The following is a 60,587-nucleotide window of genomic DNA, read 5'->3' as shown; positions in this document are numbered from 1 at the left end:
ACATATTATAAAAGAATTTACTCATGGCCTAATAGTTTCCTTAAATATGAATGCTTAACAACGATTAGTCTTCCTTCCAGCCGCCTTCAAATTTCATGTACAAAGTCTATGGGTTTTTGGACTTGGAAAAATTTTCGACTTCTCCATAGCCAATGTACATAAAATTTTAAAGACGTCTGGAAGCAAGACTAATTGGAATTAAACTTTGAAACTAACAAATAATAGACCTTGGGCCAGTCACATACTTTTGGGAAAGTTTAAGTCCTTAACTGATATTAGTCTTGCATCCAGCCGCTTTCATATATTTTCTATGTACTTACCTATGGTAACTTTAGAAGGGTCTGGAGCTAAGACTAAATGAAGTTACACTTTGAAACTAACAAATAATAGACCTTGGGCCAGTCACAGACTTTTAGGAAAGTTTAAGTCCTTAACTAATATTAGTCTTACATCCAGCCGCTTTCATATATTTTCTATGTACAAACATATGGTAACTTTAGAAGGGTCTGGAGCTAAGACTAAAAAGAATTACACTCTGAAACTATCAATTAATAAAACTTGGGCCAGTCACATAATTTTGGGAAAGTTTGAATCCTTAACTAATAGTAGTCTTGCATCCAGCCGCTTTCATATATTTTTATTATGTAGAAACCCATGTACCTAACCCTAACATGTACAATTCCTATGGAAGGGTGAGAAAAATTCAGTTCGAACAACCAGTAAGGTTAGTACACATGTACAAAGTCTATGGGTTTTTGGACTTAAAAAAATTTCCAATGTCCACAGACTTTGTACAGTGTATAAAGTCTATGGAAATTTTGAACTTTTTTAAAAGGGTCTGGAGATAAAACTAAATGGAGTTACACTTTGAAACTAACAAATTATAAACCTTGGGCCAGTCATATACTTTTGGAAAAGTTTGAGTCCTTAACTAATATTAGTCTTGCATCCAGCCGCTTTTATATATGTTATATGTACAAACCTATGGGAGGCAATTGAAAACTTCAAGAGCGTCTGGAGCAAAGACTAAAGGGAGTTAAACTTTGAAACTAACAAATACAAGACCTTAGAGCAGGAACATACTTTTGGAAAAGTTTGAGTCCTTAACTAACATTAGTCTAGCTTCTAGCTGCTTTCATATACTTTTTATGGACAAACCTATGGTAACTTTAGAAGGGTCTGGAGCTAAGACTACGCGGAGTTAAGATCTGATACTTTGGGATTATCTATATCTCTACTAGGCCTATATATCCTATTAACTTGGGTTCTTAACTCTGAGGTCACAAAGTGTGAAACCCCCTAACCCTAACCCTAACCCTAACCCTAACCCTAACCCTAACCCTAACCTAAACCTAACCCTAACCCTAACCCTAACCCTAACCCACACTAACCCTAACCCTAACCCTAACCCACACTAACCCTAACCCTAACCCTAACCCTAACCCTAACCCTAACCCTAACCCTAACCCTAAACCCCCCCTAACCCTAACCCTAACCCTAACCCTAACCCTAACCCTAACCCTAACCCCCCCCCCCCCTAACCCTAACCCTAACCCTAACCCTAACCCTAACCCTAACCCTAAACCCCCCCTAACCCTAACCCTAACCCTAACCCTAACCCTAACCCTAACCCTAACCCTAACCCTAACCCTAACAAACCCTAACCCTAACCCTAACCCTAACCCCCTAACCCTAACCCTAACCCTAACCCTAACCCTAACCCAACCCTAACCCTAACGCTAACCCTAACTCAACCCTAACCCTAGCCCAACCCTAACCCTAACCCTCACCCTAACCTAGTTTCCTGCTTTAACAGTTGGCGCTACATTCGAATTAAATCACAAGTCGTATCTGTCTGCATACATCGCCAATACCTAACCCTTTGGAACCGTAAGGAAATTTTACAGCCACACTCAGCACATGTACTGAAATTCCCCAGCCACAGTCAAGCAGTTTCCCGCTTTAACAGTTGGCGCGAAATTCAAATATTAACAGTTGGCGCTACATTCAAATTAAATCGCAATTCTTAGTTGTGCTGCTTACATAGCCAATACATACACGTATGGAAATTCCCCGGCCAGACTCAGCACATGTATGGCAATTCCCAGTCACAATCAGCCAGTCTAGCCCTAAGTCTCGTCTTAATTGGAAGTAGTATAATTCAAATTGTATTTCAGAGTATTTCAAACCAGCATGGCGGGAATTTACATCAACAGGGATATCGATAGTGCCATCCTGATTGGAAATCACAATGTTATGCGTGCCCAGTTTAAGCAGAAGTATTTTTGTGGGACAGCGATCATCATCAGGGCCTCCAACAAAGGCGTAATTTCGAGCATAGCCTCCTTATCCAGGCAGGAAACGTCGAGGGTCTGAACGCATTATGTCCTCACTAACTACCGTTTGGTTGCCTTCAATTGGTGAATCCAAAAGTTCTTGGTCGAGAAGCTGTGCACGGGTAATGTATGATATTGTACTTTTTTCAAATGAAATTACGTATTTGGGGTGAACATTAATACAATTGATATTGATATGAAGGTAGAAACTACATTCTTCTTGCCACAAGATGGCATTATTGCGATTTATACATGTGCATACTAACATTATTCTTTAAATGTGTTTTCCAACATTTTCTTAAAAGAAAGATTCAAAGGAAATAACTGAGAAAATGTGTAAAAAACCTATAGGAAAAAAACAATTCTAATAACACACTGCACCACGTCAGAAGAGGTTGAAAAAGTGATAAAAGAAACCAACCACAACCAGATCATGGTAAACGGCGAATTTTGGATAGCGTTTGGCGAATGGATAGAAGTGAGTTCTTGAAATGTTGCAACCTACATTGTTATCCCACCCCTAACTACCCTTTAGCGTCAGTAAAATAGCATCAGACAAAAGATAAAAATCTTTGCTAAATCGACACAAATTTAAAATGAATTAGGTCAAAATATCACAAAGTATAACAAAGAGTGACGAAGTATGATGAAGTAAGCGATAAACTGACCAGCTTGTATTATTCAATTGGATTATTTCGATGATTACAATTTGTTTCTAATCCCACTCCTTCAAAACCCTTTTCTGTGTCTCATATTTCTTTAAGGAGTCATCAGGACCGAAGGAGAAGTCAACAATGTATTCGCCCTAATAGAACATGGGATGTGATAGGGTGAGGACGAGTTCAGCCATTTCAGGGAAGTAATACCGCCACGTTGTCTAAACTAGCTCGAAGTGCACTCCGGCCTCGACCTGACGATGACGGATGGACGGATAATGTTAAATGGCGAGTTACAAAACACCCTTCGTAAACAAGAAAGGGTGTTCCAACCGGAGGCGGACATGCTAGGAGTTACTGCAATCCTGAAGGTGGCGACAGATGGCTCCATCATTGACATTGTGAGTAAATGTTCATATTTAATCATTGTTTCTAAAGTTCAAATAAAAAATGCAGGTATTCATTTATCATTTTGTTGAATAGCAGATGGGAGGTATGGAAAGAAATTTTAAAGACGTCTGGAAGCAAGACTAATTAGAATCAAACTTTGAAATTCACATATAAAGGATTTTACTCATGGCTTAAGCCCTGAATGCTTAACAACGATTAATCTTCCTTCCAGCCGCCTTCAAATTTCATGTAGGGTCTACTTACATTACGATGGGGTATCCACACAGGAAGTTTGGGTCCTTGACTAAAAGGTTTCGGTCATGGCAAACTCCCATAACCCTAACCCTAACCCTAACCCCAACCCTAACCCTAACCCTCTAACACTAACCCTAACCCTAACCCTAACTCTAACCCTCTAACCCTAACCCTAACCCTAACCCTAACCTAACCCTAACCCTAACCCTAACCCCAACCCGAACCCGAACTCTAACCGGGAAGCAGTCCTAAGATTTTCACTGTAATGATAATTAAGAAGAGTAAAAAACATAACCTTTCACCAGTTTATACGCGTGTACATGAAAAACTGTCTCCGTACGCGATTTTTGAAAAATAATTCCTGCAAGCGATCGTGTAAGAGCCGGCAAAAAGATGCTACGTAGTGCATGCCCTACTCACCAAGTTGACAGCCGTGCCTCTAAAAACCAATTTAAGTGTTAAAATGATTAGTTGCAATTTTATCATAATGTGAAAGTTTGTGGTTTTATTATTTCAAACACAATATTTCAAGCTTAGATATATATAATTCATGAAAAATTGATATTGTTAACATATATTTATATGTATTTTTAAACCAAATATACCATGAACTTGACATCAAATAGGCACGGTCCTTTTCTAGCTTCCGTCCGTGTTGCATACTTCTTAGCGTAGAAACAACTCTCGCGCGCGAATTCTTACCATACTAATGTACACAGTATACTAGAACTCCGTCTAGCTGATTTTGCCGAAGATAACCTGTGCATGAGAGAGTCGACTTCTTCAAAGAAAATATTGTTTGTATCTCAATATTTTTGTAAGTAGTCAGATATCGCCTTTCCTCGACGTGAGCCGAGAAGGGTAAACACAGGGGGTCGTAGGGATATGATTTCGCTCCACTTTGCCGTGCATGTCCAGTCGGCACTGGCAGCAGCTAGCTCAGTGGCACTGTACTGCAGTCCAACCCCGGCTGCAGCCCCACGGTAAATGAAACATAGCTTGTCACTTTCCTTACCTCTCTACGCTTTTTTCCCTCGGTTCTCTTCGAAGTCGATGCTCGAGGTGTTTCTGTTTTATAACTCATGTGAGCATATGGTCGGGATTGCATCTGGCTTCAGGAGTTTTCTCGGTTTATAACCGGAGGACCACAGCCTGCCGGTCCACGTAAAAACATCGCTTCTCAAATGGTCCACGCACAGGTAGGTCACAACACGATACCGAGATTTTGCAGGCCCTAAGTTTCCTATGCTCGGCATCGTTGTACCGAGATTTCTCAGCTATACAGCTCACCTTTCACGATACTTTTGTGGGTCTGGGACGGAAAAAAGGATTTTCCTGGGAAATTTTCTGCACGATTCGAGCAAAACTACTAATGTAAGATAGCCTGACCAGACGACGCTGAATGCGGTCGCCCCTATAGTGTACTAGCAGGCCTGTAGCTAGCTGTGTAGCCGTTTCTACCTACAATCTGTATAACGTACTATAGAACGTATGCATGAGCGGCGACAGGGCTGCAGCTGCGCTGGAAAAGTGTGAAGGGCAAACCGCGTACGGGGTATAGTTCTACCGTAGTTGTACCGTCCACACGTGTACTGTGCGACTATAATACACAATACACACACACACACACACACACACACACAACTTAGAAACAATGTCAAATACTACTACACGTATAGCCACCGACGTCTTCATGCATCCGGGTAACTAGGGAGCGTATACGGATAACGAGCAGAACACGGCTGGAAAGAGTTGTGCATCGGTGACGTCTGACTCTCCGCCAGGATTTGCTCATTAGCATTTTCACCATGCAGATTCACACTTTTTCAACCAAAATTTACGAGCTTATTTGGTGATTTGAAAGTTTGTTTTCGGTGAAAGTAGTTCATTGGAGGTACCAACAACAACATATTTTTTTAAATTTCTTGAGGACTGTGTCCTTTTAAACCTAAACCTAACCCTAAACCCTAACCCTAATCACATACCATATTTCCATTGTGTGTAGTGACAAGGGCAACCCTAACCACTTGGCACATAAACCCTTTACACCGTAGATCAGTCATCGTTAGATGACAGTGATTTTAGTAGCAAATAGGTTTAGGATGTGAATGGAGGATTTATACATCCATTATAGTAGTGACACGGGCAAAACCAACGACGAGAGACAAAGAAAAGAAGAAAGGAGAAGAATAGCATGAAGCTGAAGTCACATTGATACATTTTTTTTTCAGGGATGAGTGAGAGTAGGGATGAATTTGTTCATTCAGAGTCAAGTTTCAATCAGTCCGCTTTGATTGAAGCACAAGAAGAAGGGATGATATGAAAAAGCTGTATGATGTTGCTTTGCCCCGTGATGCTAATGGTACAGAATGATGAAGGTGATAAGAACATGAATGACTCCTCTGGTGTTACTGCGGTCCATGCACAGGATGATGTACCTATACAGAAAGTCTACCTGAAGTAGACTTCAACTCAGGGATGATCCCAAGGGTATGCAATTCCAAAATGATGTCGGATCTAGTGCTGGAGACGCCAAACTTTGAGACGCCTTATCAGCTCGCCGTGGATGTATAGGGGTTGGAGATACTCCTACAAACGGACAAAATCTGGTTTCCTGAAACCTGTCTGCTATTTCTCCAAGAAGTTAATCAGATATCAGTGAAGATAGGCCTACTCTACCATAGAAATGGAGTCTTTGGGTCTGGTGTTAGCAGTTCAGAATTTCGAGGAGTACGAGCAACTCGTCTGAAGTAACTGTATACAGACCACAACCCGTTGACTTTCCTAGAGTGATTTGGCAGTAAGAACCAGAGACTGTTTCGATGGAGTCTATTTCTGCAGCCATATCGTGCGTATAGAATGAAAGTGACCCATATGAAAATAAAAGGACAAAATGGGATTTCCAGGGCGTAAATATCACGAATACAAACTTCGGTGTAAGCGAAACAACACTGTCTGATATAATATGTCAATATTATCGTTTTGTGAGGCTGTGCATATAGTCATTAAGATGAATGTAATGTGACAGTCATGTTGTGAAGACAAGCTTTGATTTACAAAAGCAAATAATGTGTTTGGTTTGTGATTTCACATTGGGTCAAGTCGGGTGAACAACCGCAAAAGGAATTACATTCAGTTGTAATTCACACCTTCAGAGCCTAACCTGTATGAGAAAAGATACAGATCATGATTTTAAAAAAAAATGGGCTTAAATTCCAAAGTCCAATGGTTTATCAAACAGAGGATGTGTACGATGTTTAGTACAGTTTGTATAAGAGTGAACCCTAGCATTGTGTATCAAAATCGTATTACAAAGTCATCCTTATGGAAATTCAAGATCGTAGTTTCCTCTTTGTGATAACAAGATAATAATAAATGGGGAATTGTGCCAGAACTATCACTTAGTTTAAAGCTGTCACAAGTTGATGAACACAGTTTATTTCGTGTACAAGATTTGCACTAAAGTTTTGTCACAGATTTTTTTCCCTATTGTCATGTTGATGTGGAGGTCAGTAAGCTGAGTCAAATATTCTGTGCAAAGGGCATAAAGGGTGCTAATGAAGAAGTTACCGTGTTTACACACTTTGCGCATACTAGTAATTCCAGGTGAATGCAACGAAAATTATTGCATGAAAAAGATTGAGTTATTGCATGTGCTTATAAACACTATTTTGTGATGAGCACAATGTGATTTTTTTCCGTGGCCGAGTGGATAAGGCGTTGGCGTTCCATGCCAAAGAATCGGGTTCGATTCCCGACGGAGACCAATTTTTCAACTCTTGCGCTTTTCTGAAAAGGAGGAACAGTAAGAGGAATAACGATGTCAAAGCTACGCACCGTTTTCTCCATCCTTTCTCATATCTCTCATATACTTACATTTTCATGCATACAAAGAAAGTTATATTTCATCAAATCAAATTTTGGAAAGTTTCATTGGCGCGTGAAAATGCCAAAATGAACCAATATTTTATTTTGTTCCAATGTATGTTTTACGATGGCACGTGATGTACTTTCATTTCTTTTTCTTCTTTTTTCTTTAACAACAAGGTCTGATTTACCCAGGATAGCCTCTTCATTGCATGTTGTCACTGCTCTACCAGAGGGCCCTGACATTATTATTACCCTAGCGTTGCCAGGTACCAATTTATACACTTGAGTCGAGAGGGACATGGTGGGTAAAAACATCTTGTCCAAGGACGTCAGCACTGGGCGGGATTCGAACCCGTCGGGTCCTCCGATCGGAAGTGTACTATGCCACAGCGCCCCCATCCGGCTCCATCTCATGTCAGTTGACATTTGTTCCTTTGATTTTGTTTTAATATCTGTTTGAAGCTTTATTAATTCATTATTCGTTCTCTTATGTATTTTCTGAGTGTCCCATATCGCACAAGCTTTGCTTTTTTAAGTGGGACCCTCCATTTCCAATTTCATCCTTATTTAATCTATACTATATATATGCATATATCAAAAAATATATATCACAAGTATATTTTCCTCACTTTGTTACGCTATCACATGTGTGTTGTTAATTTACGTTTTTGCAATTATTACAAATGAAAGCAAGAGAAGATTAATCAGAGGGGTAAAGATTGAGGTGTGAATTGTCTTTAATTTGTTTGCCTGTGCAAATGAAATTCGTAAGATCACAACTGATCTGTAATTTAACAAACATGTCGGGAAAACAGGAACCGCGGGACTTTAACATTGTCGAACCTGTCATCTACTGCTTTCCGGGCAGCGACACACCACCAGACTATCCCTGATTGCCGGTAGTGACACGATGAACATAAGACAAATACCCAAGCTCCGAAATTCCCACATTATTATGTTAAACAGTCCAAAGCGGACTATTGCTTCCATTAACTTCATGAAGATATTCTACATGTTATGTATGCCGACGATACTCAAATCTACTTAATCATACAACCAAATACCCAAGTCGAAGCACTCTGCAAACTTAGTAGATGTGTTGATGATATTTACTTTAGCAATGGTCTCACGATAATTATTTGAAATTGAATTGTGTTAAATCGGAATTTATGTTCATTCTCAGTTCAGGCGGGGTAGCTCTCTCACAGAATTTTCCTTTGAAGATAGTACTATCCCCATCTCTCAGTCCGTCAGAGATCTCGGAGTTATTAGATAAGCATCTGAACTTTCAACAACATATCAAGAATTCATGTCGTTCTGCTGCTTGGGGTATTTGTAAAATTGGTAAAATCCTTAAGTTCTTGGATCAGTCTTCCACTGAACGTCTCATTCACGCATTCGTTTCTTCTCATCTTGACTACTGCAATTCCCTTCTTGTTGGTCTCCCTGCTTCAAGTACTGCACCACTTCAAAGAATTCAAAATACAGCTGCTAGGCTTGTGACCCTTACAAAAAGATCTGACCACATTACTCCAATTCTCCAATCCCTCCACTGGCTCCCCATTCATCAGCGTATCACCTTTCAAATCCTCCTGATTGTTTACAGGATATGCAATGACCATGCCCCATCTTATCTTAAAGACTTAATTTCCTTCCGCTCCTTCACTTCAACCCGTTCTCTCCGTTCTTCCTCCACTCTCCAATTATCACGTGGTCCCCGCATATACCCGTTATGGTGATAGGGCCTTTTCTGTTATTTCCCCATTTCTTTGGAATAAACTCCCTCTTTATATTCGTAATGCTGAAAATGCTGATAGGTTCAAGTCATTGTTGAAAACTTATCTGTTTACACAACCTTAATTCCGTTGTTGTTGTTGTTGCTGTCGTTGTATCATAATATCTACATAATGCTGTATTTTACTTTTATATCATATTTTTTTCTTTTTTTTCCGGATTGGTAATACCAGTTTAATGGTGCAATTGAATAAAGTTTTTTAGCAATAGTGTCTTTTTTACGCGTTGGTGACGTTGTGATCCGTCAAATTGTGATCGATATAGAATGACTCAAGTCACCTATACTGGAATTTGTTCATTGTATACTTTTTTTAATTCAATTCGATTCCAGTACCATATCGATTCTTTATGGGTTCTTATCGATTCGTTGAAACGTGCACAGCTCAGCTGCTGCAGGCAATCGTTAGAAAATCCAATTGTAAAGTACCGGACACATGCATACCCTGTAAGAAAATCAAAGAGCATTATTTTTAAAGTTTGTTAGAAAGTGTTGACAGTCAAAGATAGGCATAATTTTCTTTTGTGGGGGTGATATGTTATGAATATGTATTTATGTAAATAGTGTAACGTATTCAGCCCAAGTGGGGCCGAAGAAATTTCGAAACTCTGCGGACTAGCTATGGCACTCGAGGTCGTTAATAAAGTTCAGTTGCTATACTAAAAAAAAAAAAAAAAAAAAAAAAAAAAGGTTTGTACTCTGAGGTGATCTGGTTGGCAGTTGGTGTCACCGAGGATAATATGTGTGGCGTGTTGTTGAGTTGCCACCACTTTTTCTTCTGCTCCATAGTGATTAGTATAGATTAATGCATCTAATTGCCATTGGTTCTAAGTGCCTTGCCCTTTCCAAGCAATTTCAACGCCATATGAACTGCGACCGAGGTTCAGAAAGCAGCGAGTCGCGTTTCTCAAATTAAATTGGCATGATTGAGTCAAACCAGCCATGCAACAACTTGTAAATGGCTGTTTTCACTGCACAAGCGAATGATTTGCAAAATGATGCGAACGTCAAAAAAAAAAAGTGTAGTCCAACATTTGGAGAGGTTTTCTCCGAATGTGTCCCGACAATGGAGCCGAAAACCATTCTTGTGCAGTTTGTGCGTAGATCTTACGACGTACACGTATGTGCGAATGTCGTGTGTACCATTGCTGAACTACGGCCAGCCACATACACAAAGAACACGCGACCTTGGCTTTATGCGAACAAAGGAAATGTTTCAATAATCACAGGAAAAGTGTTTCCAAGGAAGAGATGAAAGCTGTCTTGACTTGAAGCCAAAGAATAATCTTTTATCATTCTTCTCTCTCTCTCTCTCTCTCTCTTTCATTTTCCTTGTTGTAGTTCATTTCATTTCAGTTCATTTCATTTATTTGGCAAAATATAAGTTGTTGGGTGTGTGTGTGTGTGTGTGCCGACTTATTTCTGAGGACCTATTTCACAAGCATCTGCTTAAAACAAGCATTTGCTTCGCGGTAGATTCCACGTGTATCTTAGTTTTCAAATAATGATAACTAACCAGTTTTCAGGTCTTATCCCCTATTAGTCATTGGTATCAAAGGACAAGCACATGGTAACAGCTCTCCAACAATTCTGCTCTAAAGTTTGATTTTGTTTGCCTTTTTAGCACGCATTTTCTCGGGATTTTTTTTTTTTTTTTAGTTCCAATAATGTGTACTAAAAGATTTTGCAAAAATGTGCCAAATTGCGACGTTAGCCGCCATTTTCATTTTTAAGGTGCTTGCGTAAATTGAGACATCACTGTTCCACTTTTCCCTTTATTCAAAGTTATGATAAGAATATCACAGATTTTCTTATTATTTTCTTTATATCTCAGGCGCTTTAATTGTAATTTTCTGTGACGGATCATAGTGGGTATATCCTGTTTTGCGATGAAACTCTTCGTGTGTTAATATTCACATACAAACAAACACACACAAACACACACACGCTCACGCACATCTACATTTTGAGCAAAAGACATGGGTTTCCATCGGGATTCGAACCCGAGACCTCTGGATTGCCAGACCGGTGCTCTACCGACTGAGCTATAAAAGTGCACTAGAACGATGTTCGTCCCATAACCCTATCATAAACTCAGCAAAAAAGAAAGCAAACACTTATTTGAGGTCATATTTTTCATAAAAGATTTGAATGAAAACCAATGTTTTATATACCATATTAAAGGTAATTTAATTGGCTATAAAGCTAATAGGTTAATTAAAAAGAAAACTTTACGCATGAGTGAGCACATTTGTTTTTGTCCTCCAAGGCACAAAATTGAAAATAGCAAAAATTGACATGTTCTCTTTCATTTGCAAATGCCCGTAACGATAACATTGACTAAAAAAAGACCAGTTTAACACAAATAGATACCTGAATGAAATAGGGAAAATAAGTTTTTGTTCTCTTTATCTCTTTATAACCTCTAAGAAAAACAAAGTGGGAAACTAAAGGGGAAAACTAAGATTTTTCTGTCAAGTCAAACTTCAAATGTTATAGGGAATAATAAGCATAAAGATGATCAAATGAGCAGAATTTCTTTATTTCATTTGATCTAGTGATTTCAAATCCATTTGACAATTTCAAGAACCAAACATTATTTATAATTTTCTAATTTGAAAAAAGTTCAAATTTCAACCATTTTTGTTAATTATTACTTCTTTTTATGTTATCTTATTTGAATTTAGATTTGACATAAAATGCTTTATTTTCCTCCATTATTTTTAGCCTTCATTGGTCTTTTGGGCTTTAAAGATATCATAGATATCAAAGGTTTATTTTTGCAACTTAATTCATGTTTCTTTTTGTGCGAAATTTGTTGTTTATTCTTATTGTTCTATGGAAGAGCACATACGCATGAATGACAACTTGGTCAGTTTTGCAATTGTTACTTTTGTGCCCTGGAAGAGAAAAACAATGGTGTTCACTCATGCGCAAAGTTTCCCTTTTTGTTGACCTACCAGGTTGATAGCCAATTAAATTACCTTCAATCTAGCATATTAACATTAGCTTTCAGCCAAATATTCTATGAGAAATCTAAACTTGAAAAAGCGTTCACTTTCTTCTTTTGCTGAGTGTAGATTCTCAATGCTCGTATGGTCAGAAGCTATAGTGTGTGTATGTGTGACACACATCAATCTGACATAAACTCAAATGATGTAGGCTAAATTAACTTTGGGATGAATGCGAGGGATCATCAAAGCGATGCAGCTTTCTTTTTTGATATAATATGAGAACATACAAAACTGACCAGAACTGAGTGAAAACTTTGAGTAAAGAAAATGGGTATCCATCGGGATTCGAACCCGAAACCTCCGGATTACAAGACCCGAGCTCTATACCGACTGAGGTGTAAAAAGCACTGTAACGATGTTCATTCCATAACCCTAGATTCTCAATGCTCGTGTAGTTAGAAGCTATATATAATATTCATAGTGTGTGTATGTGTGCTACACAAACACACATTAACCTGACATAAACTTCGTTTTCACTATTTCTCATTATATAGTTTCTGGTCAGTTTTCCCTTTGTTCGTTTTCATTATATATGTATATATACATATGTGTGTATATATATATATATATATATATATATATATATATATATGTATATATATATATTGTCTAGCCTTGTTAATCTTTACCCACGTTACCCCAACCACTTCTCCCAGGGGGTAGCCTAACTGCGAGAGACGAACTGCGAGAGAACCGGGTGAACGCAAGATCGAGAGGCGCTGCAGCCGCGCCACTCGGTCTTGCGTTTACCCATTTCTCGCTGCGCCCGTTTGGCCAGTTAGTCTCATTCCTCAGCCACGAGGCATTGTCAAAAGGCTACCCAGAGGTGGTCCGATTCACCCCGTTCAGAATCTTTTTTTTTAATCAATAACACAAATATGAGACCATTAGGCAGAATAAGTAAACAACCCATCATGTGGCCCTACAATCAGTAGTCTTTGTGTCCGAGAGATGAGTGCCCGTCAATTGTGAATATCAGAAAAGTTATAGGAGAAAATTCATCAGATCATTTTTGTCCCACTGCACTCAACTTTCCCCTAAACATTCCTTTTATAATCAAGATATAAATACATTTAACGAGGAGAGTTATGACATGTCAGCGGGATATGAATACTGTTTGATGGGAGCATTTTACTCATTCATTCTAATAACACAATGTGCATGGTTTATTAATATTACAATTCAGCAACCGTTGGGTGGAAAATGTAGAGTTTTGATTCTTTATGATGACATGTGAGCTCTAATGTCAAGCATAGGCACTGTTAGGGCTCGGAGTTGACTCTGAATATCTATTTGATTTTTTTTTTAAATGATAGATTTGGGAAAGTTCACAAAATGGAGGCTTTTCGGGGCTCACATAATTTTCACTTTGTGAATAAACTTGGCTTTGGAATTATGGTCTGATCCTTTCAAGCTTTTATCGTTTTACAGATTCCTCACACATGACTTCATTTTTAACTATTAGCTTAGTCGGATGCGAAGAATCTAAAAACGCATTTGAAAACCCACTAAGAACGTAAAAAAGGGGAAAAATCGAGATTCTACCAGAAGAGGTATAAGAAAAATGAAGTTAACTTTTTTACATAAAATGTGAAATCAAAGCACCTGTGCGAAATCGATTCAATTTCATTAGATATTGAAACGTTACCTTGAACTTTTTCCCGGGTCTTTTTGTTCTCACAACAGCCAATCAAGCAGCACAAAATTTGCAAATGAACAGACGAAAACAAAGGAGTAATGGTACGTGCCGGTACGGTGAGGGCGAGCATGCAGAGTAGGGCTACCTACCTCCTCCCTTTCCCTCCCAAAGGGGTATCAGTCACACATTGATGTATATACTATAACGAAAGTGTCGTTCTCGTCCAGTTTTAAATGCGCCGATTGCCAAGTGGTATTGTGCTGCTGGGATTTCAAAAAGACGATAAAACATACGAAGTTATGTCGAATTCACATTGGTTGCTGTTTTCAGTAGCTTCTATGCTAGTTGTTGGGGAACCTGTCGTGGGTAAGTGTTTTTTGTTTTTTCCTCATATATTCGCACATTGTTCTGAGAAGCTTCAGATCACCTTTGAATTACATATTATTTTCTAAGTTTCCTTTCCATACAATTTCCGTGAAGACCATCAGCGTATAGAAAATCTCTTTTTTCTGTTCATTCGGTTGTCTGAGTAAGAATAAGGCTTGGTGTGACACGGTGTGATACAAATAATTAAAGTGTTTGAAACGTTCATCGTTCTTACCTACATCATTAGAAGAAAAGTGGCAAAATTTATGTATCTCAAATTCAAACTATAGAGGGAATCACAACGTTTGATGGTCGTTTCTTCATGATTCCCAAATATACTTCCCATCTTTATCGAATTCAAAACGGAGGAATAAACTCCACGTCATTGATAGTTATGATTCACTGACATTTTCAAAACTTTTAATACACATTATAATTGGATATACTTTATGACAGTAAAATCAAATAACCATTTTAAATGAGTTTTATATACTTTTGGTAATCCAAATGTCATTCTTACCCGCACGCCCGCATTGCATTGGTTTTGCTAGTGAGTAGACGCACAAGACACGAGCTGTATGGAAAGGCAGCGGAGTGGCGTGCTGGCGTAGAAGCGAGTTTGCATCCGTACTGGGAAAAATACAGACAGCCGCGCACCATCATGATTTTCACAGCAAAAATGGTGGCTCACAAACAGTTAATGCAGACCTGGTTAATGGATCAGTAAAAAAAGCCCCATGGCCTTCATGCGGTTATAGCAATTATCTTGTTGGGTTAATTGTTTTAATTTTAATCCGAAAAGATGCTCGATAGGCAATATTCAGTTGCACTTGTCATTCGAATCATTTACTTTCAACTTATTCCTATTTGACTCTTCCCTTCTCCGACAGGCTGGTGTCATACGCACTGCTCACATGTGGCAATCTGTGTATAGTGTATACTCACTTGAAAGACGGTTTGGCAGTCGTTTCACTGCTCATATGCATTATGAAGTATTTTGTGCCACAAGCTATATTATCAAGAAGTTCGCCGTCCCACTGATGTCATAAAAATTAAACGTGTCTCTCCTGTTACAGCGTCTAGAACCATTAAAAGAGTCGAGAACACTGATATGTTGTTGACTTTGATTGCGTCTGATGCATATGCGATACAGAAAATCCAGTTAGATGCCTGATTTTTGTGATGCTTGATATGGAAAAGAGTGATAATGCACTATGGTGCAATTCCACATTATCATGATTATGTTCAAGTTGAATATTGCCTCGAGCAAAATCAAAGAGACTGGAGTGGTAGAACGTTCATTGGAAATGGGAAATGAGTGTTCACTTATTTTCGGGAATATCAACACAGGCCACAACCATAATAATATATTTCAGCTGAGATTATCATATCACCAACCAGCTACCTTGTCCTTCATTCGTGTGCAGTAATATCATTAGATATACGTTTATCGTGACATCCCCTGCTGCATGACACATGACATGGAAGAGAATGTGCATCAATTTCTAGTGTTTGTATCTTAAAGATTTTATGAATTTGTTTGTATAACTTGATTCTCATAGAAAATTTTATGTTTCCAAAATCGATATATTATTATTCTAAATATTTGTTTGCATATTGTATTGGGGGGGGGGAGTTTCAGAAATAGATTGGAATTAAATCGTAAAATTGCTTCCAATTGATATTGCAAACGACTGTAACGTCCTTAATGCACTGCATTATCTCAACGGCGTATAGATTCGATGACAAATTATTGTTTATTTGATTTTTTTTTTTGGTCAAGAATCGAACGTTGAGGAAAAATTTGGGGCATACATGCTGGTACATAGGTCAAGAGACTTTGTGAGGCGTCACCATCCCATCCAATTTACATATGACTTTTAAGAAAGCTGTAAAAAGTAATAATGTCATTGTAAGTGTATACTATACACGAAATCCCTTCGTAGAAATATCGCCGTACTTAATCTATTAAAATGAAATAGAAATAAAGAATGTATCCCACCATGACCTGTTATTGTTCACCTGGCTTGACCTCGGTGAGAAAATATTTTGTTAGGCCTCGCTGATCAGTGATCCAGGTACAGTAATCTAAAGGGATGGTACAATTTCGGCTGAGGTGGGGTTTGAGGTTTTCAACGTTTTTGATGATGATTTGTAGAGATAATGGGATCCTTTAATGAAATATGAAAGATCATATAAATCTAAGAGGAATTCAAATTTCATTTGATGAAAATTGATTTTATCTATATACACTGTACATGTATACTCTGTAAACTGAATGTACTTCAGCCTCTGGGCTGCCAATTTCAGGAACAATAAACCTCATCAATTCAATTTAAAAAAAAAATTGAAATTGCTAAGATATCCAATCCTATCAAAAGGTGGGACCCACTTTTTATTAGGATTGCTTTGCTTTACTTTGTTTTTGGATATATCTTAATCATTTCCAAACCGATATTCAACAAATAAACATTGAATTCCTCTCAGGATTGGAGACATCTTAACATGTCATAAAGTGGTTTCTGAATATCTTGCAAGAAGTTGAATTCTCACCTCAACCAATACTATACCAATCCTTTAACGTTTAGTAGAAGCAGACAGACCTCTCCTTTCCTTTCTCCTTTCTTCTATCCTACCTTTACGCAAGACATCCCTCCCTCCTATTTTTCCGATATGCATTATGTAGGCCTACGAGGGCTTGTGGAGCCGGGATTTGTAAAAAAACGCCGGGTTTTGTAAAAACGCCGGGATTTGTAAAAACGTCTCGCCGGGATTTGTAAAAACGCCGGGAAATGCAAAACTGTCTCGCCGGGAAATGTAAAAATCTTGAAAATTGCATAAACGGGATTTGTAAAATCGTCTCGCCGGGAAATGTAAAAACGTTCAATTTTGCCGGGAATTGTTAAAAACGTTGCCTGGAAATGTAAAACTCATGTACTTCAACGGTATTACTTACCGATGGTATATCATAATCTCGATGTCTAACAAATCTGCTCATGAAACTTTACCGTTATCAGTTTCTTGTAAACTCCAAAACGGATTTTCACCAAACTTGGCAGATGATATCTTTATGATGATAATGATCTTAATTTGTTTGAATAGGTCCACCTCCCCCCTCCCACCGCCGAAGGAGGGGGGAAGAGTTGAAGCCTCAGAGTATCTAAAGTCTGGAATGTTTTTTCTTGTCAGTCAGGGGGGCGTGGGGAGGGGAGGAGTGGAATCGTTTACATTTTCAGCATCGTCTTGAAAAAGCCATGACGGATTTTCACCAAATTTGGCAAATAGCGTTTTTATGGTGATATGATCTTAATTTGTTAAAATGAACCCCCCCCCCCCCCCATACCGCCGAAGGGGGTGATGTGGAAGTTGAATCCTGGCAGTCTGGAAGTCTAGAATCTTTTTAGTTAGAGCCATATGAAGACATTAATGACTGAAATTTCATGATTGATTATGGCGAATCCAGGGGTGCCCTATTTGGGGGGGGGGGTGATGGGAGCAGGGGAATAGTTTCCACATTTCAGCATCTCCTTGAAAAATCTATGACGGATTTTCACCAAACTTGGCAAATAGCATCTATATGGTGATATGATCTTAATTTGTTTGAATAGGTCCCCTCCATCACGTCTGAAAGGGGACGGGTGGGGGGAGTTGAAGCCTCAGAGTCCCTAAGGTCTGCAATTTTTTAATCTTTGTCGAAACAAAAAGTTAGACCTAAGTTACTGTATAAAGACATTAATGACTAAAACGTGGTTTTTGTTTTTGTTTTTGTTTTTGTTTTTTGGTTGTGTGTTTTTTTTTTTTTTTGGGGGGGGGGTTAGCAGGAGGAATGGGATTTTCTACATTTTCAGCATCCTCTTGAAAAATCTATGACGGATTTTTACCCAAACTTGTAAAAGGTTTTACAAGGGCGGGGGGGGGGGGGAGAGGGAGGGTTGAAGCCTGAGAGCCCCTAAAGTCTGGAATTTTTCATTTTCTTAGTTGAACCAAAACAAATTCAGCCATCAATGTCTTCATTGTTCTAACTTAGCTCTATCTTTTTCGGTTCGACTAAGAAGACGATTCCATATTCCAGACGTTAGGGACTGTGAGGCTTTAACGCCCCACCACCCTCCAACCCCCTTCGGCAGTGGAGTGGGGGGGGGGGTCATTTTAACAAGTTCAAATCATGTCACCATAAATGCTCATTTTCACTCATTTTGGAGTGACGTCAGGGATCACTCGAAGATTTTGGAGTGATCCCTGACGTCACTCCAAAATGAGTGAAAATGAGCATTTTCACTCAAAATTCACTCCAATTTCATTCGAAATTCACTCTTTTTTGTATTCACTCTTTTTAGAGTGAAAATTTTCACTCGATTTTTTAGAGAGTACCCGTCATCCTCCCCCCCCCCTTTTTTTTTCATTGTTCAGGGCACCTCTTGATCCACCATTATCAAACATGAAATTTCAGTCGTTAACGTCTTCATATAGCATTAACTTAGCTCTATCTTTTTTAATTCGACTAATAAGATAAAAAATCCAGACTTTAAAGACTCTGAAGATTCAACCTCAACCATCCCTCTCCCTTCGACGGTGTGTGTGTGAGGGGGGGGGGGGGAGGGGGTCATTTTGATAAATTAAGATTATATTACCATAAAGATGCTATCTGTCAAATTTGGCGAAAATCCGTCCCAGATTTTTCAAGAGGATGCTAAATTATGTAGAAAAATCCCCAGTCCTTATTAGCTCCCCCCTCACCCCCCTCCCCCTCCCGATTAGGGCCCCCTGGATCCGCCATAACCAAATTTGAAATTTTAGTCATTAATGTCTCTAAAGCAGTTGCTTAGCTCTATCTTTTTGGTTAGACTAAGAAGATAAAATGTGGAAAATTGATTCCCCTCCTTCCTCACCACCCCCCCCCCCCCCGCCCAATCAGGGTACCACTGGATCTGTCACAATTATATGATATTTCATTCATTATTGTCTTCATAACATAGCACTAACTATGCTCTATCTTTTTTTTTTATTCGACTACGAAGATAACAATTCTAGATTTTAAGGACTCTCAGGATTCAACCCCCCCCCCCCCCTTCGGCGTTTTTTGTTTTTGTTTTTTTTTTTTGGGGGGGGGGGAGAGCTCATCTTAACAAATTAAGATCATATCACTATAGATATGCTATTTGCCAAGTTTGGTGAAAATCCGTCATAGATTTTTCAAGGACATGCTGAAAATGTGGAAAATTAATTCCCCTCCTCCCCCTCACCCCCCCCCCCCAAAAAAAAATCAGGGCCCCCTAAATCCGCCATAATCAAGCATGATATTTCAGTCATTAATGTCTTTATGCACTAACTTAGGTCGTGTTTATGCTTCCCTTTTTCGGGCCAGAATCAGCGTTTTGAAGCGTGATTAGTGCAAAAAGCTGTTGCGTTCATGCTCACTTCGACAGAAACGCTGATTCAAAACGCCGATCCAAAACGCACAAAAAGGTGCGTTTACGATCGGCGTTTCTGACTTATCACGTTTGACGGGGAAGCATAAACGCAACAGCGTTTCTAAACGCGTTTAGAGTGACGTCATCTAAACACCTTTTCGGTTCACGTGAAAAAGCGCGCGCCTGGCCAGCCAGCTTTCCTGGCCTGTGCAGTTTTCCCATGTACTGTGAACGCATGTCTTTCCCAGCTGCTCTCTCAGGCCAGGCCACCGATCGCAGCGCGCGCCCCAATTTGACCTGCCTCTGCTGAGGTCAGCGAAGCAATCGCAAACGCTCTTTCCAAGGCTCGAAGAAAGTGAGCATAAACAGTGCTCCCGTGAACGGCGTTTTGAATCAGCGTTTTGAATCAGCGTTTCAAAACGCTGATTCTGCCTTCGCAAATTGAGCATAAACCCACCCTAGCTCTATCTTTTTTGGTTCGACTAAGAATATAAAAAATTCCAAACTCTAGGGACTCTGAGGCTCAACTCCCCCATCCCCCCCCCCCTTCGCCGGTATATATGGGGTGCTCATTTTGACAAATTAAGATCATATCACTATGAAGATGCTATTTGCCAAGTTTGGTAAAATCGGTGACAGATTTTTCAAGAGGATGCTCAAAATGTAGAAAATCCCCTTCCTCCCCCTCACTCCCTCCCCCTCCCGGTTATAAGGGCCCCCTGGATTTGCCATAATCAAACACGAAATATAAGTCGTTATGTCTTCATATACTAACTTAGCTCTATCTTTTTTGGTGCGACTAAGAAGATGAAAAATTACAAATTTTAGGGATTCTGAGGATTCAACTCCTCCCCTTGGGACTTACTTAAGCAAAATTAAGATCATATATTATCATCATAAAGATATCATCGACCAAGTATGGTGAAAATCCGTTTTTGATTTTACAAGAAACTGATAACGGTAAAGGTTCATGAGCAGATTTGTTAGACATCGAGATTATGATATACCATCGATAAGTAATACCGTTGAAGTACATGATTTTTACATTTCACGGCAACGTTTTTTACAATTCCCGGCAAAATTGAACGTTTTTACATTTCCCGGCGAGACCTTTTTACAAATCCCGTTGATGCAATTTTCGAGATTTTTACATTTCCCGGCGAGACGTTTTTACATTTCCAGGCGTTTTTACAAATCCCGGCGTTTTTACAAATCCCGGCTCCAGGACAGGGCTGCATCAATGCCGTATCTAGGGAAAACGGGACAAGCGCGAAAATTGCGCCCTTAATTTCTGAAAAAGTGTTCAACCCTAACCCCAACCCGGTATATAGGGACTTTAAAAAAGAGTCCACATGATATGCTTTTTCAAGCACTTAAAAGGGGTCTTTTGAAGGTAATTTAAAAGTAATAAATTTAGACAAATTTTGGCGAGCGAGCGCAGCGAGCAAGCCGAAAATTTTAGTATTTCAGCTTACAAAACCATGGAATTCTTTTCATTTTTTGGTTATTAAATCTTACAATATTCTAATCAAGATATAGTGACGGCTCTGTAGATAAAGATTAATACCAACAAATTGAGGACTTGAAAAAAATACTCTAAATTAGTACGCGCGAGTGAGCCGAAATTTGTATATTTCCGCGTCATCATTACGTTTTGTTCTTATCTTGTTTGATTTGGGTTTTTTTGTCCCCCCCCCCTTATGTTCGAAACCGTTGGCACCCTCTTTTGATCCAATCGGAGGTCGCTTCAGAACGACAGAAATTGCAGCCGCTGCAATGTACTAGTATGTATACATGTACTAAGTAAATTTACAGTGATAATGCAAGAACCAATGAATCCAATCCAATCATATCAAATAAAAAAAGACACAGTAATGATAATAATGAATAACGTTCTCGCCTTAGGCAAATTGAAATCTTAATAGGATGTTGTTAAGAATTCAATGTACTAATGTGATTCATTTTTTTTTTCAAATCAAACATGGCATCCTCTTCTCTCTTATGTCTCTATGATAGGTGACCAGAGTAAAATATGTAGGCCCTTTGGTGAATACATCACTACCATAGTTTCTCCAAATTTTCCGGACATCTACCCACCAGACACAACAAAAGAATGGGTTGTCAAGAGCGACGCGCCGGTAAATACATTTTTTGCAAGCTTTGAATCAGAGCAGCTCTGGATTAAAAAGCACTGTATACTTTTGAATGAGTAAAAGTTAGTTTCTGTTGTTGTTGCTGCTGCTGCTGTTGTTCTTGCTCTTGTTCTTGTTGTTTGTAATTTCTGTACAGTGAGAATTAATATTCCCAACACTTCTTCCTGACCACTCGACGCTGAGAAGGAGTTCACTGTCGAGATCAAGGCTTGTTAATGTTGAAGCTTGTGTTATGTAAGAACGTTGGTAAATATGATTATGGCTTTGTTAATACCAGTCCAGCGATTATGATAATCAGGATCATCTATTGTGATTTCGATATCATTTCATTTTGCTTGACTCGTGCGTTGAACATCATGGGAGATAATTATTACGCAAACTAGACAGGGGTGGATTATTTTAACTGCAAGGAGGATAGTCCCTCGTCACCAACCTCCCTGTGGATTAAGTGAATCTTACAATGGAACATGTCCCTTTGAGACAAATTATAACTTTCGTATATCTCATCAATACATTACTCTCGCTGAGAGAAAACGCTGGGCCATTGTATCTTTTCAATTTTAGGGTAAGTCAAGCACTCATAATTAAGTACAAGACGGCATGAGAAGACAAACGATTGCCACTTTTACCCCCGTTAACTTCAACTGCGCCTTAAACCACAAACATTCTTGTTTCTTTGCAATGGAAACGTCGTTATTTTATTCAGATACAAATAACAGTGAATGCTCTGGACATTGAACGAGGATGGGACACGTTGACTATCAGCCATATTTCAGCGATCACCAACAAACTTAGCTCATTTTCATTGGTCAACGGACGGGTGACGTCAATAACTCTGCCAGCAGGGGTCCTCACCATTCAATTTTGTAGTGACGATAAGTTGGAGTATTATGGATTCTCCTTTGACATCCGGTCAGAAGTACATAACGGTGAGGGGGTGTTTTATGTTCAAACGGAATTACAAGTGTATTAAAAAGAAACTCCATTTTGTTTTTTTAATGATTAGATAGTAAAAGGAAAACATTAACAATATACAATGATTTTTGTAGCAATCTAGCCAGAATTGAAAGAAATATTTGAAATGTTTTCAAGAAGCGCTGATATCAGCCAGAATGACATAACTATATTTGAAACATGTAAAAATGAAAACCAAACATGACAGTGTTGTTTGTAGCAATCTGGTCAGAATTAAGAGAAATATTCGAAATGTATTTTAAGAAGCACTGATATCAGCCACAGTCCACACATAACTATATTTGAATCATGAGAAAAAATACCAAACATGTCACAGTGATTTTTGTAGCTATCCTGCCATAATTGAGAGAAATATTTGAAATGTTTTCATGAAGCACTGATATCAGCCTGAATCGCATACTATATTTGCAACGTGGAGAAAAGATACCAAACATGACAGTGACTTTTGTAACATTCTTGACAGGATTGAGAGAAATATTCAAAATGTTTGCAAGAAGCACTAATATCAGCCAGAATCATACAACTATATTTGACACATGTGATTGTCATTATACAGGTGAGGATCTGTCGTCATCCCATATACTATTCTCTCATTGTTTCGTTCTTTAAAAGAAAAAAATAGTGATAATAAATTATCTGGAGAAGCTATAACAACCTCTTTGTACCAAAAGAAAATGTTATATCGTCACAACTCCTGAATGATTTGTGGGTGTTGAATGTATTTTCTTCCTCACGGGCTCGTACAAAAAGGCATATTATTACGACATATGCATTGTTATACATGCTTGACTTGACAGCCATTATTCATCTCTAATTACACATGCCAAATCATTGACTTTGAGCAAGGATATCCTGTATGTTTTTTATCTCAAAATTATTTCAAACTTCATGTTCATGTATTAGAAACATGAAGATAAAAGTGACTCCGTAATAGACCCGTGGGAGTTTGACATCGTGTTGTGTTGATATCAACTTTTCACCAAAAAGGAACGAACGGTTTAAGAGCGTCCAGTGATGGAGAGGAATACTTCCTATGTTCTTCGGGTATGCAGTCTATTGAAGCTGGCGCCAGATGCGACGGCGTCATACATTGTCACGACTACACCGATGAGATATCATGTTCTGGTAAGTTAAAGGCACAATTTACCATTTGCAGATGGAACAAAGACACAGTATTAGTGCTTTAAAATAGTTCTAAAAATGTGAGTTAGGGATGGAAACGTCCATTGTAAGAATTTGAGTCCGTACGATCGACGGTATAAGTATTGTTAGATACACAAATTGTAAACAATAGTTATGATGAAAATGTTTCCAGACTATAAGCTGTCTATAGTTATAATTAATTGAGAAAAATGCTGATATCTCCTTATATTTTAGGCTGTATTGCGAGAATTCTATATGGTAGGATGTTTTGTGATACAACAGACCTGTGTATAAATGTGATATCATTTTTGTAATCACTGGTCCAAAAGATAAACAGGCTCACAAGACAGACTTTAAGGCTTACTTCCTCGAGTAAAAAGGAAAAAAAGAACCGAAAGCAAACACTAAACAAACAAACAAAACAGATTCGCGTATATCTCCCCTTCCCCTCTAATTTCCCTATAAATCAACTTGTCCTGCTTATTCACAAATTTGATACAGCGCATTCCCGTTATAACAAACCTCGAGACCGGTATAGTCTTCTTTCGTTAAACGAAGTTTTGCTATAACAGATCATATCAGTGTAATCAATGACAAAAACATGAAAAGTTACCTTACTCAAATGGGATGCTATCTTATTAATTCCTTCAAAAAATACATTTCAGAGATAGAATGAAGTTGTTTGTACAATATTTTCATGCCTAGTCAGTAGGCACATGTAAACGCATGTGTAAAAAGTGATGGTTTTGAAGATTCAGTTAAAATTCGTTATACCAAAGGTTCGTTATTACCAAAGTTCATTATTCCAAGGGTTCATTCTTCCGAATGGTCCTTATTCCGAAGGTTCGCCATCCGCAGCTGGATTATTCCGAAAGTTGCTATAACCGTGTTCGCTATAAGCGAATTTTCTACAATAGTCTTTAATAAGTATAACTTCGAGACAGGAATTGTATTTCGTTTTATAACGAAATTTCGTTATATCCGTGTTCATTGTAACGGGAGTGCACGGTAGTAGGTGAGCCACTTGACGTAACCCCATGATTACTACAACTAACAGCTGACTAAAAATAATGAAATCGTATCTAACCTAAGCTATACACTGCCAGTGAAATGGATTGAGAGATTTCACATCGTGTAAAAGTAAAACGGTTGCACAAGTTCTTTTTTAAGCAGAACTTTGATATTGCAACTAGTCAAAGTACCTAGAGTTACTGGTGAGCATGTGAGTGTCTCTGCTTGGGAATTTAATTGCGGAAACATTATTTTGAACCATCAAACCGAAGTCACCAATCTGTGCTCGCTGAGGGAATATGAATAAAGACTAGTCGAATCTTATCATAATTTCACTGGGTTTTTTTTCAAATACACGAACAACGAAATGGATTTCGTAATTCGAAGCTTTGTGAGTACGCACCTTCCTGTCATTTTCTAATAAATGAACTTCGGAATAAAGAACTTTTTTTCCGGATAAATAAACCACCGAGATAATGCCACAAATATTCGGATTAACAAACCCGTTCTCATTAGGATTAACAACCATCTAAACATATTTGATTTTGCTATTTCGGAATAACAAACCTTCGGAAAATTAACTTTATTTCGATTACAGCCTCTTATGACCAGCCATAACACCCATCTATGTTTCTGACCAGATATGCATTAACTGATTTTTTTTTTCTTCATGGAGAGTGTGAGTAATACCATGGGACGACGATATGTTATGTCTACTTCCTGTTGCAAAAACCGTCTTTTGGGTTTAAAATTTAGTGTTCAGCTTTTTATTTTTGTTGGGGGGGGGGTTATTATGACAGTGGTCTGAGCCAACATAGTTTGAGGAAAAAACTGCCTATCAAGCCAAATTTCTCCTTAAAGCAAAAATGTAAAAACAAATCTTGCTCCAAGTGTTTTATTACTCTTTTTTTCCTGTTCTGGTCAAGTTCTCAATTTGCTCTTTGTTCTTATTCCATTTTTTTTTAGTTAGTAAGCTCACATTTTATGGGAATTCATCTAGTCACGATCATGGGAACCCTGCATGGGCATGATATTTGGTCATACTGGCTTTACGCTTTATATAAATTGAATACTTTACAAACCTAGGGCAAAAGTCATCCTATACATGAACAGAGGAGAAAAGCAGCATTTAGTAATATTTGCAAACCAATTCTTGGTGCATCTGTTACTGAAATTTGTGGTGAGATTATATTATAAGTCACATGTCATATCACGGTAGTCACATGTCATATCACGGTAGTCACTGTCATATTATCAACAGAGTGCACAGATGATTCTTATGTATGTGAAGACTTCGAGATCTGCTTGGACAGAGGTTTGCAATGCGATGGGTTTATGGACTGCCCTTTAGGAGATGATGAATCTGATTGTGGTAGGTATCAGCCTGAAATCTTTCATGTCTCTGAGAATTGTGTTTGTCAAACTTAAACTTAATGTTTTATTCATCTGTTAACGGAAGTAGGTTAAGATGTGTCCCCTAACATTTTTTTTTTTTGTATATCCCTCTTTTTCCAAACAGTAATATAACATATCTCCCTCGGACTAAGTCTTCTTTTTCACCCTTATCATGATCTCATATTTGTAGCGGGGTTTTTTCCGTATCTTCCAGGGACGTACTAATAAATAGGTTATTAATAAGTTTCCAATAACTTATTTCCATTTACTTTAGTACACAGACGTTGGTTTTTCTTTATTTGTTGCCTGAAGTATGTACCGCCATGCATTTCTATAGTATTTACAGGACACTTTATGTGAAATGTGCAGAAGTCGATGTGTAAAGTGGTGAGATTAATGGAAACTATCCATCGTTGTAACGTTCGATAAATTAAGTCAGTCTCAACGCGGTCTGAGTTCATAGACACATAATCATCAGCATAGGATTTGCTATAACAGCGAGACGTTTGTCATCAGGCACCACTTGAGTTATCTGAATGGTATGGCCCTCTCTATAAAGGGTATAGCATTCATGGACAGCCTCTAATGGGTTATTGACACCATGTAACTGTATAGTTTGCATTTTATTGTCCTTCTGCACTGATTATGTATCGTTGCTGTAGATACAATACGATGCCCTAATGGCTCCCACTGTGGCTGGGCTAATATGCACTTCTGGCACGAGAGGTTGGTCCCAAAACCCCCGAGGTGCGGAAGTCAAGACTGGCTGCCTTTTTGGATCAACGACACGACAACATGGAACGAAAATTACACCAAGCAAGCGGCCAAGATGACAACCATGCTGTTACGTGAAGTCTATTTATCATTTGCCGTAGAAATCGATTCAAAATTCATCTTTTATCTCGTGACTATCCCTGTATGACAAAGACAGGAAAGAATAACAGTTTTAAGCGCCTACTTATAGCGTTGTACAAATTGCTCGTGTAGTAAATATAATAATAATGGCTATAGAAATTATAATGCACCTGGCTAGCAACGTACGGAAAGACTAAACAACACAGAAATAAATCATGCAAGGAAATAATACACACCACCTGACTAAATACAAGTATTGTTAGTCAATTCTCATATCACTAAATACTAGACATAAATACTAGGACACAAAAATACTAGGAAGCTTTGCATTGATAAACTTGAATAGCTACAACTGCTTTTGCAAGCCAGGGCTGATAATATTCGCAGGCTATTGCAAGTCTGCATGGTGTAATGATGCATTTATTGCACTAATCACTTTTCATATTCTCAAGTTCCATATCATACAATGAGATAGATTTTTATGAATTTTTCTGAACAATGAGACTCGACCTTTTTAAATTGTTTTTAAATCATGGGACGTTTGAAAATGCATGTTGAAGAGTGTTTTACTCTACATGGAAAACGAAGTTCGAATCTCAGTTGATTATATTATTTCGAAAAGATCACGAATCTGAGAAAGTTACAGATGTAAATTGCGACATTAATTGAGACGTTAAAAAATCGGTAAAAACGGATTTGCAACTGTTTTGGGGCGTTCTCATGTTTATACAGAGCCGTTAACTAGAGCTAATGAGAATCAAGTTATCAATATACTTTCATGCCATCTAAATGCATGTTTCTGATCCTTTAATCTATGTTTATCATTTAGGTGGCTTGTTGATGCTTATTTACCTCATTTGGAGCCTGAAGTGTTTCATGATCTCAGTTATCTCGCTGCACTGTAAGATTTAAAGAACGTTGCTGTTCCTTCTTCTTTTCTGTTTTTATATTACATGAACAATTTTCTCGTATACAGGTAGCATAAATCGACCCACCTTCTTTAGTTATTCTATATACTTCTTCAAGTTACAAAGACAATTCCCAGATAAGCATAATTACATACATATCTTATCTGTCGAACGTGAGGTTCTTGCTGGATGCGACTTCTGAAAAATAATGTTTAAAAAATAACGCTAAGTTGAGCATGAATTACCAAATTTCTTTCTTTTGTGAGGGATCGACCTTATAGTAATCCAGGGAGTAATTTGAGCTTCAATTTAAAAAGAAGGAAGTGTCGAAAAACAAGCAAACAGAAAGCAAACAAACCGCAGACAATAATCTAATTCCGAATCAAGTATTATGTAGAATAGAGACTTATTGTGAGTACTGTGATATGTAATAGTAGGGGCTAATGATAATAATGATAACAGATGATGTTAAACTTATCTTCGTGTCTGTCTGTCTGTCTTCTACAGGAACTTGACTTACAGTGGTTTGAATCACATATCAAAAGGATTGTTTGATGGACTGCATCGTCTGACCTTGTTGTACGTTCTGACCTTATTGTATATACCTTCTGATATTGTTGCGTGATTTTCGATTGTTCGAGTGTTGATTTCTGGTGTAACCTGAGGCACATGATCTATAAGCCTGTCAATTCAAAACCCAAAAGAAATGAGAAGGTTACCCTGTCACCGGTGAAATGAATATGAATGGAATAATCCTATACAATAATTTTATTTAGACAATGATCGGGGGAAGAAAGAGGGTTAGCGTATTTGTGACCCTGCATCACAAAACCAACAAAAATTCGCCAGATATGGATTTTAGTTAAAGGTAGATTGTGAAAAAGCAGACTTTCAACTTTAAAATGATGCAAAACCCAATTCAAATGGACTCTCTTAACCTATCTAAATATTTGAAAGAAAGCACACCCACTCTGAAAAAGTGTGAACAGAGAAAAGAGGATCCGACGTATAGCATTGTACAGCATGTCCCAGAAAAAAACGAAACCGGATTTCCATGCAACTTTTTATTATCAAAATCATACATTTTCTTTATGAGATGTACATCAATGAAAAGATAAACTTTTCTTCTTTCATTTGATGTACAACTTAATGTTCATCGTTCATGCATGACTGAGTTAGAACAATGAACAGTGGTGCTACCAAAATTTCATTTTGCACGCGCAAATGGTGACTTTAAGTGAATTTTTAAGACTTTTTACGTTACGTTTTCAAAAAAAAAAACAAAGTTCATAACCGAAATATTAATATTTTCTTCTTTCATATGAGACCTCACGCGGCAAATATGAATAACGCATGCTTGAAAAAAATTTGCATGAAAACATGCTTAACTACCGATTCTACGGATAGTCGAAAAACAAGCATTCAGCTCTCCTGACTTAGCATTAGACAGTGGGTTCATCTGCACCATTGAATTCACACAAAACAACCACAGTGCTACAGTGCATGTTGTTCGAGGGGGGGGGGGGGGTGATGGGGGGAGGAGATATTTACAGAGAATGCAGTATGAGTCGGAAAGCCCTTTGTTGTCATTTATGTAGAATAAGCTATGAGACATAACCAATAATTGAAGACTAATATCGTGAGTATTCTCACTGCACGCAGTCCAATGGCTATGGAAAATCAACATTACAACAATGATACACATTTTGATGATTTTGAACCTCAAACTTATTTCACTGTTTTCATTCCTCTCTACATTTCCCTCACGCGTGGTTAATCCTTCATCACTGACCGGGATTTGAAGTTTTTGAAGGGGGAGGTGAAGCAGAAAGAGAGGATACATAACTTTATTAATCATTGAATTTGCGCTTCTAACATTTCAAAGGTGCAAGTGCAGGGCCGATAGTAGGGTCTTTTTTTTGTGGGGGGGGGGGGGGCTCGGAAGGTATTTTTTCGGTCCGTTACTCCCACCTCACCTTCCCAAACATTCCGCTGATGAACACCCTTTGCTCTGTAGTTAGCTGCATAATGGTCAGGCAAGCTCATGATCATGTGCTAATTTACGACCCTATTCACAACCGAACCGTCTTCACCCCTTCCCTTCATGTTTGTGTAAATTCATTGAAGCATGAAGGCCATTGTTATGCTAGGAGTCCACTGGGCCGGCGCCAGTTGGTGCCAGTTCGCGCCAAAGATTATGTGATTGGCGCGTAGTGGCTCGCTGTGGCGCCGAATTCAAAGTTCAAATTTATTTCCATTCGACATAAAATCATCAAACAATTCATACAAAGAAAACACATAGATACAAATATATGAATATCAAAAGAAATATACACACATACACAAAACAACAACAAGAACAAGAGCCGATGCGTAAATTCATGTGAATGGGGGGTCAACAGAGAAGAGCAATAAGCCTTGTAAATCGCTGACCCCTAGAAAACATAAATAATGTGTAAAATATATCGGGAGTATAGAAACGAAACTAAGGAGGAAAAGAAAAGGACAGGACTGAAGAACAAATCAAAAGACATATATAAGTGCAATAAAAGTAATCATTCTGAATGAGAATAAGAATTCAGGAGTGAAAGTTTATAATTCCTTTTAAAACTATTCAAAGACGGTTTCATTTTCAAATCAAATGGTATTTCGGTCCATATTAATGGACCTTTATAAAAAACTGTATTCTTAGAAATATTTGTTCTCACATGACATAAATGATAATCATTAGCACGACGGGTGTTGTAAGCATAAACATTACTATTCAATAAAAATTTGGAAGAAATATTGGAGGGCAATAAACCTTTTGAACACATATACATAAAAATTGCAAGATTATATCTATTAATATCATATACATTTAAAAGCTTCAAATGAAAAAATAAAGGTGAAGTGTGAGCATTAAAAGATACATTGGAAATTATTCGAATAGCTTTTTTCTGTAATACAAACAATTTTTTCATACAAAAATCATTTCCATTGGACCAGGCCACATTGCAATAATTGATATGGGAAATGAATAAAGTATGGTATAACATAATCAGAATATATCTGGGGAAATGCCTCAGATGATAAAAAATACCAATACCTTTGGCAATACGATTGCACACGACACCAATGTGTTCATGCCATGAGAGCTTGTCATCTATATACACTCCTAAAAACTTTACACAAGACAAACGAGAAATTGTTTGACCATTAAAATACAAAACAGTATTCATATCAAATTTTCTCTTTCCAAATACCATAAACTGAGTTTTACTTACATTTATCACCAATTTATTATTAATCAACCAATTACTCAGACAAATCAATTCATGATTGAATAAATCCACCAAATAACTAAAATTGTTATGTGACATGAACACACTGGTGTCGTCTGCAAATAAGATAAACTGTAAAATTTTACTTGAACAAACAATATCATTAATATAAATCAGAAATAACAATGGCCCGAGAATGGAACCTTGTGGCACTCCACAACGAATGCATTTATACGAAGACTTATAACTGTCAATTGTTACAAACTGAAATCGCTTAGACAAATAATCTTTAAATAATCTTAGCAAAACTCCGCGAATACCATAATTTTCTAATTTATTCAACAAAATTGAATGGTCAAGAGTGTCAAAAGCTTTGCTCAAATCAAGAAACAAACCAATAGTGTACTGTTTCAAATCAATTGCTGTTGTAACTTTATGTATCAAATCAAGAAGAGCTGTAGAAGTGGAGTGTCCCGAACGGAATCCATACTGACTGTTTGATAAGAGATTACATGAAATGAAAAAAGTGTATAGTCGTTTATATAGACACTTTTCAAATACTTTGGAAAATAACGGCAGAACAGATATCGGACGATAATTCACCAAATTAGAAATATCACCACTTTTAAAAACAGGAATTACCTTTGCAATCTTCAGTTGATCCGGAAATACGCCATTGGAAATACACAAATTAAATATATCACATAAAGGAGAACAGATTACATGAATCACTCTTTTCACAACATCAACAGCTATATCATCATAACCTACACTGGTTCCACTCTTTAAATCATTCACAATATCAATAATTTCTTTACATGTTATTGGAGAAAAATATGCCGTTTTATCATTTCTTGTCAATTGTGAACTATAATCATAATTTGAATATTGCACATTGTTTGTAAGATTAAAACCAATATCAACAAAATAATCATTAAATCTTTCAACCATATCATCTTTATTAGTCATTGATGCACCATCAATATCAATTTTGATAATATTTTGTTTTTTAGATTTCACACCTAATGCATCATTGATAACTTTCCATGTTAACTTTATGTCTCCTTTATAACCATCAAATTTCTTTTTATAATATTCACGTTTCACCTTCTTTAATTCATTTGTTACTTTATTTCTAAATTTCTTATAAACTTTTTTCCTATATTCAGTAGGATTATTCATATATTTCTTATATAATCTCCATTTTTTCCTTATCATTTTCATCAAATTCTTATTAATCCATGATTTATTTTTTCTATGTTTTACTTTGATTTCACACAAAGGAAAACATCTGTGATACAAACATCTGAATTTCGTTATAAACTCATCATAACAACGATTAGGATCAAATGACTTAAAGTTCCAATCAATACTTTCCAAATTACGACAAAACTGTACAATATTCATATCATTTATTTGTCTTTTCCAGGAAACACACCTTTTTTCTTTAATTTCATCATAAGAAACACAGAATACAGGAAAATGATCACTGATATCAGCCAAAATCAGTCCACAAAATATATTTCTGATATTGTTTGTAAATATATTATCTAATAAAGTTGCAGATTTTGGAGTCACACGGGTTGGATAATGAATAAGTGGATACAAAGAATATGTTGCACATGCATTCACAAAATCATTAGCATATGAACAAAAAGAAACATTCATTAAATTTATATTAGAATCACCAACCAAATATATTATTTTATTTTCCCTATTTACAATGTTCAAAACAGAAGAAACTTCATCTATAAAAAATTGCACAGATTGATTAGGTGGCCTGTAAAAAACACCCAACACCACGTTCTTATTAACAGTATTTTCTATCTCAATGAATAAACTTTCGCAGTGTTCATTACTCACACTCAAATCTTCTCTATGTTTATATGTTAATCCATCCCGTACAAAAAATCCCACGCCGCCACCTCTTTTACCAACTCTATTATTATACACAAAATCATAACCTTGAATATTACACATATGAGCGTCATTCTTCAACCAAGTTTCAGTGACTCCTAAAATAGAAAAAGAAAGATTCAAACACTGCAATAAAGCACTCAAACCATCAAAGTTTCTAGTTATACTTCGGCAATTAATATGCAAAACAGAAAAATTATTACAACTCAGAGAGTGTTTGGAAACCTTGTCATTGAATTCATCAGGTAAATAAAAAGACTGATCAATCTCCTGAAATTCTTCATTACCATTAATGGGCGACAGAACTTGTGATATTGTACTGAGATTTAACCTATCTATTGCACTTTGATATATATTGCGTAAAGACATGGCAAAGAAAGGAGAGAGAGAGAGAGAGAGAGAGAGATGAAACAGCAAAAAGAAACAAAAAAGTAGATTATATCTGACACATACGCACACAGGTGCGCAACACATAAAATCGCAATTTATACCTTAAGTTAACAAAAGAAACCTTGACAGATTGTATCATCCGGATGCCATCAATTACGAATATAAGCAAAAAAGGTCAGTTTCCATGGGAATTATGTTACGTGTTTAAATCAGACAGAGATGATATGAGCTTCTTTTTTCCTGTGGACTTCAGGAGGGCTATGACACGCCCATCATTCGACCACACTGCACTAACTTTGTCTTTCATTTTGGAGGTTGCCGCCAGAAGTTCAGCGTTCTGCTTGGTGAGGTCCTCAACTATCACCCTCCCAGTGCCCTTCAGCTTGCGCTTGTTTTTCATCATTGCTTGCTTGCATTTATTCGAAGTAAACTTCACGATGATTGCACGGGGGCGGGCGGTAGTTGATCGTGTGGCGTCCGCATACGATTGACCACTATGTGCGTGCGCATCCTGATCACCTTTGCGAGAGACGCGATGAGACCTGTCGATGTCGGCTGGTGTGATATCGATGCCAATGCTTTTCGCGACTTCACAGGCAATGGCATCCGTATTCTCGATCGGAGACTCTTTGATGCCTAGCAAGCGAATGTTATTCCTGCGTGAGTATTGTTCCATATTGTGGACATCGCGGCATACACGCTTGAGATCTTCTCTGGTCCGCTCGACCGAATCGGCTACCATGCGAACCTCGTGAAGCTTGGCGTCCACTGAGACTTCCAAGTCGTGCATGCGAGCTAGCTGCTCTTCGATCATGCTGGATACATGTGAAAGATTGATTTCATGCTTTTTCATGATTTTTTCAATCGCTCTCTCTACAGCACACTCAACGATGCGGTCAATGTGCTTCAGAAGATCGGTATTTTTTAGCAGGTGGTCGATTTGAGCCATTTTAGGAGATTTGGGGTGCACGGGGGTAGGCGCATTGTTTGGTGTCTCCATGGTAACATTGCTGGCAGAATCTGCTGAAAGGGGAATGTCAGATGGTGTTGATGGTGATGGCCTAGATCTAAGGTTGGGCATTCCAGAGACTCCAACTCTCCCGTTTTCGACGGGAGATCTCCCGCCGAAAACCCATTTTTGCAAAATCTCCCGTTCTCCCGCTTGAGATTTAATTTCTCCCGTCCTGGCTCTTTGTCTCCCGTTGGAAAGGATTTCTTACTTATTTCTATCGTATGTTGAAAAAATAAGCCTTAGATAGCACCAGAGAACATCTTGAACCCTAGGAACTTCGTGCTTCGCACACATCAACTTTGAGTCTCCCGTTTGCTAGGGGTTTCAGGCGGGAGAATCTCCAGATCAGATGGTGCTTTGGGTTGGAGTCTCTGGCATTCTGAATAGTTGAAAGCGTTACGTAATAAACAAAGGCTGTACTTGAGCGCTGCAGAGCAGTATATGACGAGGTAAGAAAATGGAGGCCAGTACAGTACACCATATAGACGTAGATGTAGTAGGCATACGGCGAGGATAGATTGATATCAGAACGCTCAGAAAGTTGAAAACTGACGGAAATTCAAAGGTCTATGAGTGTGTCGAAATATATGAAACATATCCCATGGCAAGTGATACAAAGTGGCGTCCAGTGACGATAAGAAGTGAGGGAACAGTTAATTACATGTCGTATATAGGAGGCGTATATGCAAATTCCAACCTCAATTTGTGAGTATAGGACTACACGTACCGGTCAAGTCTTTACCAGAGGACCAACGGACTTGAAGAATTAGCAGCCAAAAATCACATATACATGTCCAAACAGTCCAGAAATGTTTCCAGCTGATGCAGGATATCCTTGCAAAAACATGAATCACCAAAAGCGATTTTCTTCTGCGTAGGAGAAGGGGAGTACTCAACACCTCTCCGCACTTCTCTCTCACACACACTCACGTCGCCGCCACCTTTATCTTTCGCTCGGAATGTATGTCGCCAAGTGGAATAAACTGGGTGTTATGGCGTGCGCCAAATGCCACCTGCCTTGCTTCAAAATGGTGCGTCAGCTCGCGCCATTACACGGCAATTTGATTCCAAATTTCACCATGTTGGCGCCATTTGCGCCGATGGACGGCTACATTGCGCCACTTAGTGATTAGTTTGTGCCAAACGGTCGCAAAATTGGTTTAAACTTGCCACCACTTTGCGCTACTTGCCGCCACTTTGCGCTACTTGCCGACTATATAAATATCGGCCATCGACTAACTGGTTCAGAACCTCCTCAGCTGCTGTATGAACAAATTATCTACTATTATTTACAATTTCGATATGTCCGAGGCTTTTGATAATGTTGGAGTGTTGATACTGCTCCATCAGAAGATCATGAGAGATGTTGAGGTGGCCACTGCCTATCAACTTATGGTGGCCAATCCTGAAAAAGAAGAGCCTCGTTAGAAGAAAAGGAAGCACAAGTGGTGGTTTAGACTCATGCTCCACCCTCAGCTGAGGGCCGAACGTGGACAGTACCATACCCTCATGAATGAGCTGAGGGAGAATGACAAGAGGAAGTTCAAGAACTACACCAGGTTGTCCCCAGAGATGTTTGAAGAGCTGTTGATCAGGCTTACACTCCATCTGCAGAAGAAGGACACCCACTTCGGGAAGGCCACTCCCCCTGGTCTCAAGTTGTGCGTCTTCCTGCGCCATCTCGCCACTGGGGCCACCTATGCCGAGCTGGGTTACAACTTCCGAGTGGGCAAGGAAACCATCCAGAAGTTTGTCCCTGGCGTAGCCAGAGCGATAGCTATGGATGAGTATGCTGCAGAAGTCATCTCCCTCCCCACAACCAGTGAAGGCTGGCTTGAGGTTGCAGGTGACTTTGAAGTCAGATGGAATCTTCCTCGCTGTCTGGGAGCCTTGGATGGAAAGCACATCCGTATTCAGAAGCCCAAGAACTCAGGCAGCCTTTACTTCAACTACAAGCAGTTCTTCTCGGTTGTCCTGATGGCTCTCGTAGATTCAAAGAACCAGTTCGTGTGGATCGATGTGGGTGGGGTTGGCCATCAATCTGATGCCCAGATCTACAACAACAGTGAACTGGGGTGGAAGGTCTGGAGCAACATCTTGGACAGGGGTAGCAGGTCTTGGAGCGGAGCCTCTATCAGCTTGAGCCAGCGCCACCACGCGAAGATCTTCATCCTCTTCGTCATCTTTGCTGCTTGCAGGGGGCCTGGAGCTCAATTTGAGCTTCTTGGGTTGGGGGTCCTTCTTCTTGGACTGCTCAAGTTTGTCATTCTTCCCCTTGCTACTGCCTTTGTTGCCTTTTGGGGGCATCTTCTTTGAAAATTATGTGAAATCTTGTAGAAATTGTGAAGGAAAAACTGCGTCTACAGAGGTGTTGTCGAGTCGAATACTGAAAGTTGTGTGAGAAAGTCCTGCGATGCAGTCATGCTTCCATAGGCGGCAAGTGGCGCCGAATGGCGGAAACCAAGTGGTATTTGGCGCGAAATAGTCACCAATCAGGTGCCGTTTGGCTCGCGCCACTGTTCATTTGGAGCGCTTTGGCGCGGACTATCCGCCTTTGTAGCGCCAAGTGGCGCCACGTGGCGCAAAATCTCATTGGCGCAACGTGGCGCGCGCCATAACATTCCAGTGGATTCCAATAGGCGGATTGTTTGCGACATTTGGTGCCACTTGGTAGACACTTCGCGCTGAAAGTGGCGCGATGAAGATTTCAAACATTTTGAAATTTTCTTGCCGCCTAACTCAATTTTTTGCCGCCGTTACAGGCCACCGCGCGCCAGTTGGGAGGCAGTTTGAGCCACTGCACGCCACTAAGCACCTTATTGGCGACACTAGGCGCCACAGCAAATTGCATTGGCGCGAACTGGCGCGAACTGGCGCCGGCCCAGTGGTTGCCAAGTTGGGCATGTCGGGGAAAGGTAACTGGCTCCATATTTTAATACTATCTATCTATCTGGGTAAAATGGAAGCATATTTTCAAATTAAGTTTTCTCGAGCAGGCGTTGATCATTTTTTACGCATGGGATATCACATGAAAGAAAAAAGAATGGCACAGAGGTAGGCTCCACAATCTTGTCACTTTTCTTTCAAGCCACAACTTGATCTTCCTGCAATAAACATGTAATCCTAGTATATCACTGTTCATCGCACCTCTGGGATACTTTTGTTTTGGATTTGATGACCGCTTGATGGATTTTTAGTGCAGCTATGACTGGAACTTTTTGACTCTCAGCTTCAGCAATGTGGTCTCTGTGGCACTGTGGTCCCACATATTAAACTTCCAGTAAGTAACATGTAGTTCAATTCACGGTAATTACTCTTTGCAGCCATAGACCATCTCCCTTCGTGCTTGATATACAGTATATCCAGGTCTACTTCTCTTATTTCACGGGTTCATCGGGTCATCATGTCAGGTCAAGGCAACACAAAGAAAGCGACGAGTGACGTCAGTAGTCTAAATTCAGACCTGGCTGACACGCTAAAACAACTTCTACATGAGGATGAATTTATTCAGGCACTTGGACGGTGTGTAGAAAAAATTCTCCTAGTGAGGATCGAGAAGAATGAAGAGAAAATTGCTAAGCAGGAGGGTGAGCTTCATGACTTGAGGGTGGCCCTCACAAAGAAGGAGAAAGAGGTAAAATCTCTAGCCTCTTCTGTGGAAAAGCTCGAAGGCGAGATGGCAGCATTTCAGTCCAAAGCAGACGACCTGGAGCAGTACAGCCGACGAAATTCAGTGCGTGTATTTGGTGTCCCCGAAGGTCGTGAAGAAGACACAGATGAGCTAGTTGTTAAAATTGCATCTGAGAAGCTTGGGTACAACATGTCCAGGTCCGAAATCGACAAATCGCACCGATCTGGAAAGCCGCGCTCAGACAACAGGCCCCGCCCAATTTTAGTAAAGTTTTGCTCCTACAAGAGCAAGGCCATCCTGATGAAAAATCGTCGGAAGATGAAGGGGTCTGGTGTCTCAATCCAGGAGGATTTGACGAAGCTGAACCACAGTATCCTGATGAAGTTGGCAAATCACCATAAAGTCCATGCAGCTTGGTCAACCGACGGGAGGGTTATGGCGGCTCTGAAGACCACCCAGGATGGAGTGCACGTCAAGAAGGCCTTCACATCGCTTCAACAAATTGACACCCTGTAATTCAGATGCTTGCTATAATATCCAAAGAGACAAAACATGTTATTTTTACTCTAACTAAAGTCTCCTCTCCCAGGGGTCTATATTTCCTTTCTTTCTTCCCATACCTTTACTCCGTTTTTGTTTTGTTTTTTTCCCATCATGGGTCTTAGCTTAGATCTGCATCTTTTAAATGTTGCCGCTAACCATCGGCATCTCACTTTGTACATATATGGTTATATTACTTATACTCTTTGTGTTTACTTTTTATGTGTGCATGTAATTACGTGTGTTTGTGTTTGTGATTGTGTATTTGTGCACGTGTGCTTGTGCTTGAATGCTCGAAGATACTATCTCAACATTTTGCTTCTTTATCTGGTGATTCAGTTATCTCATAGTCTTGTTTACATAACTGTTGGGTATCTACTGTGTTTTCATATTTTTTTCCCTAATGGATGATAATTTTGATGATGTTTTTGATGTTGTAGGTAATGACTGTAGTTATATCAATTGCCCTGATTTTCGTTACAGTGAAAAAAATAAACTGTCACTTTTGCATGTTAATTCTAGGAGCCTTTATAAAAATTTTGACGATTTTGTTGTGTTTTTATCCAGTATAAATTATGATTTTACTGTGATTGGTATAACCGAAACTTGGTTTAAACCTTCAACAGATGTAGCTATATTTAACATTCCTGGATATTCTTTTATTCAGTCATGTCGGTTGAATAAAAAAGGTGGTGGGGTTGCATATTATATAAAGGAGGGAATTGACTTTCGGCTACGAAGTGACTTATCTGATACAAATTTGTATTATGAATCTTTGTTTATAGAAGCGAATATTACAAACACTAAATATGTTATTGGATGTGTGTACAGAGCGCCTGGTGCTGATATAAGATCGTTTATTGATAGATTTGATGATACAATGGAAATTGTGAGTGCAGAAAATAAGAAAATATATATTATGGGCGACTTTAATGTAAATTTATTAAATATTAATGTAGATAATAAAGTTAAAGATTTTGTTGACTTTGTGACTTCATATGGTCTATTCTCCCTAATTAATAAACCAACTCGTGTTACGTCTTCAACCGCAACCTTAATTGATAATATATTTACAAACTGTGTTAAAGACCATTTTCATTCTGGTATTCTGTGCTCAGATTTTTCTGACCATATGCCCATTTTTAGCATCAATAAAGGTGATGCTGTTACAGCTGTTAACAGCAAAGGTAAAATATTTCGCCGTGTTATTAATGAAGAGAAGATTAATGTTTTTAAGCAAAAGTTATCTGACGTTAATTGGTCTTGTTTGTATGATTTGTATGATGCTAATGACTCTTATGAACAGTTTATTGATACTTTTTTAATATTATATGATTCAGTTTTTCCTTTAGTTGAGAAGAAATCAAAGAAAAAATGTAGAAAACCATGGATTACCCCAGGCCTCCTGAAATCTATTAATCAGAAGCATAAGTTGTACTCTAGGTTTATTAAAGATCGAAGTGATGCAAACTTTAAAAAGTATGTGGTATATAAAAATTTGTTGACTTCTGCTGTCCGACAGAGCAAAAAGAGGTATTATGATAATGTTTTTCGGTCTACTCAATATGATATTAAGAAGACATGGTATCACATAAATGAATTATTAGGGAGAGGGAAGAAACCATTAATTCCGAGTGAAATGTACCATAATGGCATTACACTTCAGTCAGATTTACATAAAGCTGAATATTTTAATAAATATTTTATTGATTTGCCCTCAAAGATAACCAATGATATACCCGCTGCCAAAAGTTCATTTCTAGAATATTTATCTGTGCAAAGTCACTCCTCATCATTGTATTTTACTCCAACATCTGTTCATGAAATTATAAAATTTGCTACTGCCCTAAACCCATCAAAATCATGTGGGTCAGATGATGTATCTCCAATGGTTGTAAAGAGTTGTATACAGTATATTGCTGATCCCTTGTGTGATATTTTCAACAAGTCTCTTTCACAAGGAATTGTTCCACAAAAATTGAAATTAGCAAATGTAATCCCTGTATTTAAAAAGAATGATAGCAAATGTATAGAAAATTATAGACCAATTGCTTTGTTGCCCATTTTCTCAAAGATCCTTGAAAAAATTGTGTATAAAAGATTGGATGATTATCTTCAATCATATAGTGTTTTGATTCCACAGCAATTTGGTTTTCGGAAAAAATGTTCCACGAGCATGGGTGTCTTGAATTTAGTGAATACTGTCGTTAATGCTATTGATAGTGGCAGGTATTGCATTGGTATATTTTTAGATTTGTCGAAGGCTTTTGATACTATTGACCATTCGATACTCCTGTGTAAGCTTGAGCATTATGGTATTCGTGGAGTAGCTCTAGCTTGGTTTAAAGATTACTTGCAAAATAGACAGCAATGTGTAACGGTAAATGGAGTTAAATCACAGTCGAGGCAAGTAACATGTGGTGTTCCACAGGGCTCAGTCCTAGGCCCTTTATTGTTCCTTATTTATATTAATGACATTATCAATTCATCTAGCTTGTTTACTTATTCGCTTTTTGCAGATGACACTTGCTTACTTGCCCACCACAACTATTTGTTACCCTTAATAAACTCTGTAAATGATGAAATTGGTAATATATTTGAATGGTTTTGTTGTAATAAACTATTATTGAATACTAGCAAATCTCAATATGTTGTATTTAGATTAAGAGGGAAAAGAATCCAAAATGACATTGTTCCACTTGTTATAGGCGGTAACCAGATTGATCGAAGCCAAAATGTACGATTCCTAGGCGTTATAGTCGATGAATATTTATCGTGGAAAGACCACGTCAGTTACGTCTGTACTAAAGTTTCTCGTAGTGTTGGTATCATATCCAAGTTACGTCTCTATTTACCAAAAGAAACCTTAATTACTCTGTATAATGCCATAGTTATGCCTCATTTAATGTACTGTAATGTAGCTTGGGGAAATACTTATAAGACTCATATAGATAAGTTGATTGTTCTTCAGAAAAAAGCTGTAAGGTATATTACAAATTCAAACTTTAGAAGTCCAAGTTTGCCATTGTTTATTCAACTTCATATTTTGCCATTTGAAAAATTAGTTATCTTGAGTTGCTTGATTTTTATGTTTAAGACACAAGGTGATCCGAAATCTTTCATGAAGGATGCGTTTGTGTTAAATTCTACCGTTCATGCTTATAATACGCGTAAAAGTAATCTCATTCATCAACCCTTTGCAAGAACTCAAACTGCCCAAAATTCATTTGTATATGTTTGTATTAGAGAATGGAATAATTTGCCATTGAGAATTAGGTCAGCTTCATCACTATCCAACTTTAAACGTACATGTCGCATTTATCTTGAGGGAAATTTGTAAAACAAGAATGATCAGGGAAGCTGAATTTAAAAGTATAGTAAAATAGAAAGTATCTTTCTGCAATTTCATGTAAATTATATGTGTGTGCATGAGAGTTTTTGTGACACGTGTTTGTATGATTGAATGTGTGTGTGTGCGCGTGTGTGTGTGTGTGTGCTTGTGTTGCATCTGTCCTATGTAAATATGTTACTATTATACTTCTTGTTAATATGTTTAAAACTTTAGTATGTTTTGCTTTGTTTTATATGTTTATCCGGGGCCCCTTTTTTACAAGCTCTGCTTCTTTTGGGGTCCCAAACCATTCATTATTCTTAATGCTGTATCCTTTTGTAAAATGTCAAATGTTTAATGAATTGGTTAAATAAACTTGAAACTTGAACTTGATTTTATTTTTTGCAGAAGATTGCTGGAAAAGTCTGAAAAATTCATTCAAAGTCGCCATTTGCTCGTGCAAATGAAATTTAGTAGCACTACTGTCTATTGTTCTAACTCAGTCAGGCACGACTTTTGAACAATGAGTTGTACATCAAATGAAAGAAGTGAAGTGTATCTTTCAATCCATGTATATCTCATAAAGCAAATGTGTGATTATTGCAATGAAACTCAGTTTCGTTTTTTCTGGGACACGCTGTATAGGGTCAATAGCCTTGCTCGCTGGGCAATGAATGGGACAAAAAAACCGGATGTAAAATAGCATACAATTAAGAGATTATCAGATTAAGCTGAAACTAAATACGCCATATTAACACATTCTGACTATGACTGAAACCAACTTTCAAAGCAGCAGCATCACCCTGTCAAAACTTATTAAAGTTGAAAGTGAAGAGTGTGTATTGGATTTTAAGGAATGCGTTGGGGCCTCTAAGACATACCTATAATTACACTATCCCACACAAAAAAAAAAATAGAAAAACTGCTTAAAAACTTTTATGATCCCAAACTTTGTCATAGTATAGAGAAAGAATAGATCTTTCAGAAAACATGAAAATCTCATGATTACTAAGTTGACCAGTTTCACCTATATTCAGTCTTCACGTAAAATCAGAGAGTGCAACTTTTTGTTGGTTTTGCGATATATACGGTCATATTTGATACGGGTGGTGTTTGTAATTCCGAAGATTGTTAACCCAAAACTGAAATAGGGTTCGGAGATCCAAAGGTTCATAATTTTGAAAGATAAAAATTCCGTACATAGAACTTCCTTAATCCGCAAATGAAACAGATTTTGTTATTCGGAAGGTTCATTCAGCCGAATATGGGATAAGGTTTGTTACTCACGATCCCATTGTTCATTAATCCAAAAATGAAAAAAGAAAGTTATATTAATTCTATTTCGCAGGTTCGTTGTTCCGGAGTTTCATTCATCTGAAAAATGAAATAAAATTTGTTATTCGAGATCCGATTGTTCGTCAATCCGAAAATGAAGTGAGGTTTGTCAAAATTACAAACCTTATTTCTTTTCGGATCAACCAGTCTCAATAATATCCTTCCGAAAAATGAGCTTTAGTTCATTTCCGGACAAATGAGCTTGGAGAATAATGAATCTTCCGAATAACGAAGCTTATTTTTATTTTTCGGATGGACTAATTTTCTTGGTAACTAACATATGGAAAAACAGAATGACACCTTTAACACCAAATCATGTTAATCTATGTTGAGTTTATGTTAAATGAAAAGTTATGACTGAGAAAGGACCATGTTATCAAAATTGAATGCAATAATGAGGAAGCAATGGAATTTGATGTTTCACATGTTTTCACTGAAAAACGCTTTGGTCACAACAACGAGCCACCCAGCCAATATAGAAAAAAATGACGTCATGACCCACATCTCTAATATTATACAATCTCATGTTTGTGCACATTTTTATGATATAAATATTGTTTTTTGTGTGTGTGTGTGTTTGTGTGTGTGCTTATCCACGTATGTTATGATAAAGATATACATACTCGATTTGACCATTAGACTATGTCATCCGCTGATAAATCTAGCACTGCCTTCATGAGTCAAGAACTTTAAGAAGTTGTAGCTCTTTGTTATCTAAAAATAATAGTAATAATGATGATAATAATGATAACAATAGTAATGATAATAATAATAATAACAATAATAACAGTAATGATAATAGTAATGATAAAGACTTAATGTCACTGTTTTTCTATCCCCCAGGTACGTTTCGGGTTGCAAATTAAGATACCTCGAGACAGACAGCTTTCGTGGTCTTCGTTATCTCCAAATGTTGTGAGTGCAAGATTGAAATTCATCTTTATTCCCTCTTTAAGACACGTCGCGGCAAATTTCTTGAAATAGATTATATTGCTAATGTTACTCTGTTGGGAACACATAGCATATGTACGATGAACACGTGTTATTGAGATAAACATTTTAATAAAGATGCATCGAGAGGTTAGAAGTTCCGCTGTGTCATGGCAAGGGAAATTCCCCGAAGTGTTTTTCAGAACCTGCATAATGTATCTGCTGCACTAAATCTGTGTAATGTTTTTTTTATGTTGTTATACAGGTCACTGCGTAAACACACTCACACTCACACACACAAGAAAGTTAACATTGTTCAGCGTTGTTTTGTTGTTCATCTTTGTAACATTGTCACAAACTCGTGCAGAATCGATCTCAGTCTAGTGAACTGACGTTCGTATGAAGAATAATCAAAATCTTTCTTCTTCTTCTTCTTCTTCTTCTTCTTCTTGACATTTCCAGACACCTTGAAGGGAACATGATAACGCAGTTGATGCCTGGCTGTTTTCGAGATTTGGGAAATGTTGTCATACTGTAAGTTGGCTTACTTGGGAATAACTCAATGTTACCCATTAATATGATATATCTGTATTAAACATGCATGACTTTTCATGGTCATGAGGATAGAATTAATTCAAATCATTAAGACCAGAAAGAAGAAACGATTAGCACTGGAAATGAATTAGCAATCCATGTAAAAAGGTTGACTAAATGGTGTAATCTACAGCTGGAAAATAACTTTGAGATACAAAGGCAACTTCACTTGCTATCCTGGAAATACTGAAGTTGATATGTAAGAATGTAAGAGCAGCTAAAGTGTGTTACTCATGTCCTTGTACTATTATAAGGTCCTATTCCCGTAATAAGTGTTATCTCACTTGAAACGACTGCCATTACGTAAAACACGAGAGATGAATTCAGTCCTCTTACAGTTTCGTACATGCCCTTCATGCAGTTTCATCGTATTCATGATTGCCCTTCAAACTTCTTCCTTCATTCCTAAAATCAAAATTGATTATAACAGTGACCCGCGGGTCACGTTCAAGGAAACATACTATCATACAGGATCGATTTTTGCTTATATTTCAGTATTCTGGAAAGAAACAATCTCACCGAAATCAGACCTGGCACATTTCAGGATATGATACGATTGGAAGTACTGTAAGATGCCTCTTTCTTATTTTGTGCATATTTTTTACTGTAGGAATATGAAATAAATTGTTTATAAGCATATTCTGCTATTGTATACTGATTAATGAAAGCCCTGATATATCTCTGTCCCTTATTATGTTACCATCACGTGATAATTAGAATAGCCTGTCAAACTTTACAGCATCGAAAAATTCCTCTGACATGTCTGAGAAGTTCAAGAGAAACTCATGGTATTGATTAATGGTTTTTGCAATGCTTTCGTTACCTGAATTGAAATAAAAACGGGACGTGCAAGTTGTAAATGATTTCATTTATACCAAGTTTTAGGATTAAGTTTAACGTTTCACTTTGTCCTAGGTTGTCTTCATATCACTTGACAAGATGTAGGCCCTATCGTGATATCAAAAACAACAATGCTCCATGTTAATACGATGTTGATAAACACATAATTATGAAGTTGTTGAGGACATCTTCTGAAATATAATAAAACAACCACAATAACTAATGAAACTGACATAATATACACGATATATTTATGCATCTGTAGAAATTGTACATAGTTAAAATGACTCAAAATCTTTACTATTGGTTAACTGTGCACAGTGAACTATCGGAAAATCCGTTGACGAAAATCAATTCAACTATTTTCCTCGGGATTGAAAATAGCCTTTTGATTGCGTAAGTATTGTAACAATATTAGCTAACCTGAATATTTTCATTATCTTAGCAAGTACAGAAGTCTATGCAACACTTTGAATATATTATTCATTATAGTTTCACTACAAGAAAAGAACGATAAAAGCAATCCCTCTATCGTATGCAAAGTAGTCTATAAGCAAGCAATGTATTAGTAATATCATGACCCCTGTTTTTAGCTGCTTCGATTTCTTTGCTGGAAAGAAAAAAAAGCAAACACGACAGTTATATCATTGGTATATCTTTTCCCGTGGTAGAAATATTCCCCGTCTTGTTTCTGCAATATCGAGACTACACGATCGGATCAATACATTGTAATGCAATAACTATACTTATATAGCAGACATGCAAGGGCGTTGCGGTGCATATAACGTCATCCTCATCAGATTATTATATCAGGAACCGTAGCTGATCCCGAGTAGATTCTTATCTCTTAGTACCTTGCTGTGTTAGATTGTAGGCAATAAATTTCATGGTTTAGATACTTATGTAATTCGTCAAATCTTACATCTGTGATGTGTTTCTCAGTAGGTCTATTATGTATATTCTGTTCTATAGTTGTGTGTGAAACCGTTTCCACAAATTTTCCAGAAATGTCTTTTGTAATCTATTTGTGTATCTCGCTTTCTGAATCTGTTTTTGTTTTCTTCATGAGGCTTTATTTAACAATGTTCCCTATTAAAAGAAAAATGGAAAGAATCTGAGCAGCTCGGACGGGTGTCTGTGATAAAGCCTTTGATAAAACTATAAATATGCAATAATCATTACAACTATCATGAAATACTAACAAAGGAAGAAATTTGGGAAGGAGCAAGAGTACAACACTCAGTTATTTGCCGTAAATTGTAAGACATTAGGGAGCTTTAGATTTGCGACGAGGACGCTTAGACGACCATTGCGTTGGCCGTTCTCCCCTCCTCCTGCGCCATAATTATGTTGCCTATATATAGCAGCTTTTGATTACGCGAGGACCCAGCCTATACGACGTAAAATGGCGCCTCCTTATGATCATTGCATCAGAAGCTCTCTGCGTCGTGAATTGAGCGGACCCTAAAAAACCCAGAACCAATCGTGACAATTCAGAAGACGAGAGATCGACTTTGGTGAGCAATTTTGCTCATTTTTTTTTCCACCTCTGAACATCCGCGGAGCGAATCTAAAGCTCCCAATTGTGCTGGAAAGAACAGTTTAATGGCCTGCATGGTTTTATTCTTTTATGAATATAGATATCATGCTGGCAACAGAAATCTAAAAACTTTTCTTCGTTCGAGCGTTTGTGCATCTTATAATGTGGACATTGTTACATATTGCAGTTAGCTAGGATTTCTAACATTGAGGCATAACGTGTTAGGCAGTGTTTTGTACACAATCTGATTTACCAAAAAAAAAAAAAACAACAACAACAACAGCATAATCTACCGGCTAATCAATCACTCATATACAGGGCTCTAGATGACACCCCAATAACATCTGTAGCACCTGGAACATTTGCAAAGTTGTGGAAGGTTCGGGACATGTGAGTATTCAACCTTTATCATTTGTTACAATTGCATCATCAAAGAAATTCGGGCAAGCTACATACAATTATCGACATCTGGTCTGTTACATCTTATCACTTATGGTTTGTTCGGGATTGCACTGACTTGACATCTTTACGGCTTGTGTCATTAAGCTAACACAACACTCACATATTGTATGATCTGTGTTATTCTAAACTTTAAAGACGCTACAGGATTTTTTTTTTTCAAGGAGAATACAAATATACATCAATAAATATCCTGATTGAATTTCACACAATACTGCTACATTTCGTCTGGACTAACTAACTTTTAGGAAAACAAAAAGCACGATTTTATGAAAACACATGTACATGGCCAAAGCACCCTCTTCATGCCAAGCGTTTGAATTCACAAACTCTGTTGAACTACGAAAAAGACAAACAGAAAATTAAACTGCAGAATCTTTGAGAGAGTATTAAATAATTATCTGGGAGGAAGATCGCCTATGTCAAATTTCACTAAACCTAAGAAAGAACGTATTTGTTCAGATATTGTCAGCTAAATAAAGAATAGTATTTCTTTCCATAACGAATAAACGTTCAGTCGTTTGAGGACCTCTGCGCCACAGCCTTTGCCCCTCTACCCAGGATTCTTCGATGGACCCCAAAAGCTGAATCTGTAAGTAAGGAAATATCTACAACTCGCATGAAATATCTGAGTAAACCATTTTATGTTGTTATGCACGTCTTTTTCTTTTTTCTCTGAACTGATCGTGTGGTAGTAGGCCCTACCACAAATATAAGTATCAAGCGGAAACTATCGCCAGGACCTAAAAATCTATATGACTAATTAATTATGTCGATCTGAGCACTTTATACTAGTTTTCAGCAGATAATGAGCTATATAAAGCATAAATAATTCTTATAAAAAGTGAAAACTTTCTAATATCTGTGAAGATTTAGAAAATGACTATGGAATATAAATTTCTTGTATTGATTATTTTTTCTCTATGCTTATAGTCATGTTGCAGACCCAAGACTCTGCTGCGTGGCTCCAGACACGACTACGTGCATGAACAGTGAACCACCTCATCCTCTCTTCACCTGTCGGAAAACCTTCCTTCAAAATACCACCATCACTCTATTCATGTGGATTCTTGGGGTCAGTGCATTGCTCGGTAATCTTGCAGTGGTTATTTTGAGGGTGATTAGCAAGCCCGCAACCAGAACAGCAAGTGTCCAGTGCACCTTGATTTCAAACCTAGCTTTTTCTGACTTCCTCATGGGCGTCTACATGGTTCTGCTGGCGTTTATGGATCTGTATGTAGGTAAATCTTACTTCTGGGCCGGAAAAGCCGATGACTGGCGATCTAGTATTCCGTGTCAAGTTGCTGGTTTCATTTCGGTGTTGAGTAGTGAGGCTTCTGTGTTTCTCATCACCCTTATATCTGTTGATCGCTTCATCGGCGTTATGTTTCCATTCACTCAGCGGCGTCTGAGCAATGTCGGATCGCGAGTTGCAGTCTGTGTCATATGGTCAGTGGCCTTTCTGCTTGCCCTGACGGGGACCGTACTGAACTATATCAATCCAGATGCCTACTTACTAAGTGATGTGTGTGTAGGATTGCCCTTGATCCGTAATCCTGCAGGCCTCCTTGTTGAATCAAATCCCAGCATAATGAATCGTTACAGCGTATCCCTCATCAACACCAGGGCTACCTACTACGTCTCCACAGGTCTTTTCGCCATTGTTTTGTTTCTCGGCATCAATCTTGCGAGTTTTATTATTATCTTTGTTTGCTATGCTGCAATCTTTATCAAGGTTCGTCTTGTTCGTGCCCAGGCTGGGCGTACAGACAAAGCCAACCAAGAAATCAAACTGGCCTTGAAGATGTCCCTCATTGTGGCGACCGATTTTTTCTGTTGGGTTCCTATTATAACCATAGGCATTCTTGTCCAGGCAGCAGGAGTCCGGGTGTCTCCGGACGTGTACGCCTGGCTAGTTGTCTTTGTCCTGCCAGTCAATTCATCAATTAATCCTTTCCTGTATACCATTCTTGAAATGTTGAGAAAGTAAGTCTCCTTCATTTACGATGTCACCAATAGAATCGTGCCGTTCACATTGATAAGGTAAAGAACAAGTATATTACTAACCTGTGATTGTGACTTTGGTGATTTGACAAAAATTTTACAATGCAAACTCTGTTTAGAGAGAGGTTAAGGTCAATACATGCTTTGACGTATTCACTGGTGGTGGTATAGTATTCACACCTTTTTCGCATTTCTGTATTTAGTCCATGGGCCAGGCCAGATATTGGTACCACCTGAGGTGGCAAAACCTTTTTGGTGTCATTTTGTTTGTCGGGCATAGATATGCTTATCAAGCTATGATAGCATTTCCAAATGAGTAGCTTAGTCATAATAAATGAATTTTTAACCAATTTGGTCTCGTTGTTATATCCCTATACTTCTGAATCGAGACTAACCGCTGTACAAAGAAGAGCACTGTCTTCTGTAGATATGTTCACAGGTGTTCTGTTGTAAACGCGGTGCGCTTAGTCTTTATTCAAGGCAGCGAAGGGAATATCCAAAGGTTATGATGTCCACAGCGCTTAGTCTTTATTCAAGACGGCGAAGGGAATATCAAAAGCTTATAATACAATGTGTATCCCTTTATCTAAAAACAACAACCAAAAAAAAAAGCAATTCCTTGTAAATTTTACCGTATTTTTCCATTATTTATCATTTTCCGGTGAAAACGCTACGGTGAAAACGCTAATACCACGCCAATGTCGCTTTATTTCCATCCAGCAATGAAAGATAATGCAAAAACAATGTACCGGTACACTACAATACATTATGATAAATAATATTGTAAATGAACAGAGTGATTTTTGTTAAAACTGATGTATTTGTTGAGAGGGTAGTATAAAAACAGTATAGATAATCCCTTTTAATAGCAACTTTAGATATGATAACGAGTACATTGTTCTAGATAAAAACTAAGCGCATCACGTGACAGCTGTGGACATCATAACCCTTTGGATATTCCCCTCGCTGCCTTGAATAAAGACTAAGCGCACCGCGTTTACAACAGAGCACCTGTGAACATACAGAAGACAGCGCTCTTCTTTGTATAGCGGTTAGTTTTGAGAATTGATACAGCCTATCATTAAAAAGTTGGTTCTTGTAAGCGACGCCATAATGACATAAAACATTTGAATAAATATGGACAGAAAGAGTCTAATCATTTCATAAATAAATACAGTCTCAATAATACAGCTCATGATATTGCAATGTCATACGGAGGTAAATAATGACGGCACGATCTTTTACACATATGCCAATTTTTTTGTCTTATCTGTTTTTCTGTAGTTTTTAAAGGAGTAGATTTTACTTCAACTTTACGTCTATAGTAACAGCATGAATCAATGACATAAAGGTATCCTGAAATGACTTCTTACCGCATGTGTTGGTTGACAGTGGTGTCAGAAAGGGGGAAAAAGTATAGCCTACACAGATCTAACGATAGAAATCACTCGATATTCTCGCGTAAATGACTGCGTCGTCGGTTAGCATAAAACAGTGGCATATGATACTCTGTAATCACATATAAAGTGGTGTAAAAAAAAAGGTTCCGAAGTTTTAAGGTCAGCTATGTCAAGAATACATATTTATTCTTGTTATTCCTCACTTGCGTCACCATTGTCACGGATCACAGCTTTATGGTACTTCAAAGGTTAAGGGTACAAAACCCACTTTTCCCATTTTTTGGTTTGTAAGATACGAAACCAACTTTTCTGGAAGTTTTTGGTTTCATCGTTTGTTTATTTTTCGCACCAAGTTTCACTGGAATGCTATCCCATCTGTTAACATTTTGCGAGTGACTGTACTTGACAATCTCTGGTGAGCACATCATTCAGCCCTTACCTTTTATGCACCAACACCTTCGACGTGTCCACCTTTCCTGTCGACACAAAACTGTGAACGACGCTATGTATGTCTCGCACTGCTCTTATAACCATGGCGAGATCATGACTAAGAACATCGATCTCATGCCAAATACGCGCCTGCAAGTCATCCAGCCAAGTGGTGGGGATGTGTATACCCCGCTCTTTAGGTATCCCCGAGGAAACAGTCACAGGGTGTCAAGTCAGGAGATCGTGGAGGCCATTCCACCTCATGATAGGGGGCTGGATGCGTTGGCCAAATAGCTCTACCAGCCTCTCACGGACAGCTCGAAGACGGCGAGCTGGAGCACCACCCTGTACCCACCAAAAGTGCGGAACACTCCTCGATCCTGTCATTCAGAGTTTTCTTCCAGCTGGGACACAATGTCTTCATTGATCAAGTCTAAGTATACGCCACCATTCATGTTTGTGTTGAAGAAGAATTGCCCATTTATTTGGACACTTCCACAAAGTTCAGCCCACACACTCCAGTATGTCTGCTCATGTTAACGTCATAATTTGACTCTTGTGGATGTCCTGCAGCCGCATACTCCACAACATTGTGGGTGTTTACTTTCCCGTACATGCTACATTCAGCTTCGTCACCAACAGGGTTTCGCATGAAATTGGCATATCCCTCAATCCTGCCCATCAGGAGCCACCTCGAAAAGTTGAGCTTCCTATATAAAGGGAAGCCCTGAGCTCTCCAGCAGTTGATGACCCCCATGCACTTTGTGAGGATGTTAAGATCCACTCGTGCAATGAGATGGGAAATTTTTGGCCTTATCCCTGAACCATTACGACGTGCAGAATTGGTCCTTGGATGAGCCTCCAGATGCCTCCTGACAGCCTCAATGTTTTCTGGGCATCTCCCACTCCTGCCAGCCAGAATTCCCCTTGTTACTGTTAAGGCTTGTTCTGTATGGTTGGTATTTGCGCACATTCGCCAAGACAGTCTTTCTGGATGAAAGATCTCTGTCTGGGAACCGCAAACGGAATGCTTCCCTTGTATCCATTGTGCCACCGGTACGGTGAAAAGTTGTCACCACAAATGTCTTGTGCTCAACTGTAAGTTGCACCATGATAAGATATCATTTGCTGTGCTCTTGTCCCACTTGAATACTTACATCACTTAAGTGATGTGAACTTACGTGAACTGGCTGCCAGAGCAATATTTTAGGCTGTTACATGACAATGTACAAATCAATAGCATTCTTTTTGAAGAATGTGGACCTATGCTCTTCTGACATTGCAGCTGGGAATTTACCCCATTACATGACAATGAAACAATGTAAATCATTCAGAAGAATGGGCCGGGGTTGTGCATTTACCTGATATGAGCTGCGTTCAGACAGAGGCAGTTTTGGTCGGAGTAACTTCGGAGGAAGGGTCGGAGGAAGGTCGGAGGAAAGGTCGGAGCAGTGCCCATCTGAACAAGGTTGTGGTAACTCCCTCCGGTCGGGGGAACTTACCACAACCTCTTCCTCCGACCAAGATTCTCCTGAGTTTTTTCAGGAGTATCTCGCTACCACGACTAGCCGGTCGGAGTAAATTGCCCGTGCAGACGCCCTCGGCTCGGAGTATCTATGACCTTACAAACCTTATACGACCTAGGTAAAACTTCCGGAGTCAAATGTGAGTACACGTGCGTGTGCAGTACAAACCTAGTCGATCGCGACGGAGAAGCTATTGCGCTCAGAAATTCTCATCAACAAGAATGGAGAAGATAAATGCCGCTGGTAAAAACAATGGTGTTGTCGACGTGGGCGGCGCTACCACTTCCGGAAGTTACACCGACCCTCCACGGTGATCCCCACGAAGGCCGTGTTAATTGGTTTTTTTTTAAGTTTCTTCCTATAACCGTCGTGTGGACACAGGGTCGTGGTTAGATAAGCATAAATTTGAATTCTAATTGCTGCGCCATAAAATTTTACTCCGACTAGAAATACGTCTGAACATTGCTATTGTAAGAAGAATACAAGGTTATGCAAACATGGCACTGTAAGAAGAATGTGTTATGCATATCTTGATATTGCTGCAGGGTAATTACCTCGCTGGATGAAAATGTCCCAATCAATGTAATTCATCTCTCATTTTTATCCAGTGAAATGAATGTAGGAAAGGATGTTATTATACGGATGTGCTAAACAGAGATAGCAGGTACTAGTAGACACTGCAATGTAACATTGGGAAAGTTAACAGATGAGATACCATTTCATTAAAACTTTATGTGAAACACAAACAAACGATGAAACCATAAAACTGGCAGAAAAGTTGGTTTCGTACCTTACAAACCAAAAACTTGAAAAAGTAGATTTTGTACCCTTCACCTTCGAAGGACCCTAACTCTGTGATCCGTGACAGTGGTGACGCAAGTGAGGTGTCAAATTAGAGGTGATGAAACAACATTTTATTTTAGTAAACATTATACAAGAATAACCATGTATTCTTGGCATTGCTTACCTTTGAATTTAGGATTTTTTTTTACACCGTTGTATATTTGATTACAGAACATTATATGCCACTGTTTTGTACTAACCGACGACGCTGCGCAGTCATTTATGCGTGAATATCAAGTGATTCCAAGCCAGGTGTCAAAATAAAGTTGATAAGTCACTTTGAATATCAGTAAACATTTCACATGAATGTATTCTTGGCATCGATGACCTTTGAATTTTGGTGGCGTATTTTTATAGGAACACAGTGTATATCACTTTACACCGATTAGTTACCTCAATGTTACTAATTAGGAGACAAAGTATGTTATTAGCGCATCCTCCTCAAATGTCAAAATCTGTTTACAAAAATGTAAAATCCTAACCATGAAACACGCGAGCAAGCTTAAGGAGCACTGATATGTTAATCATAGTCCTACTACAAATTACATTTGTTCTAAGCCAATTAAATCGCTCATAAAAGCGTTTTGGGCACTGTAACATAGTGGACAATACTGTTAAATGACTTTCAAATGGAAGAGTTCGAGTCTTGCTAAGTGATTACGGCAATCCTGGGGTAGTGATAGTGGCAGGACGCCCTCTGGAGGGCCAGTGCCAACACGTATCTAAGTAAATGAATGCTATGACTATCAACATTATGTAACTTTTATAATTGATTATTGTTGTTTTTCGTGATTTCAACAGAAAAGAGAAATACATACACGGTATATGTATGTAAAATTTTACGGAATGAAACAGTTGAATTTTGAAAAATGACTACTGCAATGATTATAAGTCAATAGGATTTAAATTATTGCTGTACCATCTGACCATTGTACACAATTGAAACTTTATTTGTATACCTATTGTTGTGGGTTTTTTTTTTCTTGCTCGAACTAATTCACCGTGTTCAGGGAGTTTCGCATAGAGTGTGTGTCTTATCACAATAAAGAAAATAACACGATCGACAAACTCAGCGTTCAATTCATGCCTTTTTATGCGATGTCCGATGGAAAGTTTGTCTCAGGAATTTCTTAGGTCACCACATTGAAAGTTCGATAATTTTATGGGTGCTGGATGGTGCATGTTTTCTTCATCCGTTCATTATTGGTACAACGTGGTGAACTGTTCGTTATATTTGTCCAGGAGAAACGTTCAGTGATTTAATTCTGTGTGAAATATGTCCACTTCCTGCTCCAACTTGTGGAGTAAAGTATATACCTTATGGACAAAACGTGAAACAATGAAACACGTGACTCTGTTTCATTGTTTCACGTTTTATCCATTAAGGTATACACTTTACTAAACAAGTTACAGCTTCCTTTGAAACTGATGATGGACAGCGCTGATCTGAAATGCGCTAAGAACATAATAGAGAACTACAAGACATAGCTAATTTCTAATGTTCACTGCTGAAAGAGGTTTATATACTAACAGTAGACGAGCAAGGCCTTTTACAGTCTTTCCATTGATCATGTCTCACATACATCATCTTTGGCCTTGACAGGGAAAAACCAGTCAAAAGTGATTATAAGGCAGATGAACTGACAATACCTCGGTGTATAAGAACATTTCATTCTCTCTGTGTCACGCTTTGCTTGACATTTTTAACAGTTTGTTGCCACATTTTCATAATGCTGATGTGTTGGATTTAAAATGGGCCGTGTATATACAGCGCGATTGAGGTGAGAGAGACCTGTAGGGAGAGGCATGTAGTGCCTGTTGCCATGTTACGTATACTGACTACTCGAGTCAGCTGCATGGTGTACCTTTCAAGATATAAAAATCATTTGTTGGCTGCTGATCATGAATAGATATTATGAAACACATAAAAGGATTTTCTTTTGTCAAGCTACGATCCCTACAAGGACTACACACACATGGTTCTACCGCAAACCTTTCTTCCTAACAGAAATCCTTATTCCGTTTTTAAACTTCACTATAAACTCCATGTGCCTTTGATAGAAAGTGTTCAATTCGTTGTAGGTGTTGTTTTAAAGAATGAAGAGAAAGAAAGAAAAATTGGGACCCTATACGTCAAATAATTTGCCCCAGAAAATACTGATATAAAACAAATAAATCTTAGAGATGATATACCATGATGTCTCCACGAGGGAGCTCAAAATGGGCGTCTCCGCAAAGGAGCTCATACAGTCTCCACGAGGGAGCTCATATAAGAAAATACAATTAGTAAATATTAATTATTATTAAAGTAATATTATTATCTAAAACCAAAAAATAATAATGTCTCAGAAAAGAGATCATTATAAAGGTGACAATGTCTATGTTGATGAATACCCCATATTCTTTACGCAAATTCGATTAGCAATATGATACACGCGCGCGTGTATCGCACATTAACTCATCCACGCACACACACTCAAATATAAACACACACACACACACACACAAACACACACACACATCCAACCACACATACACATACTAATATCAAGGGTCAGTCCAAAAGTTATATAGAATTTGAAATAAAGCACGCACACAGTTATTTGCATTACAGAATAGGAAAAATTACTCGAACTGTATCATTATTTCAAGGGAAATAAAAAAGGATATAAAAATAAATATACAGTGTACATAACACAGAGCTCTAGCAATCATAACAATTATTCGGGGCAAAACCAGAGGCGTTTATACAGCAAAGCAGTTTTGCAGCAAAACAATAGAGAATTGTACATTGATTGTGGTGGTTTCAACAATGTATGAGTATACCTGCGGGCTTCAAGCCGAAAGAGAAAGTGGGAATTCAGTGCCAGAAAGTGGGGTCATATAACATTCTTCAAGGAAAATGTAGACCGTAAATCTATAAGTATTAAATGAGTGCAAGCGGCTCATACGAAGAGGGGGATTTACAAAGTTAGAATTGTTATTACTACAAAAATGATGAGAAATGTGTTATGAATAACTATAAATAAGTATATCAACGAAGAGATCCCCTGTCCTTGCGAGGGAAACGTGAGCAAGGAACGCAATACAAAAAAAAAGAAGAAGAAGAGATCCATTGAAAAATGATGGATTTAGCGCCTTTTGGAAGCAAGCTCTTCATATATATATATATATATATATATATATATATATATATATGAGTATCTGAATATAAGAACGACCCAAGTCCATGGAAGACCATTTCGAGTAAACTTTAAAAAACTTCATATCTTTGTTATTTGTCCAATGATATTCTATTTAAATGTGACGGGAAGGCAACTGAAAATAGAACATATATTACTATGACAATTAACATTTACATTAATTCTGGAGAGGCCATTTGTGTGATGGACTTGGGTCGTTCTTTGAATCATATACAGTAGGCCTACATGATATTCTGCTATAGAGATGAGAGAAGGACGAGAGAGGGCGCTATAATATGAATGTAAGAATGACCCAAGTCCTTCATTTTTACATTCATATACGATTTAACTCATTCATTTCAGGCACTTCCGGGGGTAATTAGGATTTATCATTTATACACAAGATGAGTCCATGCATAAGCTACAATTTCCCATGTCTAAACTGAATTTGGCCAAAAATTGGACTTGGGTCGTTCTTATATTCAGGTCTTCATATATATATAATACTGTATAGGCCCTACATAATATGCATGTGCTATGTAAGAATAAAAATGGATGCAATGAATAATTAATTTATGTGTCATCGTTTGTTTGTTTTTGTCCAGTATGATTTAGATTTCAAGTATTCTGTAATTTTCATTTTCATAACGTTGAACACTAGACTCTGTGTGAAGTTTTGATGTATGATGAGTAGGCTTGCATCATGATTTGAGTGAAATCCTAATAAACATTACTGGAAAAGGGAACAAAAACGAATGAATGCAGCAGACATTACTCCCGCTTTAAATCGTCAATTACATGTCGGATATCGTGGAATACGCGATGAGCGTAATTTACTACGCACCGATTCTCCCTGGACACCGTCGGCTACGATGAGTCATCGAACACAAATAGCGAGTTGCCAGCGGTGGTTTCCGATTCCGTCGTTCCCGACCTGATTCTTCAAATGAACACGGGCATTCAAAAAAAAAAGAAGGTCCCCTATTTGTAAAACACTTTGGGGTTTTCTTCAGCAGAGAATGGGTTCATGGTAGTGCATAAATGGCATTTCGCTCGATAAATATAACATTCAAACCGTTCACATATAGTGTATAATCTAAGATAATGCATTTTATAGTATTTGATTTTAGAATATACGTCGAAAGATTCTTCATGTCTTTTATAAATATAATGTGTAGTTTCTGTCATTTAATCGATAAATCCTTGGATCTACGTCACCTTTAAAAATCTATGAGTACAGAACATGAATAAAATAAAAAATTAAGTGTTTCGTTGTATAAGCTCTCACATCATCGGAAAGCATGAAATCCTCACACTTAATGACACACAAATGCCACATTTCCTAGCAAAATATAGCGCATCAAACTAACCTGAGTGAATGTCTTTGCGTAAAAGTTGAATAAGAAATCATGACCAGTCATTACAAGGATGTGACCACGTATTGGCTAATTTAATCTGCAAAATGTCATTGGATGTGTGTGTGTGTGTGTGTGATCAATTGCTTACATAAACAAAACAAGCTCTATTCATCCTATTCGTGTAAAGACAACTTGATAAGACCTTCGCAAAGTTTCAAATAGTTCCCTAACCCAATCTTAATCTGTCAAATCTATTCTTCATGGCTTAAGGTTTGTTTGTTTGTTTGCTTGCTTGCTTGTTTTTGTTTGTTTGTTTGTTTGTTTATTTGTTTTTGTATACTCACCATCATCGTCTTCAAGTTTTCAGGGCAGATAAGATACGTACAGTATAAGCTCCTGTCTATTGTACGTGTTTGGTAGTAACTGTCATCATTTAAAAAACAAACAAAAGGTATCTAAAAAATCCATTCTCAAGATATATCATGCCCTATATAGTTAAACGTAAACGTAGTTTGGTAATAAAAATTATGGCTATTAACTGTAATCTGAAAATATACAGTGTCTGAAATCAATATATTTTTAGTGCCGGTTAGGAGCGGATGGAGTAAATACTAACATTGACTAAAGAACTTCACGGTGGTGACTTAATAGATTAATCAAGCTAGAAGATCAACAATTACATATTAATTCACATGTGACTCAAAGTACTTTCCCACAGAACTTTGATATCCATCACATTCACAATGATAGATTCTCATAATTGATAATGTGTATATATGTATATATATATATATATATATATATATATGTATATGTATATATATATATATACATATATATATTTGTATTCATACTTCCGTTTATATTTCTATATAGCCTGCATATTCAAATTAGTTTTGAGTGAAAATGTCACGAGTCTCAAAAGCGCCCTGATCACGCGCGTGCTACTTTTCACATACATGTATTCCTTTTTTTTTTTGCGAGAATTCAAGAATATGATTTAATACATACATATACTAATCTTATCCTCAACATGGAGTTGTTCGAGAGGCGCGGCAATGAGGCTTCGTAGAGAGGGAGAAGTTGAACTTGCTGAACCGTTGATCAAAATAATGTGCCAACTTTGTTCACATTATTTGGCATTGTGCAAGTGGAGGAATAACTGTGATGCGATTGCATCGTCACGACCTCAACTAATTTGCATGTCTGACCATAGCATACATCGCAGGTTTGTGACAAAAAAAAAGAAAAAAATATATATATATACATATGTATATATATATATATAGATTATATATGTATATTTATATATACAAATATATATATTGAATATATATGGGTGAAAACGTCGAACGATGTACAACTGGCTATTTTCGGGCTTTTCGATATTCAAACCCTTGTAAAATTGTCACCTTGGGGTGCTTTTCATGGTTTTAGGTATCATTTGGTAGGGGATGGTTGTACCTTTCAGAAAATATATACTTTGTAGTGTTCTTACTGCATTTTCTTTAAAAAATAATGCCTTGAAGCTGAAAAAATTGACAAAAATGCATATTTTGGGAAAAAATCCCAGATTCACACGTCTTAATTTTTGTTCTAATGCAATTCTACAGCTTTGTTTTTTTCTTGTGAGTAAGCCCACACACTTCAACTATTTAATCAAGTACTTCTGCCATGAACGTGTGTATTATTTATCTTCTCAGGAAACGTTGTATTCACTTATGTCTGAAAAAGAACGTCTCTGAATGAATTATCTTTTCCTTGACGCCAATAATTCAGAATGACTATGAAAACATGTAAGGCCATATTTATTTAGCGTCTTATCCATACTACCATTCCATCAAAATTTGTGAGTGAGCTGTGTGAAATAATCGTGTGGTGGCTCATTAAAGAA

General features: G+C 37.9%; 2 protein-coding genes across 2 annotated transcripts; both read left to right on the top strand.

The window, feature by feature from the left end:
* The first annotated feature begins 36,212 nt into the window (after window positions 1–36,212).
* On the top strand, window positions 36,213–37,067 carry LOC139734420 (uncharacterized). The gene has a single exon (XM_071645207.1). It carries the CDS (start codon window positions 36,213–36,215, stop codon window positions 37,065–37,067), a length of 855 nt encoding a protein of 284 aa, XP_071501308.1.
* Window positions 37,068–48,891: 11,824 nt separating this feature from the next.
* On the top strand, window positions 48,892–49,941 carry LOC139734419 (G-protein coupled receptor GRL101-like). The gene has a single exon (XM_071645206.1). The coding sequence runs from the start codon at window positions 48,937–48,939 to the stop codon at window positions 49,939–49,941; it is 1,005 nt and encodes a 334-aa protein (XP_071501307.1). The 5' UTR covers window positions 48,892–48,936.
* The last annotated feature ends 10,646 nt before the right edge of the window (window positions 49,942–60,587 follow it).

Source organism: Diadema antillarum, unplaced genomic scaffold (genome assembly GCF_040938485.1).
Source record: "Diadema antillarum isolate AM-2024a unplaced genomic scaffold, OU_Dant_1.0 seq00000525_RagTag, whole genome shotgun sequence".
Taxonomy (NCBI): Eukaryota; Metazoa; Echinodermata; class Echinoidea; order Diadematoida; family Diadematidae; genus Diadema; species Diadema antillarum.
The sequence above is the reverse complement of the archived record's forward strand: the minus strand, read 5'-3'. Positions and strand labels throughout refer to the sequence as shown.

What these genes read in the sequence shown, in the direction of transcription:
- LOC139734420 (XM_071645207.1), top strand. Translation starts at nt 36,213, where the DNA reads ATGCTCCACCCTCAGCTGAGGGCCGAACGTGGACAGTACCATACCCTC.
- LOC139734419 (XM_071645206.1), top strand. Translation starts at nt 48,937, where the DNA reads ATGAACAGTGAACCACCTCATCCTCTCTTCACCTGTCGGAAAACCTTC.